Genomic DNA, 72,089 nt, shown 5'->3' with positions numbered 1-72,089 from the left:
TAGAAATGTTTGCATAGACGCCATACGAGATGCCTGACATTCACCTCGAGGTCACTTTTCATAGGCTTAATGTAAACAGGTCGGCTAAACCTGTCATTCAACGGGCAAAGAGGCTGATGTTGATTTATGTGGAGGCAGTAGAGGAAGAAGTGGACAAACTGTTAGAAGCCAAGGCTATTCGGGAGGTGAACTACCCAGCCTAGCTGTCCAACACAATAGTTGTGAAAAAGAAGAATGAGAAGTGGAAGGTCTGCGTGGACTTCACCAGACCAGCCTAAATAGGACTTGTCCTAAAGACAGCTTTCCTCTACCCAAAATTGATCCGCTAGTGGATGCCACTTCGGGGCATGGGAGGATGAGCTTCCTAGATGCTTACAGGGGATACCACCAAATAGCAATATATCCCCCTAACGAGGAGAAGACTGTATTCATCACCCCAAAAAGGTTATACTGCTACAGAGTGATTCCTTTTGGGTTAAGAAATATAGGAGCAACCTACCAGAGGTTAGTGACCAAGATGTTCAGGCATCTAATTGGTAAGATAGTAGAAGTGTACATTGATGACATGGTCGTGAAGACCAAAGAACCTAACCTAAAAATCATTTGGCCGACTTGAAGACAGTTTTTGATATCCTAAGAATATATTGGCTCCGACTCAATACTTCGAAATGTGCATTTGGAGTCGGGTCTGGTAAGTTCCTCGAATACCTTGTCACCAAAAAGGGCATTAAGACAAGCTAAGATCAAATCAATGTCATTCTTGACTTAAAGAGCCCGACGTCAGCCAAGCAGGTCCAGATTTTGACCAGCAAGACAGCAGCCCTGAACAGGTTCATTAGCTGAAGTTCAGATAAGTGTAAACCATTTTTTAGTTTGTTAAAGAAGGCCACAGATTTTTTGTGGACAGAAAAGTGCGAAGTCGCCTTGGCCGACTTGAAAAAGTACCTGACAACAGCTCCAGTTCTGTCAAATCCAGTACCTAGAGAAGAATTGTTCTTATACTTTACAGTTTCAAAACATGTAGTAAGCGCGGTAGTAATCCAAGAAGAGGAGGGAGAACAAAAGGCGGTATACTATATGAGTAAGACCCTAGTGGGTGCAGAAACTAGGTACCTGCCCTTGGAGAAACTAACACTAGCCGTGGTGATGGCTTCGAAAAAACTGAATCACTACTTCCAAGCCCATAAGATTGTGGTGCTAATTGAGCATCCTTTGAAGTCCCTGTTGCAGCAAGGAGATCTGACAGGCAGGGTAGCCAGATGGGTAGAAGTGTTGGGCCAACATGACTTGAAGTTTAGGCCCAAAACAGCAATTACGGGTCAGGTTCTGGCCGACTTTGTGGCCAAGTTCACCCCCAGTGCCATCCCGCGTTGGACTTCGGTGAACCGTGGCTTGAGATACCTAGAGGAGCAGGAAGAAACCCAACTGGGGCCCAAGAACCCCACTCCAGCAAAACAGAAGAAAAAAGAGAAACCAAAGCCCTACGACATCTACATCGGTGACTCCTTCTGCCTGTTTGTTGATGGAAGTTCAAACCGTCAAGGAGCGGGGGCAAGGGTAGTGTTAGTATTGCCAGAAGGGCGAATGATAGAGCAGTCTATTCGTTTGGGGTTCAAGGCCTCAAACAATGTAGCAGAGTATGAGGCACTGATTACAGGGTTGAAGTTAGCAGCAGCAATGAAAGCCGATGGAGTGGTGGTCTTTTGTGACTCCCAACTTATTGTAAATCAGGCAACAGGCAAGTATACAGCCCAAAATGAACGAATGATAGCCTATGTCAAAGAGGTTGTCAAACTACTAGCATTGTTCTAGGATTACTGACTACAGCAGGTTAGCCGAGATGATAATAGTCATGCCGATGCCTTGGCTAACCTGGCTAGTGCAATGAAATCAAGAGAGACAAGGACAATAATGGTTGATTATTTGTCAGGCCCAAGTGTAGAACCACTGATTGCAGAGTACGAAGCAATATGTGTGGAGATGAGTCCAAGCTAGATGGATGTAATAGTAATATTCCTGAGGGATGGTAAGCTGCCGGATGACTGAAAAGAGGTACATAAGATCAGATTGAAGTTGGCCAGGTTTTGCTTGTCAACAGAAGGCCGTCTTTACAGAAGATCTTTCACTAGGCCCCTTCTAAGATGTGTGCATCCATCCCAAGTTAAGGATTTCTTGTATGAAATACATGAAGAAGTATGTGGAAACCATGTTAGGGCAGGTCACTTGCCCATAAAGCCATATCCCAAGGGTACTGGTGGCCCTGCATGCAAAAGGATACTGAAGCCTATGTCAGGAAATATGAGAAGTGTCAAATATTTGCACCTTTGATACATCAACTAGTAGCAGATCAAACCCAGTATCCAGTCCTTGGCCATTAACTCAGTGGGGCATAGACCTAATGGGATAACTGTCCCAGGCAACTGGACAGAGAAAGTTCATACTGGTGGCAACTGATTATTTTACGAAATGGGTAGAGGCAGAACCCTTTGCCAAAATCCGAGATATTGATGTGAATAATTTCATCTGAAAGAACATAATCACCCGGTTTGGGATTCCGAGAGCCATTGTGGTAGACAATGGCACCCAATTTGATAGTAAATTGATCAAGAGCTTTTGTGCCAAGTACAAAATTAAGAACTATTACTCTACTCTAAGTTTCCCCCAGAATAATGGTTAGGCAGAAACATCTAACAAGACCATCTTGGATGGGATCAAGAAGAGGCTGGAAGCAACAAAGGGAAAATGGGTGGAAGAGTTGCCTAATATACTCTGAGCATATTAGACTACGCCGAGGAGATCAACTGGGGAGTCTCCTTTTGCCATGGCATATGGTACTGAAGTAGTTATCCCGCTGGAGGTTGGCATCCCTGGAATTTGAACCCATGGAGTGGAAGATGGGACTAACTAGGCATTCTTGGCCCGAGATCTAGATCTTTTGGAAGAAAGAAGAGAAAGAATAGCAATTCGGCTGAGGGCATACCGACAGTAACTAGCTAGGGCTTACAACAAGAAGGTCAACCCAAGGAAATTCAAGGTTGGGGACCTCGTCCTAAGGAAAGTTGTTGGCAATAAGAAAGATACTAAGGAGGGCAAGCTTGGGCCAAATTGGGAGGGACCTTATAGAATCATCTCGATTGCCTAAGACAGTGATGGCAAGGAGTTGCCACGACCCTGGAACACTTGCAATTTGAAGTTTTTCTTTCATTAAGCTTTTTGGGATTTATGTAATTAGTCGAAGTTTTAATAAAACACTAGCTTGGTTTTGTTTTCATTACTATTTGTGCGATAAGGCCGAAGTAGCCTTATGACAATATTTCCGATTGAAACATGACGAATAATTTAGACTTATCGTATGGTAGAGTTGAATTATATTTTTCATATGATAAAATTGAACTAAGTTAGCGATATTTTCATTTGAAACTTGACGAACAACTTAGAATTATCATATGGTAGAGTTGAATTATACTTACCATATGATAGAGTTGAACAAAGTTGGCGATGTTTCTGATTAGAACATGACGAATAACTTAGACTTATCATATGGTCAAGTTGAATTATACTTTCCATATGATAGAGTTAAATTAAGTTGGCAATGTTTCTGAATGAAACATGACGAATAACTTAGACTTGTCACGACGGCAGAGTTGAACTAAGTTTGATCTAGATAGATTAACAGAGAAACCTCGATAGAAACCTCGACTAATTTTCGTTTGAATCAGACCCCAGCAAGAATTAGAGTTGCATGCTTAATGTGAGCATAAGTTGTACTTAGGTTCACATTAGGGGGCAGGAAATGGGAATGGATAAAAGCATAACACTTGTGAAATTTTCTGAAATTTCAAGTTGAAGTTATGAATAACACTTGAGAATTTTTTTGAAATTTCGTCCGAGGTCATCGATAAATGGAACTATCCGAGATAAGTTAATCCAAGATGGGAGTACTATTTTTATACCCCGAAATATAATTAATCGAGATACCCAGCCAAGGTGCTGGACCTGGAAGGGTGAGGTTTTGCTAGAAGACAGCAAATACAAGTAAAGAGAAAACACTTGTAAAATAAAATATTTTTGAGTGTTGTTTGGCCAAGATCACAGTGAAAGGTGAACTCCGAGGTGAGTTGGTCTAAGGTGACCAACTAAGGTTACACCCGAGATGAAGTATATCTGAGATAATACACGTTAGATATGTTCTAACCCGAAGTCATTACATAGTTAAGGCGTAATTAGAAGGAATGCAAAAATATTCTAAGTATGAAAGCATACAAAGATAATGAAAGTTTAAAGAAATAGGCACACATTCAATACTTAGAAGAAAGGAAGGCATTCATTTAAAAAAAACTTGTTCAAAAACAAAATGGCACTTCGGCCTGACATAAGAGATTACTTGTCCAACTTACAAAAAGAAGTTACAATTGAAAGAGAAAAGTTCAAAGTAAGGAAAAAATCCTAAATGCTGGAGACATTGGCATTTTTATCAGATTACTCAACCTCGGTTGTTGGCATTATGTCAGCCTCCGTTGGCAGTAAGGCTTCTTTCTCTGCCGTTATCTCAGCGTCAATTTCGAACAACATATCATTGAGGCTTTTCTCGGCTGTATGGACTTCGGTCTCAGATGTCATCTTCTTAGGAGAGACGCTTTTAAAGACCTCGTCCTCATTATCTTGAGTCAAGTCCAGGACTTGCTGATTCAAAGTGGGGGACTTGGCCCGAGCAGCAACCTTCTCCTCTTCATCGAAACCATCAGCCTTGACGTCCTCCTCCTCGGCTTCATCCTCGGAGTCTTTTGAAGGAGGAGGAAAAGACACACTGAGCTGGTTAATGTCTCTAAGTGGGGAGTCCATAGGGACAGACAACTTGTTGAGAACTGCCGTCTAGGTGAGATAATAACCTCGGTTGCAAGCTAGATTGACTTGCTCTTTGTATTGATCGTGGACGGTAGCTTGGCCTTCTTCAAAAGCCTTTTCGTCGCCCGCCTTGACCTCGGCCTCTTTTGAGTCAATGGCCTCCTTGAGCTTGGCCCCTAGCTTTATCACCCTGGCCTTAGCTGCTTCAGCCTCGGCAGTAACATCAGCAACTCTGACTTTAGTCTTAGCCTCTATTTGAGCAGCCTTGGCAGTCTTGGCTTGATCTAGTAGACTTCGGTTGCTGGCCTCGGCATGGTTGAGTGAGGAGAGAAGTTTGGTAGCTTCTTGAGTTTTCTTTACCAACTCTTTCCTCATCATCTCAGTCTTAACCACATATGAGTGCGCATGCTGGATAGCCTGCAAGGAATGAAACAAATTAGTAAAAAATTATTTTGGCTAAGTATTGTAAAGCTTAAAAAGATATAACAGGAGACTTACGAAGACTGAGTGCTGCATCATTAAGTCAAAGTTCTCGTACTCATGGAGATCGGCCATGTGGTTTATATCTTCTAGTAGGAGTACGGCCGTTGACAGGGCAACGCCGACTTCGACGCTTTCAATCGCACTGTCATCGGTTGTCAATGGTCTATCCCCCACCATGACCTCGAGCACCTAGGTCATATTGCAAGGAAAATTGCTGCTGTAGGGCATCAGGTGTTGCGGCCTCGGCTGGCCTCTTCGTGGCGACAGTAGTTTTCTTTTCAGTCTCGGCCAACTTGGAGATTGGCATAGTATTCTCAGAGTCAACTTGAGTCATTGTAGCCTTGGCCTTGTGTAGACACCCTATTTTTGACTGTCCTCAAGACTTGGACGTCACCGTTTGAACACTCGGTGATCATCCACGATTGTGTTCGTCTTGAGTTCCCGGAGGTCTCGGCTACGTGCCTTGGCCTAGAACATATATATTCTGATACATATATCTTCTCTCTCTATATCTCTCTCTCTCTCCTCATTTGTGTGTGTTTGAGGGCCTAAAAGGGTGATTTGTTCTTACTTTTGCACTAAAACACACACCATTACACCATACTTCGACTTTGGGAGGTGTTGAGGGTTTATTCTTGAGGTTTTGAGCTGGTTTTGATCAGAAGAAGGTGGCTGGACTTGCTTTTCTAGAGGTGTTCTTCAAGGGTAACACTTTTGCTTTAGATTCCCCAATCTTGCACTAGCTTTTGACATGCTTTGCATACTGATTTGAGCTTCGTGTATAACTGAAAAAGTCTTGTATTTGCATGCTTAAGATTTTTCATTAAGGTCCTTTTGGTGTTGGGGGTCGACCTCCCCCTCTTAGGCCTTGTTTGGCCCCCTTTGTGCTCTCTTTGATAAGTTTTGGAACCTCTTGTGTATTGGCCTTCTCACCACTGAAATCCAGTGGATTTTCAATGGTGAAGAAGGGGTTTTGAGGTCTTGCATAGGGGTGGGACACCCCTCTCCCTTTGTCTCTTTTTTTTTTTTTTTTTTTTTTTGCATTTTTGGCTCTTAATGGTAGCATGCATGAGTAGTTGTCTTTGGTGCCATTTCAGAGGTTTTTGGATGTTGTTAGGTCACAATATGCCTCTATTTTTGGTCGGATTAATGACCCCTTTCATGCCTAATATACTTGTCTTGTATTCCCCCATTTTGCCTAGAAGTGCATCTTGCATCTAGCCTACCATGCTCTCATATTTTGGCATAATTTTGCGAAGTTCTTTGCCATATCTTACCATGGTTGAGGTCTGTGGGGTGCTATTTTGATCATATTCGCCATGTTTGCTATAGCCTCTTTGCATTTTGGCTTGTGAGCCTTGAGGGTGTGAGTTATGAGCATGCTTTAGTTGGGTTGTTTCAATGATTTGGGGTCATTTTACATGCCGTCTCAGTCCCTAATCCATGCTTGCATGATTGCATTCATCATCCCTTTCATGCCTCGAAGAGTTGCCTTGTTGAGCCTTAAAATGAGCATTGTGCATGCTTATGTGTTTGAGGCTTTGAGTTGCCATGACATTGGGTTTTAGGGGTCCCTTTTGCACACTAAAATTCTGTTTTGCATTGAAAAATCCATGCCTTTTTTGCTTGGGGTAGGTGTTGAGTAATGCCCTCATTGGAGGCCTTGAATGCTCCTTTTCTTTTACATCCATTTCCTAGCATATTTCGGCATCATCCTTCGTATGTTTTTCAGAGTTTAACATGAGTGTTTGATGTCTTTGTTTGTCACCCTTAAGTGTCCTTGAGGGCTCCCCCTCCCATGCTTAGGTGATAGGCCTTGGTGTGTGCATGCTTGCATGCATAATTTGTGCCATTTTTGGCCACTGTTTTGGGGTGTGGCTGAGGCCTCCCATTTCAGTCTAAGTCCATCCTTGTGTATAGTAGTATGTTTGATTTATTGCCTCTAGTTGCATGCTTGCAATATACCATGTTTGCATTACATGATAGGTTGCATTGCGTTGCATCTCGCATGCTTAATACATCACATTTGCATGCATAGGTTACATTGCATTTGGCATGTTTTGTGCCTTAGTCATTTCGCACACTCAGGCCATGTTTGTATACATGTATTGCATTGCTTGGTTTGGGGTGTCAAACCAAGCATGAGGGGTGAGGTGTGTTCGTACTCAAAGTGACGAAACACGTTTCACTCCTCGGTTGCCAATGCCCTTGAACTCAAGCATGATAGAGTGTAAGGCACTCATCTCTTTTGTTGCATGCATTTTACATTGAATGGCAAGCTTGGCCTCTTAGGCCATCATGCATCAAAATGCATAATTGATGGCCCGAGGATCGAGAGCCACGCTCCCTTGAGTCCATTGCATGATAGGGAGTGCGGCCACGCACACATTTGCTTGAAAATCCCATACCATACACTGTCTGTCCTCTGCTGTTGTCAAAATAGATTTCTGTAAGAACATTTGGCCGACCGACTACTTATTGTGCCGACCGACCAAATACAATTAACCGATAGTTAAACCAATGGTCGGTGACCATTCCCTTTGGCCAGTGATGTTCCCACTTGGTCGGTGATGCTCCTCAATGTTCAGAGAAGCATCCTTGGGACTCGTGAAAATTTTCAGAGGAGCAAGGCAGTGTAAATAAAGGCAACAGTGGCATGGTATGGGTTTCCGGGCGAGACGAGTCAAGCATGCACCATTCGCGCATTCCGAGGCAAGGCTGCGGCCATCTTCTTTCTATATTTAATTCGTTAATTAATTAGAAGTTCTGTAATAATTAATTTAGCAGTATTCATTTGGTTGTGTAATATTATTTGGACCCTCCGTGCGAGGGCAATTGTGTAATAAGCGTATGTGAGTGTGTGTATGTCTTCCAACCCCATTTCTTTCTTCCCTTTTATTTACTAGCTTTCGATGGTTCGTATCAGGACATATTTAAATTAGCATACCTCATGTTATGCATGCATGCATTCATACATTTGTCTTGCATGCACCGGGCTCGGCTCATCATACTAACTGCATTTGTGTTTCAATTCTAAATTGAATACGTGTTAGTTGTAGCATTTCGCATGTCGTTTTAGAATAGCCGAGCCTATTGTATTCGCATTCCTGCATGTGTTGCATTAGGCATTTCTGTATAGTTAGGATCATGCATGGATTTCTAACATAGCTTTTGTTTTGGCTTGGAGTACTCGGTAAGCTTTTACGTTTTAGCATCCTTGCATGCGTGTGAGTGTTGCCATGCCAGCATGATTACCATGAGACTATTTGCTTATGTGATATAACTGCTTGAATGCCTATGGATGGAGGTTGAATTACCTGAATTAGAATAATGCATTAAAACCGTGAGTTTTAAGCCCACTTGATAGTGGCAAAAACCATCTTTTCTAAAGCCCACTTGAGGGTGGCAAAACCTGCATTTTAGCCTACTTACAAGTAGCAAACTGCTTTCAAAAACAAACATGAAATGTTTTGTTCTAACTCAGGCGATTCAGTCTATACTTGTATGCTGTGCGCATCACATAGTAAATCTAGGCTAATAACCGGAATAAGAACGCATAATGTTTTCAAAACAAGATATCATGGTTAGTAGAGGCCGATCTTCGGATTGGGCGAGAGGGAGTGCTCATAGCTGACCTTCCCCAATCGTACCCAAGTTCCCGAGCTGAGGCAACTTTGGTGATGACGAACACGTGGCCTTAGGCAAACGAGTCAGGGTTTCTTAAATTCCTCCAAAATAAAATATTTAGGTGGCGACTCTGTATCTGGCAAAGCAGTCCATGTTGGGCACTTCTTTTCTAAAAATCTGTTTTCCCAAACGATTTGCTGGATTTGGACTCTTTGGTTCAGATTAAGAACCATGACGATTTGAGAGTCCGAACTGTAGTGAGCCCCAAACGAACAAAACGAGATTCCCTCCCGGGGCGTTCGGGGGACGTCTACAGTTTCTGGCAACTCTGCTGGGGAGTTAGAGAACTTGACTCGAACCCGTGATATCTTGTTTTGACTACACTTATGTGTTTTTTTGCATTGCATTTGCAGTGGTGCGCCTAGGACACCGTGTTTGCCATCTATTATTCCTGAGCGGTTAGCCTGAGGCTGTGTGCCATAAGGTTGACCAGTTACGGGCTCTACCAGTATGGGAACACAAACAACGGTTTTATCGGGGCACCCTTTTCGACCATTCGACCTAGTGCATATTCAGAATCCATAGTGACCATTCCAAGCTAGGACAGGTTGCTTACCCGATAGGTTGTTTGAAACCGCTGCGTGCGTAGTGAAACCCTAGCTCCTGACAAAATAGGACAGGGAAACCCTACCCCAACATAGGGGTATTTTGGCTCTCACTTGCTTGTTATGTGCTTTTAGAGTGTGTCTCTACAGGAATGCATATATCAGTTTCCAAGTGTGGGTATCAGGCCTGAGGGCATCAGTATTTGGGGAATCAGTTTTACCTGAGGGTAGCAGTTTACAGGCAGAATTTTGGGACAGAATTCAGTAGAGGGCACAGTCATCCTGTTATGCCCATATCTATTTTGGCGAAATTGGGCTGAGATGCTGCATGTTTTCTCTTTTGCTAGGGTAGTCAGGGAACCATAGCTTCAGAGGGCTCCAATATCTCCCGAGTACACCGAACTTGTGTTGATAGACTTTGTCAGGTCAGAGACTCAGCTCAAGGGCAATCAAAGCCAGAGAAGGCTAGTCAGGTGCAGACCACCAGTGCAGCAGCTACCAGATCAGTGGTCTTAGAGTAGTCAGGTTGAGATTTCCGAGCCTACTGCAGAGACAGATATACCGGTAGTTCAGTCAGATCAGGGCAGTATGGCAGGAATGGAGGAAATGATGCGTCAACTCCAAGAAACCATGAAAACCATGCAGCAGGATGCTGCTAGTTAAGCAGAATTTGCCAAACAGCAGGCTGAGATCACAGCCCAACAGGCAGACTTAATTGTCCGGCTACAACAGCAAACAGGAGCATCTGCTTCACATCAGGCTCCTCCCCCACCCAGAGTTCCAACACTCGGGGAGACAGCTAATGTTCACGAAGATACAGACATTCCGACAAGGCCACCTCCGCCCCCGATCCTACCCCAGCTATCTAAAGCACCGATCAATCTGTCGAATTCACCCTTTGAGTTCGAGTTAGACCCTACAGCGCTAAAGGTGAGCAAGCTGGAAAAGATGTTCAAGAAATCTCAGGGAGTAAAGTCCATTCTAGACATTGAGGACGAATACATCGACGCAGCTGTGACACTGCCAAATAGGTTCAAGATGCCACAAATTGACCGCTTTGATGGATCCGGGGATCCCATGGTACATCTACGGTTGTTCTCAGACATACTACGGCCGATGGGCCTCACCAGACTACAGAAGATTTCATTATTTGGCCAGACCCTGTCGGGTGTGGCGGCCATCTGGTATGAAAAATTAGAAGATGATGTCAAGAGGAATTAGGATGAGATGGCCGAGGCCTTCGTTGCACAATACTCGTATAACACGCAAATCGAGATTACGACCCGTGATCTTGAGACGACAAGGTAGGAGCCTAAGGAGAGCTTCTCAGAATTCGTGGCTTGCTAGAGGGCAAAAGCCTCAATGATGACCATTAGGCCAACAGATAAGGATCAAATACGGATGGTTGTGCGCAACCTCCAGCCCAAACTAATACAGAAAATGATCGTGTTCCCCTTCCCTACCTTTTTAGATTTGCATGAGATGGGGGTACAGATCGAGGATGCCATGAAGCAGGGCCTTATTGACCAGGAGAAGGAGCAGCCTAGGCGGGCGTTTTCCCGCAGTTCGAATGCGACCACTAGCGGTGATGCAGCTGCAAGATCTTCTGAAGTGGGCATGGTTACCGCCACCACCTCAAAAAAAGCTACCCTATTTACCGGTGCGTCCGGAAGTAGCTCACAAAAAATCAAATATCCACCTCGAGTCAAGAGGGTTTTTACCCCACTTTATATGCCTTTGTCAAAGGCTCTAGAGGTCTTAATCCAGAAAGGACATCTGAAACCATTGGAACAACGGCCTTTACCTGATCCTCTCCCTCCAAAGCATGACCAGACTAAGTACTGTGCGTACCATCAACAAACCGGTCATGAGACCGATAGCTGCTTTCGTCTGCGCCATGATGTACAAGATTTGTTTGACAACAAGGTCATTGCCGCACCGGTCTAGCAAAGTCTATCGTCATTGGATCAGTGAACTTGTGGGGGATAATGTGATTTTGTGATAAGGGGATGAACCACCTGCGGATGGCGCTCAGTTTACTCCGGATGTAGCGTTTGGCACGCACTGTTTTGAGCATTTGCGAATGCTAGTTTTGTAGTTTCTAACTTGGATGTTGAGTCAGTTCTGTTGTTTTGAGTCTATCTCTTTGTCCCGAGTTAGTTGGGTCTGTCTTGTTGTACTGAGTCAGTCCTATTTTGTTGGAGTCAGGTGATTTCGGGGGTGTTACCTCGGACATCACTTGCTTTGTTTTGTGTTTGTCTTTTCGTTTTCTTTTGAGTCTGTTTCTGCCTTGGAACCAGTTACACCTGAAGATTTGAATGAACAGCAGTGATTTTCACACTCTTGTGTTTGCTTTTGCCTTGTGCTAGTTGTACCAGAAGTTCTGAATGAAACGACAGTATCTGACTAAAAATTGTGTCTTTTCTGTGCCTTGAAGCCATTGCATTGACCTAAGTTTTTCAAAACTTTTTGAACACTGTGGTGAAAGCAAAGAGGGAGGAATTCCTCGGGTTTTGCAAAGTTTGATCAATTGAGAGAAAGAGAGGCATGCTAAGCCCTTAATGAATGAAATCATGTTTGTTAATGTGAGTACTGAGAAGGATCCTAGCTTGATCCAGATTGGTTCTACACTGTCTTCAGCACAAGCGATTTGTCGCTTTCTTAAAAAATTTCAAAAAATATTTTGCGCGGTCCTGCGAAGACTTGTGCGGAATCGCTCTTGAGATTGTGCAGCCTAGGATCGCTTTCAGCCTCAAGATTCAACCCCCTTTCCTCTCAAAACCTTGAACTTGGGATCAGAATGATCAATGGTCAACCATCAATGTGAGGCTTGTGTGGCCAGATTTAAAGCAGCCCTCGAACAAGAGGCACCAAAGTCAAATCAAGAAGATCAGATGTTGTCAGAAGAAGCTTGCGAAGCTAAAACAGAAGTGCCCCTCGAACTAGGGACAAAAATGTCCGATGTGCTCGAAGAGTCGAAGATGGATCTTTCTGTAAATCAATACAACAGCCACTCTCCTGAATACGGATGGCTTCAAAACCCTAAAACCATTTGGCATGGACTTGTTACACTTTTACCCTTTGAGAGGCTCGCTGGGCTGAAAACCCGGAAAAGCGACCCAAGCAAAAGTTAGAGCAAGAGAAAAATACCAAAAAAGAAGAGAAAAAATGCAAAAGAAAAGAGAAGAGAAAAGATGAAAAGATTTGAAAAAGAAAAGACAAAAAAATGAAAAGAAAAAAAAAAAGAGAAGAATTGAAAAGAAAAGAAAAACAAAGCTCGCAAGGTTGAAAACCCAGAAGGGCAGCCTTGGCAAAAGTTAGAGCGTAAAAAAGTGAGGGTTAATACACGAGTGTACCTTAACCTGAACTACGTATGGCTTGATTCCCATGTTTGGGATACGTAGGCAACTTCATCTTGAAGTTCAGCCACAAACACTTCGAATTCGACTATGTCCATGTGATGGTTCTGGTCATCTTTGTCTTCTTTGTATCCGAGAATTTGGTTGTGTTCGTCACTCTGAGGACTGACTACAATGCGCTGCGGTGCCATTCAAACAAGGGGCAACTTTCCGTTGCCATTCAATGCGCTGCGGTGCCGTTCAAACAAGGGGCAACTTTCCGTTGCCATGCAGATCTTTTCAAGCAAGGGGCAATTATCCTTCGGATCTAAGGTTGTGCACCTCGAGAGTAAGTTCCGTGCTCGTTGAGCACTGGCTGTTTGCCAAAACGGTTTTTGAGAATTTTTACTGAGGTTGACTAATTTCTCGAAAATTATTTCATTTTCCAAAACTGGACCATTTTCTTGGACCCAAAAAAAGAAAAATTTTCAGTACTCATAGCCTGACTTGCATGATTTTAAATCAGAAAAGTTGAACAAGCATGTTAATCTAACTCTCATATTGGTCAAAATTGTTTTAGTAGAAAGCCAAAAACAAAAATGGTCAAAATAATGAAGTTAGGTTTTCTGTCTTTTCCCCCTTTATCAACGCACTTACCAGAAAGGGCATCATACCTGCCGGAAAGGGGGACCACTGAAGCTAACCGCAAAAGGGCAAAAAGCTCTCACACCCTTCGAGCAACGAGGTATCAAGTCAAGTGCGAAGCACGAACTAGAATAGAGCAAGGTATTCCACTCCCTCATCTGGACAGATCTGATCATGTCCAAACTCCCCAGCAGAGCATCGTCAACCGATGTCAGCTGCAGATTTGCTACACACCCAGTTGTAGCACAGCCCCTCTGTGGAAGAAACTCACTGTTGTGAACAAGAAGAAGAATCTAGCGGAATGCTAGGGGCAAGACCCCGCAACTTTCTATTTATCCATCAACCACCCAGGGGAGGGATTAAAAATGAGAGATTGAAGAATAGAGAGATGTGCGCTGAGAGAAAAAGTGAGAAAAAAAGGGGCTTCATTTTCAAAAAACAGAGCCTGAGGGCCAAGTGATGTGAGAATTACAAATGAGGAAGGGCGGGAAACAATACCCGAAGAAACTGGCTCATCGTGCACCGAGAGGTCTCTTGCCTTTGTAACACATCCGAGTGTTGTGTTTGTGTCTTTGTTTGTCTCGATTCTTGTTTTGAGTCGTTTTGAGTGTCAACGGATGTGTTTAGGTTGTTTTATCTTTTGCTTTCCGTTGTTGAGTCATTTTTGCTATAGTCAGTCGTAGGCTCAATACCTGGTCGAGAACTCATCTCTCAATTTCAAAAAATAAAATCATTTTGCGCTCCGAGTGCCGTGTCGTTCTCCACATCTGTGTAAAACAAGATTCGTTCTTTCGTAAAATCGCAGGGTTCAACCCAGGTCATGTCAGAACAGTAAAACCAGGACCTATTTGAAGCTATATGGGTTCCAGACTACAAAGCAAAAGAAAAGAGGGAAAACGTCGGATATCTAAGTTTGTTTCAACTTCAGTAAGTTCCGAGACTACATTCCGTGTGTACCTCTTCAGGTCTTGCCAATGCTCCGAAGTTTGAGTGTGCCTCTACCTCAAGCTCAAGATCAAGTCTGCTTCAAGCCAGAATGGCGATCAGAAGTGCTCTCCATGAGTACCGTTTCGTGCCAGGGACATCTTGGTCGTGTTTGCAATGAGTTCCTAGGAGACCAACTGCGACGGTGGAAACTAGAGTTCGAATGGCTGATGCCTAGAACGTAAAGGTTCGGGATTTCCGGGACTAAAGTCTAGTTTAAATACCTAGGGGTGTATCCCCGGCTTGAAATTTGTATGGAAGCCCCATAGGTTGAGATAGCGTGTATGCACCTCAATTCTGGATACTGAACCAACCTAGTCTGTCACCCCGTTGGAGAATAGGGAAAGTTGTGAATATGATCAGGAAGAAAGGCAGTATCCAAAGTTTTCTACGTGAAGAACCCTTGTCAGTATTTCAGAGCCTTTGTACTGTAAGTTGAAGGTAAGTGTTCAAAGAGCACAAGAGGAGATCCCTGTCGGAGAAGAGCGGTTCACTGCCACTCACCTCATGAGGTGCTTTCTAAAGCGCCGCTTTGTCCATTTATTGCTTTCCTTAAGCATCATGCATTGTAATGCATTGTACCTATCAAATTTCTTTCTCAGTCATGCACGATATTGTATGTACGGTTCATTCAAAGAAGTTCCGTTTAAGATCATTTATTTAGTGTATCAATCACACTTCATTCAGTGTATCAATTACACTCTCATCTATTTAGTGTATCAATCACACTTCATTCACTTTGTGCATCTATTACACTCTCACTCATTTAGTGTATCAAGCACACTTCATTCATTTTGTGTATCTATTACACACATTCTCATTTTGTGTATCTATCACGCACATATTCACTTTTGTGTATCTATCACACACCTTCTCATTTTCTATATCTATCACACTTCATTCATTTAGTGTATCAATCACACTTTATTTATTTTGTATATCCATCATACTTGTTCACTAAGTGCATCTATCACACTTCGTGTTCACCTTTAGTATATCCATCATACTTGTTCACTAAGTGCATCTATCACACTTTGTATTCACCTTTAGTATATCAATCATACTTTATTCACTAAGTGCATCTATCACACTTTGTGTTCACCTTTAATATATCAATCATACTTGTTCACTAAGTGCATCTATCACACTTCGTGTTCACTTTTAGTATATCCATCATGCTTGTTCACTAAGTGCATCTATTACACTTCGTGTTCACCTTTAGTATATCCATCATACTTGTTCACTAAGTACATCTATCACACTTCGTGTTCACCTTTAATATATCCATCATACTTGTTCACTAAGTGCATCTATCACACTTCGTGTTCACCTTTAGTATATCAATCATACTTTGTTCACTAAGTGCATCTATCACACTTCGTGTTCACCTTTAGTATATCCATCATACTTGTTCACTAAGTGCATCTATCACACTTCATGTTCACCTTTAGTATATCCATCATACTTGTTCACTAAGTGCATCTATCGCACTTTGTGTTCACCTTTAGTATATCAATCATACTTTGTTCACTAAGTGCATCTATCACACTTTGTGTTCACTTTTAGTGTATCCATCACACTTGTTCACTTAGTGCATCTATCACACTTTGTGTTCACCTTTGTGTATCCACCACACCTGGTTCACTAAGTGCATCCATCACACTCTATGTTCACCTTTTGTGTATCCATCACACTTTGTTCACTTAGTGCATCTATCACACTTTGTGCTCACCCTTTGTGTATCTATCACACTGTGCTCACCACACTCGCTTAGTGTATCTATCACGCGCTCAGCTACTGTATCTATCACATTTTGCATCATATAGTGTATCTATCACATGCTCACTTTGTGTATCTATCACACATTCTCTTTTTGTGTCCATCACACTATGCTCACTACATTCGCTTTGTGTATCAATCACACACTCTCGCTTTGTGTATCTATCATACCTTGTTCACTTAGTGCATCTATCACACTTTGTGTTCACCTTGTTTGTGTATCCATCACACTACATCCGCTTTGTGTATCTACCACACATGCTCACTTTGTGTATCTATCACACATTCACTTTGTGTATCTATCACACATGCACACTGTATTCGCAGTGAGAATTGCAGTAATTCTCTTACACCCTTTCTACATTGTAATGTAGCTTGGTTTCTACTTGCTTAAAACTGTTGCATTGTTATGCTTCGTTACAGCTTTCTTTGCATGATCATAAGTTATGCTCGGCTTTGTGCATTGTTCTTGCATTTCGCCCCTGCCCTCGGGCGCATATCTTTGTCTGTAGCTTGTATGCTTTGTCTAAGTCTTCGGCCTTGTCAAAAATGGGTCATCTCTGGGTTTTGACATTTACTCCCGTCATTGTTATGAATTTCGAGTTCTGTCAAAGAGGGGCAACTGTAGACACCCTATTTTTGACCGTCCTCAAGACTTGGACGTCACCGTTTGAACACTTGACGATCATCCACGATTGTGTTCGTCTTGAGTTCCCGGAGGTCTCGGCTACGCGCCTTGCCTTCGGACCTCTCGACTCGACTGTGTTGTGTTTGGTTTTGCACCAAACACTTGTGTTTTTGTTTGGAGGGCAGGGAATGGCTTGTTGGCCATCCCCACTCCTCACCGGCCATGGCTTGAGGCCACCGGCCGTGTATTCTTGCCACCGACCATTGGTGATGGCCAATCGGCACTTTGTGTGGTCAACCGACCATTTAGTTGGCCGATGGCCTCCTTTTCTGGCCGGTACCACTTTTTTGCCTCTTGCAGGCATGGTGCATGCCAGCTGTGCCAGCTGGAATGCACGGACCCTGCCCCCCATGCACGGGTGTGGCTGTTTTGCACCTTTACACCCTTTTAGGTCCAAGCTTCCTAGAGAAGATTGCACCCTTTGCTCAAGCTTATTGAGGAAGCTTGAGCCTTTGTCTTAGCTTCCTCAAGAAGCTTGCACCCTTAGCTTAGCTTCCCTTGGAAGACTTCACCCCTTTAGGATAGCTTCTCTTGGAAGCTTAGCCTTTCCCCTTGTCTATATAAGGAGACCTCTCTTCTCCATTAGAGAGGTTCAGCAAAATCAGACCTAGAACATATATATTCTGATACATATATCTTCTCTCTCTATATCTCCCTCTCTCTCCTCATTTGTGTGTGTTTGAGGGCCTAAAAGGGTGATTTGTTCTTACTTTTGCACTAAAACACACACCATTACACCATACTTCGACTTTGGGAGGTGTTGAGGGTTTATTCTTGAGGTTTTGAGCTGGTTTTGATCAGAAGAAGGTGGCTGGACTTGCTGTTCTTGAGGTGTTCTTCAAGGGTAACACATTTGCTTTAAATTCTCCAATCTTGCACTAGCTTTTGACCTACTTTGCATACTGATTTGAACTTCGTGTATAACTGAAAAAATCCTTGTATTTGCATGCTTAAGATTTTTCATTAAGGTCCTTTTGGTGTTGGGGGCCGACCTCCCCCTCTTAGGCCTTGTTTGGCCCCCTTTGTGCTCTCTTTGATAAGTTTTGGAACCTCTTGTGTATTGGCCTTCTCACCACTGAAATCCAGTGGATTTTCAGTGGTGAAAAAGGGGGTTTGAGGTCTTGCATAGGGGTGGGACACCCCTCTCCCTTTGTCTCTTTTTTTTTTTTGTATTTTTGGCTCTTAATGGTAGCATGCATGAGTAGTTGTCTTTGGTGCCATTTCAGAGGTTTTTGGATGTTGTTAGGTCACAATATGCCTCTGTTTTTGGTCGGATTAATGACCCATTTCATACCTAATATACTTGTCTTGTATTCCCACATTTTGCCTAGAAGTGCATCTTGCATCTAGCCTACCATGCTCTCATATTTTGGCCTAACTTTGCGAAGTTCTTTGCCATGTCTTACTATGCTTGAGGTCTGTGGGGTGCTATTTTGATCATATTCGCCATGTTTGGTATAGCCTCTTTGCATTTTGGCTTGTGGGCCTTGAGGGTGTGAGTTATGAGTATGCTTTAGTTGGGTTGTTTCAATGATTTGGGGTCATTTTACATGCCGTCTCAGTTCCTAATCCATGCTTGCATGATTGCATTCATCATCCCTTTCATGCCTCAAAGAGTTACATTGTTAAGCCTTAAAATGAGCATTGTGCATGCTTATGTGTTTGAGGCTTTTAGTTGCCATGACATTGGGTTTTAGGGGTCCCTTTTGCACGCTAAAACTCTGTTTTGCATTGAAAAATCCATGCCTTATTTGCTTGGGGTAGGTGTTGAATAATGCCCTCATTGGAGGCCTTGAATGCTTCTTTTTTTTTACATCCATTTCCTATCATATTTCGACATCATCCTTCGTATGTTTTTCAAAGTTTAACATGAGTGTTTGATGTCTTTGTTTGTCACCCTTAAGTGTCCTTGAGGGCTCCCCCTCCCATGCTTAGGTGATAGGCCTTGGTGTGTGCATGCTTGCATGCATAATTTGTGCCATTTTTGGCCACTGTTTTGGGGTGTGGCTGAGGCCTCCCATTTCAGTCTAAGTCCATCCTTGTGTATAATAGTATGTTTGATTTATTGCCTCTAGTTACATGCTTGCAATATACCATGTTTGCATTACATGATAGGTTGCATTGCATTGTATCTCGCATGCTTAATACATCACATTTGCATGCATAGGTTACATTGCATTTGGCATGTTTTGTGCCTTAGTCATTTCGCACACTCGGGCCATGTTTGTATACATGCATTGCATTACTTGGTTTGGGGTGTCAAACCAAGCATGAGGGGTGAGGTGTGTTCGTACTCAAAGTGACGAAACATGTTTCACTCCTCGGTTGCCAATGCCCTTGATCTCAAGCATGATAGGGTGTAAGGAACTCATCTCTTTTGTTGCATACATTTTACATTGAATGGCAAGCTTAGCCTCTTAGGCCATCATGCATCAAAATGCATAAGTGATGGCCTGAAGGTCGAGAGCCACGCTCCCTTGAGTCCATTGCATGATAGGGAGCGCGGCCACGCACACATTTGCTTGAAAATCCCATACCATACACTGTCTGTCCTCTGCTGCTGTCAAAACAGATTTCTGCAGGAACATTTGGCTGACCGACTACTTATTGTGCCGACCGACCAAATACAATTAGCCGATAGTTAAACCAATGGTCGGTGACTATTCCCTTTGGCCGGTGATGTTCCCACTTGGTCGGTGATACTCCTCAGTGTTCAGAGAAGCATCCTTGGGACTCGTGAAAATTTTCAGAGGAGCATGGCAGTGTAAACAGAGGCAACAGTGGCATGGTACGGGTTTCCAGGCGAGACGAGTCAAGCATGCACCATTCGGGCATTCCGAGGCAGGGCTGCGGCCATCTTCCTTCTATATTTAATTCGTTAATTAATTAGAAGTTCTGTAATAATTAATTTAGCAGTATTCATTTGGTTGTGTAATATTATTTGGACCTTCCGAGCGAGGGCAATTGTTTAATAAGCGTGTGTGAGTGTGTTTATGTCTTCTAACCCCACTTCTTTCTTACCTTTTATTTACTAGCTTTCGATGGTTAGTATCAGGACATATTTAAATTAGCATACCTCATGTTATGCATGCGTACATTCATACATTTGTCTTGCATGCATCGGGCTCGGCGCATCATACTAACTGCATTTGTATTTCAATTCCAAATTGAATACGTGTTAGTTGTAGCATTTCGCATGTCATTTTAGAATAGCCGAGCCTATTGTATCCGCATTCCTACATGTGTTGCATTAGGCATTTCTGTATAGTTAGGATCATGCATGGATTTCTAACATAGCTTTTGTTTTGGCTTGGAGTACTCAGTAAGCTTTTACGTTTTAGCATCCTTGCATGCGTGTGAGTGTTGCCATGCCAGCATGATTACCATGAGGCTATTTGCTTATGTGATATAACTGCTTGAATGCCTGTGGATGGAGGTTGAATTACCTGAATTGGAATAATGCATTAAAACCGTGAGTTTTAAGCCCACTTGATAGTGGCAAAAACCATCTTTTCTAAAGCCCACTTGAGGGTGGCAAAACCTATATTTTAGTCTACTTATGAGTAGCAAACTGCTTTAAAAAACAAACTTGAAATGTTTTGTTCTAACTCAGGCGATTCAGTCTATACTTGTATGCTATGCGCATCACATAGTAAATCTAGGCTAATCACCGGAATAAGAACGCATAATATTTTCAAAACAAGATATCATGGTTAGTAGAGGCCGATCTTCTGATCGGGCGAGAGGGGGTGCTCATAGCTGACCTTCCCCAATCGTACCCAAGTTCCCGAGCCGAGGCAACTTTGGTGATGACGAACACGTGGCCTTAGGCAAACAAGTCAGGGTTTCCTAAATTCCCCCAAAATAAAATATTTAGGTGGCGACTCTATATCTAGCAAAGCAGTCCATGTTTGGAACTTCTTTTCTAAAAATCTGTTTTCCAAAACGATTTGCCGGATTTGGACTCTTTGGTTCAGATTAAGAACCGTGACGATTTGAGAGTCCAAACTGTAGTGAGCCCCAAACGAACAAAACGGGATTCCCTCCCGGGGCGTTCGGGGGACGTCTACACATTGGCTTTCTTCATTCTTTTTGGCTTCGGCTTGGATTGGGATGGGGAAGAGGAGGACTACACAGTCACAATCCCAAGAATGTTGGCAAGAAGATCTTCAACGACGGTTGGTTTGGGGCCCATCTCGTCAGCTGTTGCAGCAATTATGACTCTGGTGCCAAAATTTATTGCTGGGAGGGCAATAGGAGGGTTTGAGGGGTCGGTCTCCGAGGATTCAAGACCTCGACGTCTTCTACTTCAAATTCTGCCGGCAAGGGCATTAGCAGGAGCTTAGCATTGGTGATGGCGCTGAACTGGAGGAATTAACTGGGGGACAGAAGTTGATAGCTGATTTGCAGGATCAAATGTGGAGGCTTGATCTGGCCTTGGCGACGATGTAACTGGCGGAGTTGTAGTGAATGGAGGGGACTTGCTCTTGCAAGGGATATCGGGCAGAGGGCTCTTGTATGTCGGGATATAATTGAGGAAGATGGGAGCCTTGAGAACTTCAATTGCTAAACCGAGAAGGCAAACCAAGTCCTTGCTAGGCACGTAGAACTGGCGAAAATTCTTTTCTGGCTGAGAAAGGGCTACAAGGTCTAGGAAAAAACATCAAAACAGATTAACAGAAAAATGACTAAGTAGTAAAGAAGGGACTTTGAGCCTTGTCATCCCAAAAAAACTTCACGGCACAAGGGGAAGAGGTGGAGCTCATCATCTGGCGCGAACTCCCAATTGCCCGAGATAATCAGGTAGTTGTCTGCCGTGCCCTTATTTGAGTCTAGAATGTCAGCTATCAGTTTGTACTGGGTAGATCTCAATTTGAGGTAGTACATGTAGCCAGAGTTGGTTTTAAGGCCACACATTATGTAGCAGTACTGGATGTCGGATAGGGTGATTCTAGCATTTTGCCGGCGTGCCAACTCGGCGATGCCGTTGATAATCCTAAAGGAGTTTGTAGCTAATTGCATAGGGTTCAGTTTATAATAAGGGAGGACCTCCTTAAAAAAGATATCTAGGGGGAACCTAACTCCGCCCTCAACTATGGGGACTATGGGAAAGGGCATATAGTCCTTCCCAAGCATGATAGAGTCATCCTTTCCAGCCAACCGAAGATGAGCGTTGGCTGGAATGGAAAACTCTTGCCTAAAGTACTCTAGTTTGGAAGGGGTGTATATTCTCCACCTAAACATGCCCATTATGGATTCGGTAAATAGAGTTTTGATAAAACGACTTGGCAAAGGGTTAAAGACCTCGGTTAAATCCTAAAGGCACTGGGGCGAGGGTTCTGAAGATCTAAGGGGAAACTTGTTTCAATTTTTATTAAGTGTGTGGATTCTAAAGCAAATCCCAAACCTAGAACTACAGAAACAAGAATCAAAGGACAGGAATCTGAAAACAAGCAAGAAAATAGAAAGGAACATGATTCAGAATCAGAGGCAAGCAAGATTCAAGAATGAAACCGAAGCAAAGATATAGAGAAAGTAACACAGAAATACCAAGAACAGTGCAGATGACACTCAAGAAACACATGAACAGAATAATCAAAGATAATGACAGATTAAAGCATTCAATAGTAACGCAGATATGATTTCAGATATAGTGCAAGACAATGTGCAAGAATCACAGCAGGCAAACACAATATAAACATATGACAGATGCGAAGAAGAAAACATATTAAGAGAACAGTGGAAGGCGGAAATTAAAAATCAGAAATTGAGAACTTACCGTATAAGGCCAAGGAAACAAGGCCGAAGCAGTACTCGCCGGAGTCAGATGATAACAAACACTGGAGCAGAACAATGAATGCTTTGTCGGAAGCGGTGGATGGAGCAATTACAGATAACTTGAAGAAATAACAATGGCGGATTGGGAAACTTTAGAGAGAGAAATTCTGAGAGTCGAGAGAAAGTGTACATGCAAAGGTGAAAAGACAGAGAGAGAATGGAAAAGTTTTGTCAAAAACACGAAAGGACAACAAGAAATAATGAATTATCCTTGGACGACATGTGTTGTCAGGCTGCGTGAGTAGAAGCGACGCAACTTAATAGCGCATGTCAGGTACGAACTAATAAGGAAGCGACACGTGGAAGAAACGGTTGAAAAGACCGTGCATGACAGCTCATGCACAATTAGAACTAGAGGTAGCAATTTGAAACCGACCCGACGGGGATCCCTGGCCCCAATTTGAGCAGTTTTTCTCCGAAAAATACCCCCGATAGGGAGAAGGCGGTATTTGAAAATCAATCCCCGATCTGTTTTAGGCCGGGGACAGTGATCAGTGTTTAAGCCCCGACCCCGGCCCCGAATTTTCCCGAAGTAAAATTACTTTTATACCCCTTATATATATATATATAATAAACCGAGTTTTTTTTTCAAATAATCCAAAAAAAGAAACAATTTAGCAAATTGACCCGCTTTTCAAACTATTTGGGAAACTAACCTATTTTTTAAATCGCATTTTGAAAATGCGATTTTGAAATTGAAATTGCATTTTCAACATGCTATTTCACCTTGAAATCGCATTTTCAACATACAATTTCACCACGTCATCATTTTCAAATTGCGATTTTAGGGTGAAATTGCATGTTCAAGATGCAATTTCAATTTCAAAATCGCATTTTGGAAATGGAATTTCAAAAAGTAGGTTAATTTCTTAAATAGTTTGAAAAGTGGGTCAATTCGCTAAATAGTTTCTTTTTTTGGATTATTTGAAAAAAAAAACTCTAATAAACCAAACCGTGTATTATATTTATAATAAACCAACCCATGTATTATATTGATACCTCAGATATATCTCTCTTTCACTCTCATCTTAACTCTCTCACTCTCTCGTTCTTCTCTCTCTGTCAACTCTCTCACTCTCGCAGTCACCGACAACGACATTACCACTACCACTGGCCCCAACCACCTCTCTCTCTCCACTTCGTCTCTCTCTATTCCTCATGGCCACTACCACCGCCGCACAAGGTCTATCTCTTTGTCACCACCACAGAACCCACCGCCGCAGCCAACCACTATCGATCTCGTACCTAGTCACTAGCGTCACTCAGATCTGTTAGATCTGTTATCTCTCTCTCTCTCTCTCTCTCTCTCTCTCTCTCTCTCTCTCTCTCTCTCCCTGTGTGTGTGTGATCTGATCTGTGTGTAGGGATGACAATATCTATATGTGTGTGATCTGATCTGTGTGGTGTACTCACACTGTGATTTTTTTTTTTTTAAATTTAAATTTGTATTTGTTGATGATGATGAAACATAATGATATATATTGATTTGTTGTTCTTGTGTTGAAGCTTGGGGATTTTTCAGGGTCGGGGAAACCCGATCCCCGTTAGGGGACGGGGACATGGACGGGGGGGTGATGGGTTCCCCGGCCGGGGATCGGGGGCGGAGACAAGGATTTCTTAGCCTTCGGGGATCGGGGACGGGGAATGTAGTCCCCAGCCCCGCCCCGCCCCGTTGTCATTCCTAATTAGAACTCTTGAAATTCTTGAAGTAGAGAGGTCATAACCTCGGCTAGAGAAGCGATCTCAGTTGAAGATGCTTAAAGAAACTTGATTTTTGGTTCTTGGTCCTTGATAGAATGGGCAGCAGAGTCTTGGTTACATAAAGCTGACGAATCATAATCTCAGTCGGAGAGAAGAATGGATTGTTAGCCAACATGCTATGTGGAAAAACGATGTAGGTTCCATCACCTCAGATTGTTAAGGTAATAGAACCTAGAAGCAGTTATGGAGAAGTATTTTGTGAATGATAGCACGTGGCTAAGGTGACGCCGAAGTGTCAGTCGATGTGGCAGGTGGCCTGGTTATGCGCCGAGGTGATCTCGGCTAGATCGAGGTTATTTGCGGAGATACCGGAATCTGAGATGAGCGGATAAAGGATAAGAGTCCTAGAACAGGGAAGGATCTCAGTTTGGATAAAGATAAGGCTCAAGAAGAGTTTATCTCTATCTAGATGAAGGTCCAAGATGAGCATTGAGCTTGAGTCCATTAAAGCGAGGCTTCTAATGGGACCAGGTCACTGTTGGTTATAAAAGCAAGGCACCATCGTAGGTTTGAGGTAAGTTCTTTCTTGTGAGTTTAAGCACAATTTGCTATCTTTGAGAGATATTGATTACTGACTTGATTGTCAAAGTGCCCCCGGGTGGACGAACCACCGCTGGATTCTCATCCTCTTGTCACATGTTGTTGGGCTTAATATATTCTGTCGGTGCTCTCTAGCTGAGTTCCTTTTTTGGTTGTATGGTCAAACATCAACACCCACAGGAGGATTTTGTCTTCACTTCACTTTACACTATGGTCTTGAATGGTCTTCATGTGGCTCTACAATGGGTCTACAAATCTAGAAGCAGGGCTAGTCAACAGGTGTATGGAAAGGAAAGTTGAGTGATGTTTATACAATGGTTATTAGTGAATGGTATAATTATAACTTTTAGTGTGTGGATTAAGAAAATTAATTACTAATCAAATTAATAAGTGTGTGTACTGAGAGAAGATGTGTACTGATGTGGAAATAGAATTTCCCAAAGTGATTCTACTTACATCACTAGTTTACTTCCTTACACTTTTTATATGAGGTTTTTTTTTTTTTTTCAATTTTACCCATGTGTGAAATTACTTTTACGGATAAAAGGTTAAAATTAAATATATTTTATTATCTCCTTACACCCATTGCTCTTCAATCCCTACTGTTCTTATTTCCTTCTCAAATTTTCTTCTTTGCTACATATCTCTTTTTTAAAAAGTATGAATCATAGTGTTTTGATCACAAAAGAAAACAATGGATGAAGAAACGGTGATAAAAAACCATCAAAAAAGTGAAATTGTGAGTTTTTTTATTTGTTTGGTAAGTTTTCATTTCATTTTTTGAGAGAGTTCTTCGACTTTTTTTATATTTTTATTCTACTCATTACAACAATGCAAGTACAATCATCCAGCTTCTAACATCTTGCAGGGCACTCATTTGCTGGTAGATTATCTAAGGATAGATCTTTGTTAGTTGATATGTCAAAGAGTTTAGTGTGATCAAAAGAGATATTAATTACATTAAAACAAAGGGATGCCTTTAATACGACAACAATAAAGACAATCTACAACACACGTAAAGCGACAGGTGATTGAACAAATTTATTTTAGTTCAACAATATGACACTAGAGTAATCTAATTTGTAAAGTAATGTATCACCAGTCAGGCACTTCACAAATGGCCCTCCAACTAATTTCTTGTTAAAGTAAAGTAAAATCATCCAATTGAATGACAATAAATGGGTGAAAAAAATTAATTTGTCTGCTAACACAACACTAAAGTTATTCAAATTTTTTAATATTGTATTACCAAAAGCTATCGTGTAAAGAGATAAAACTGAAAGGGTTTTGAAGAGTTTTTAATTTAGGGTTAGTTTTAGTAGTATAATGGATGTAATGAGAATTATATATATATATATATATATATATTTTTAGTGATGTAATGAGATGGAAGGTATAAAGAGATAAACTAATGATGTAAGTAAAATCACTCTTCTATTTTTTTTTTTTTTTTTTGTTATTGAGGAAGGAAACACTGCTTTTTGAGAGGGTTTACAAAATAAAATATTTAGGGTGAATATTTCATAAAGGGAAAAAAATTCTTTTAAAATATAGAAACTAATGAAATATTACAAAAACTTGATTAAATAGATTAAGTATTTTATCTATTGAAAAATTATAAACAACACAAAATCATACATACGATTGATTTACTCTGTTTGGTTTGAAATTTTTCAAAATAATTTTTGTTTTAAGAAAATTATTAATTATTAACCATTTTACAATTGTTTCATAAATATATTTTTAAAATTAAAATTGATAAAGTCATACATAAGATCAATTATGTCACGAGAAATATTAAATAGATTAGTCATTTTATCAATTAAAAATAGAGAAAATTAGTCTAAGGTCCCTCTTTCACTTTTAGTAATGTAAGAGATCCACAATATTATGGTGTGATGTCTAAGGTCCCTCAGTGAGCTGCTTCCCGAAGAGCGTGAGATCAATTTATATAGTCCAGTAAGCCCTCTCTCTCTCTCTCTGTCAGTTCCATAAAGGCTTGTTGGGCTTTGATTTCTAGGGTTTCTTTCTCTTAGATTCTTCTAATCGACTCGTTTTTCCTTCGAATTTCTGTTTTTTGAGGTCTTTGGGGTCAAATTCGCAGCTGATCAAGAGATATTGATGGTTCAGTTGATGAATTCAGGGAAATCTTTGCCGGAATCGGAATCTTAGAGCATGAAAATGGTGTCGGTGAAGCTGGAGGTAGAGAACCCTTTGGAGGACGAACATGGCCTCTTCAACAAACGTTGGCCCTAGTGCAGAGGCTCACTGGTCTCTCCTCTTCCTCGCGATCATCTGAAAAGAACAAAACTTCATAATCTCAACCTAGAAACAACACAAATAGTTATGAAACGAAGAGTATCAAAGTTGATGATGATGAGTCCTTTTTAAACCCAACAGATCAGAATTGTGGTGGTCACAAGTATAGCTCAGTTTTGTTGAAAGTTGACAGATGATGGCAACAAAGTTTCATGGTGATGAAAATGAGAAAATGGTGATCAACAAAGACTCCTATGTCATCCACAAATAGCTCTCATCCCCTGGTTTGCTCTCTCTCTCTCTCTCTATATATATATATATATATACATGGTTGATTGCTAAGTGGGTGTGAGAGATAAGTAGAGAGACATGCCTTTGGAAATCACAGAAAATCAAATTTCTCTGGGTTTGAGAGAATTTCCCTGGAAGTAAATTTCTCTGTACTTGAATTTCTCTGACTAAAAAGAAAACTGTGTGCACTGTGCATGTGCATGCTCCAATTCATGGTGCACACTTTTGTTTGTCCTGTAATAACTACTCTGGAAACAAACAAGGGGAAAAAGACCTTTACTAATAAAAACATACTTTTAAGATCTTGAATTGCCTTGGCATTTCATTTTTTCTGAAATAGTCTGAGAGATAAGTAGAGACCCGCCCTTGCAAATCACAGAAAATGAAATTTCTCTGGGTTAGAGAGAATTTCTCTGGAAATGTTTCTTTGGGAATTTCATTGATTTTGAGAGAATTTCTCTGGCTTAAAATGATCTAGAGAAATTCTTCATTCATTTTCTCTGGAGAAAATTTCTATCCAGAGAAATTCTTTGGGATTTTGGCCATTGTGTAAATTTTCTCTGAGAAATTCTCTGGGAGGTCCAGAGAAATAGAGAAACCTCCCAGAGAAATTCTAGTTCTCTGGAGAGAAATTCTCTCAGAGGTCAAGAGAAATTCTGGAGAGAAATTCTCTAGGAAGTCCAGAAAAATTCTCCGGATGAAATTCCTCTGGATGGAAATTTCTCTCTGGGAAGTCCAGAGAAATTTTCTGGATGAAATTTCTCTGGATGAAATTTCTCTGGATTAAATTGAAGGACCTTAGACATAATGAAAATATTTTGTGTCCTTGATGCTATAAAATTTTAATACTAGAGACCTTAAAAAAAAATCCCCTTAAAAATATCCATTTTATCAACCTTTTATTTATCAATCAAAACAAAATAAAAGATGGACATTCTACAACTTTTCATTATTTTTGTTTCAAAAAACACAAAAACATTGAGTATGAATAGGAATAAACCATAAGTAGAAGGGTATGAATGCAATTTTATTTGGGTATGGCTTCTGTCCAGTCCACGGGTCCCGTTTTGATAATCTGAACCGTTCAATATGTAGAAATCGTCGAGTACTATATGCCTATTAAAAATCACGTTGATCGGATATCGATAGCTATGTGATCAAACAGTTTTTTGTCAACCGTTAATTTGTTCACCGTCTAATTTTTTTAATACGAAACTGATTTGATCATATATCTATCGATATCCGATCAACGTGATTTTTTACAGGCATATAGTACTCGACGATTTCTACACATTAGATGGTTCAGATTATCAAAACGGGACCCGTAGTGGACCCCCACGGGCCCAACAGCATTATGTTGACTAGGGGTGTGCATAATACTGCCGAAACCGTCAAAACCGCACCGAACCGCACCGCCAAGGAAAATTCGTTATTATTTGCCAATCGAACCGCCGGTTTTTTGTAAGAAAAATGGCAAATTCTAGTGACACTTTTATCAATCCGCCAGTTTCTATTTTTCTTTCAAACCGCACCGACCTGCACCGCTATTAAATCATGTTTTATAAGATTTTAAAAATTCTTTTTTACTTAAGTTTGCTTGTTGTTCTATACCTTAGAATATAGTATTACATTGCTGTTCGAGGGGAATTCAAGATGTCAGTAATCCAAAATAAAGTTGGATTCCAATTCACTTTTTAATCTTTTTTTTTTGCCATGTTGCAAACTTGCATCAGCTCACTTTTCAATCTAAATACTTTTCAACAGTAAACATTTTCAATATATTGTAAACCCTGAATAATATTAATTTTATGTATTGTATTTGATCATTGTAGCTTCCACAGATGCTTGTAATGAACTGATGGCATAGTCGTTGATATTATCATGTTGTTGCTACAGTTGCTGCATCAGAAGAAAGCTTCACAAGATGCTTAACATCACGGTATCTCTCATTTTTTTTTTACTCTTTGATTTAAGTTTTGTAATTTGAATTTTATTTTTTATAAACCGCCAATCCGCCCGAACCGCCAAGGCAAATCCGCCATTATTTGCCAACCGAACCGCCGATTTTTGATAAGGAAAATGGCAAATTCTAGTGACACTTTTATCAATCCGCCACCCGTCATACGGTTTCTATTTTTCTCTCAAACCGCACCGATCCGCACCGCGCACACCCTTGTTGACTTATCTATAGACTAGGGATAAGGACCATAGCGCAATAAATGTAAGATAGTGCAGCACTAATTTCCCTCCAGTCCCCAGCCATCGTTTCTTTTCATTTATAGCACAATTCAAGCAAAAATGATTTCTTCCATTTTCATCAGAGATTAAAAAAAAAAAAATTTGGTTGAAGATAAAAGCACAATCAATACCAATCTTAACCCTAGAATTCTTTGCAGCCTGTATTAAACCTTGCTCCTTGTTCTTACTGGATTATCTTTGGTTCTCTAGATCTAACTCGCATAGAAATTAAACAGATTGCAACATCACTGTTTGCCAATTCACCTTTCACTGAAGGAAAGCCGAATGGTTATCTTAGTAAGAGAAGGTTTTTATAACTTGCCATCTACTTGTTACCTTCATGTTCTTCTAATATTTCACTAGGTTTGATTTATTAATTCTTATATGTTTCACCAGCCAAATTTGGACTGATACGGATTAACAACCGTATTGGCATGCTCCCCTTTGTTTTTGTTGACTCCTTTGGGTAAGTTTACATTTTTGTTAGGTAGAACAGATAGAAAGAATGGTATATGTCAAGGTTTTCCGTGCTGTCTTGGAAAATTATTTTATAAAATTGGGGTGACAAGCCACTAACAAAAAACTGTAGATGTGCTATTTTAGTCATAACAAACAAAACATCACATCCAACCCATAATCATTACATTCTTCTCTCACAAAAAAACTCAAAAAAGCCAAAAAGCCAAAAAGCCCTTCCCAAACCAAGCTTTTAAGCCCAGGCTAAAATAGCCAAAAAAGCCAAAAAGCCAAAAAGCCAACCCACTTCCCAAACGGAGGCTAAATGAATGAAGCTTTTTTTTTCTTCTCTTCATAATTTAAATAGAATGTTAACTAGCAAATATTAGTTGTTATTGTAAATAATTTAGAACACAGCATCTTTCTGCTCAATGATTGGGAAAGATTAAGTTCGCATCAGTAATAAGAATGCTATGCCACCTGTTTGGTTTAGTCCTTTCAATTTCTTAAGTAGCATTATTTGTAGGGCTGAGCAAGGAATCCGTGAAATCCGTAATCCGATCCAGTCCAGTCCAATCCGATAGGTTTGGATTGGTTTTTTGAATCCGCGGTTCGGTTCCGGATTGAAGAATTAAAAATCCGTAGTCCACGGATTGGTTCCGGATTGAACTCCACGGTTCCGGATTGGAACCGATCCGGACCGTATACAAATAGTCTATATTTTTATTATACATCATCCCTCATAGTATCTTCTCTTATTCTATATAAAATCTAAACTCAAACCTAAAACCGTATAATATCTTATTTTATTACTTTTGTTTGTATTTTCTTATGATTGTTTAAATTCAAGAACAGTATGTCACTATTATAGAAAAACATGTTGCTATTATGGAATTGATATAGCGCTATGTTTATATTTTTATGAAATTAAAGTGTTATATATATATATTTTTTGTTATTTAATTATGTGAATCCGTGGTCCTAAACCGATCCAATCCGTATTTAAATGGATTGGTTCGGATTGGTTCCATGATTTAAACGGATTGGATTGGTTCCAATTTTTCAGGAACCGTAGATAACGGATTGGTCCTGATTTTATCCCAATCCGGTCCAATCCGGACCATGCTCACCCCTAATTATTTGGTGGCTTATTGATTTTTTATTTTTTATTTTTCCAATATTACATTCACGAATTTTGAAGATCTATATTGTTGCTTTGTTGTGAATATAATTTAATTGAAGATGACAATGACCTTTCCATTACCTTTTCTAGGCACAGGTTTGAAAAGTATGTAGATTATGCGCTTGATGTGACGATGTATTTTGTTTGTCAGAAAAAGAAGTATATTGACTGTACTGGAATGTCCTTTCAGGTTACCATCTATCCTTACTAGTTTCTCAGCTGAGTTTTGGCTTTCTTTTATTGCTATGCTTGGCTTTGCTCACACTGAATTTTGTTCAACCATGACTTTTTGTCTTGTACTTCTGATTTATTTTATATGTAATGCTTCTCATTTGATATTTTTGCAGGATTTCATGTCAGGAAACTGGCTCCAATTCCAGGCGAATTGCCAACCTTGAATGATTGGGAGAATCATCTGACAACAATATTTCTCGAGGTTTGTGCTTGCAATAGTGTGAACATGCTGGGTTAGTTATAAATATATTTATCAGAAAGTATTCCTCTATCTGTTATATTGTTCACCAAAAGCCACATTCTACTTATTCCATTCAGGTCATGTTGAAGAGATACTTGGAGATGAGGGGTGCTGATGGGGGACCGTGGAGGAGGTTATGTGCATTGCCTGCATTTTGGGTATTTTGCCTCTTTTATCTGTATATATAGTCAATCGATTTGTGCAGAACTTGTCAACACTCATAAGGGGAGAATAAGAATTGATGTCGCGAAGATTGTTATAAAATGATGTAATCTACTGATGCATTAATGAATCTAGATATTATGCAATTTACAATGTATCCTAAATTCATTGCAGAGATATTCTACATTAGTTGGTCAATGCTAATATAACTTTAAGTTTATATTAAGACATTGTAAACCTTACTTTTAGTCATGGATCGCAGCTGTGTGTGTATCTATTCATTTTTTATGTAGTTTTTATTGATTATTCAAACAAAAGGAGAAAAAAAATTATGGAAGACTTTTCGTGTTGAGTACTTTACCTTTTACAAGGTTCCTTTCATTGTCATCTCACTGAACCTTGTCGAATTGACACCCATGTTGTTTAGTTTGCATTGATAAAATAATTAATTTTTTTTTTGATAAATAAGCAAATTTATTTAAAAAAGCATTAAGACGATACAACCAATACAAGAAAAACCACCCAGAAAGGGAACCAAGAAAAACCAGAACTAACCAATCACCTCATCTAGAAAATCTAAAAATACAAATAAATCCGGATCGACCCTCCCTTCCAACCAACTATACAAAACTATAAATTGACGACTTTGTAACCAAGAAACACTATGAGAAACTGCTAAGAAGGTATGACGATTTCGTTCCAACCAAAGCAATCACATCAAGCAGAACAGAGCCAATAACCAAGCTCGGCGCCGCAGCCGACCAAGACGAACACCCCGCCAAGCCCAAAGGAAATCAACACCCCTTGTGGCTGAACCCAAGCAAGGCCAAAAAGTGAACAAACGAAGCCCCACAAACGCGAAGCCACCGAGCAATAAAGAAACAAATGATTCACTGACTCCGCATCCGCGCAACACATACAACACCGATTCACAAGGATATGCCCCCGCCGCATCAAATTATCCAAACTAAGATTCCGACCTAAAGCTACCGTCCACATAAAAAAGGCAACCTTAGTCAGAACCCCCGGAACCCAAACACTTTTCCAAGGGAAGACCCAACCAGCATCTCCCATCAAACCCTGATAAAATGAGGCTACTGTGAACTGCCTCTTTGCCCCCAACCTAGTCCATACCAACACATCGGGGCCCACCCCGACCATTCCCAGACCATATAAAAAACCCCACAACTCCACCAACTGAGCGACTTCCCAATCACGAACCTGTCGCCGTAACTAAATATCCTAAATTACCACGCCCCCACCATCCAAATAAGAAGCCACCAATACATCTTGATCTAATACAATATTAAAAATCAACGGGAAACAGGTCTCCAACACCAACTCCCCACACCACAAGTCTTTCCAAAACCGCACCCTACTCCCCTCCCCCATCTTAAACCCTATCCATTTCCAAAACTCTACCCTGCCCAACCCAATTTCTTTCCATAACCCACACCCATAAGTACAGGTCTCAGACCTAGAAACCCAACCCCCTCTGCCCAGACCATATTTAGACGCCACCACCTGCCGCCACAATCTGTAAGGCTCCAAAGCAAAACGCCAAAGCCACTTCCCTAACAAAGCTCGGTTAAAAGTCACCAACCAACGTACCCTCAGCCCTCCAACTCGCTTGGGTTGACAAATCTGACCCCAATCAACCAAATGATACTTAAAATCATCACCACCAGTCCCCCACAAAAAATCCCTCTGAAGCTTTTCTAACCGATGTGCCACTGACACTGGAATAACATGGACCGACATGAAATAAGTGGGGATACTACTCAACACACTCTTAAGCAAAGTCAAACGGCCGCCTTTCGAAAGATATTGGCACTTCCAACCTGCCAACCGACGTTGCACCCATTCCACTACTCCATCCCACACCCTCTTGGCCTTAAAAGAAGCCCCTAAAGGCAAACCCAAATAGGACACTAGCAAAACCAAGATCTTAAACCCCAAAACTGCAGCCATAACAGGTAACCTAGCAACCGCCCCCACTGGAATGAGCTCCGACTTCCACAAGTTAACACGAAGGCCCGAAACCACCTCAAAACAAAACAAAACACATCAAAAAATAACCAACCTGCCCAGTTTTCGCACCACAAAAAATCAAGGCGTCATCCGCATATAACAAATGCGAAACCCCCAAAGGAACCCCCGCCAGTGACCCCACAACAAAACCTTCCAAGAAGCCTTCGGGCACAACTTTATCCAGCAATCGACTCAACGCCTCCATCACTAAGATAAATAGTAGGGGGGCAAAGAATCCCCCTGCCGAAGGCCTCGATGAGTCTGAAAGAATCCCGCCGGAGTCCCATTAATTAACACCGACATCTGCACAGTCGAGATACAGAACTTGATCCACTGATACCAAGTCGCTCTGAAGCCCATATGATCCAGTACATACAAGAGGAACTCCCAATTAACATTATCATACGCCTTCTCAATATCCAATTTGCAAATCAAACCAGGGCGCCCCTGGCGAATCCAAGAATCCACACACTCATTGGCAACCAAAACTGCATCTAAAATCTGCCTCCCCCCAACAAACGCATTCTGAGACTCTGACACCACAGTCGATAAAACGCCTCGTAAACGATTTGCCAACACTTTAGCCAATAACTTATACACACTCCCCAACAAACTTATAGGTCTAAAATCCCGAATATCATCAGCCCCTCCTTTCTTCGGAATCAAAGCCAAAAAGGTTGCATTGAAACTTTTCTCCAAATGCCCAGACACCAGGAAATCCGCCAAAGTTGCCATGATATCACCCTTAACCACGCTCCAACAATGCCGGAAGAAAGCCATAGTGAAACCATAAGGACCTGGGGCTTTATCCCCACTCATCGCCCGCAAAGCTCCAAACACCTCCTCCTCAGTAAAAGCTCACTCCAAACTCTCCCGATCCTCGCCCAGAATCGTAGCAAACTGAACACCTTCCAGGCCCGGCCGCTAAACCCCTTCTTGAGGCCGGAATAAATGCTGATAGAAACCCACTACCCCGTCCTTAATCTCTCTATCGATGTGCAGCTCCCGACCATCCACCCATAACCTACTAATCTGATTAACCTTTCGATGAGCGTTAGCCATACGGTGAAAGAATTTCGTATTTCGATCCCCATCCTTTAACCACAAACATCTAGACTTTTGACGAAAACAAACCTCCTCCATACGGGATATACGAACAAAATCCTGTCTAGCCGCCTCCTTACGAATACCGGCCTCAGAGGCAGCTCAGTTTGCACCTCCAGCTCATCGAAGGATTGAAGTGAAGACACCACTGCAGCTTTTTGGCCCTCTAGCCGACCAAACACCTCCTTATTCCAATTTTTTAAGGCCGCTTTCAACATCTTCAATTTTTGAGCCAACACACAATTAGGAGAACCACGAACCTTGTAGCTATTCCACCAACCACGAACCAGGTCTAGAAAACCCTCGTGTTGCAACCACATATTCTCAAAACGAAATGGCATAGGACCACGTTGGATCCCTCCACTATCCCAACAAAATTGGCCAATGATCAGACACAGGTTGAGGTAAACGAAGCTGAACCACCTCAGAAAAGTGCTCCTCCCAGCCCACAGTAACCAAGAACCGATCAATTCGAGACAAACTCCAACCATTTGACCAAGTGAAGCTGCCCCCCTGGATAGGTAAATCAACTAGCTGTAAATCATCAATAAAAGAGCAAAAAGCCCGCATTGCCCCCGAACTCCTGGCAATCCCCGACTTCTCCGAAGGCCAACGGACAACATTAAAATCACCCCCTACACACTAGAGGACATCCCAGCCAAAGGCTATATTCTCCATCTCCTCTAAAAACAAACCCCGCTCGGAATCCTGCACAGGCCCATAGACCCCAGTAAAACCCCATCGGAAATTATCATCCACACAACGGAACAGACAAGAGACAGAAAAACCTCATATCTCCTCCTCCTCCCTCACCACTACCCTCTTATCCCAACAGAGAAGAACTCCACCTGCCGTGCCTAACGAGGGCAAAAAGGTCCACTCCACAAACCTCTCCCCCCACACCTCGCGAATCAGCTCCACTCCCACCTCTTCCATCTTCGTCTCTTGTAAGCATACAATATCCGGGTTGGCACTCCGCAAAACCGCCTTCACCGCCACCCTTTTATCTCTATCATTCAACCCCCGCACATTCCACGATACAATTTTTAACATCATTTCAACAACAATGGGCCCCTCCGATCTCTCCTTTCACCTCGTCCTACATTCCTCACACCATGATCATAATTCACAGAACATTCCAAATATCCCTAGCTCCCTATTTCCTTTAGAAAGGGTCACCAATGAGCGAGACACCCTTGGACTGGGAGTACCTTGCCTCCATGAAGCCTCCACCGCCGCAAAAAGTCGCATAGCCTCATCTTCATGGCCTTCAAAGGACCAGCCCAAACAACGACTAACTTCACTAATCCGATCCAACACCCACTGTGACACAGCTTCTGCCGAAGGGATTTCCTCCCCCGATAATCCCCCAATATCCTCAAACCTCTGTTTTTGTTTGAAACAAGTGACCAAGTCACTGTCTTGCACTGCTAAGGGCTGCAACTCCAAGACTTGTGGCTGTCCCACACATTCATGCCCCTTTCCTCCTCGGTCAGCCCAAGATGCATCGCGAGACGTCTCCAACACCAACTGGGACTGTCGCTCAACCGACTCTGAGGTCACTGATTGAGAAGTATCTCTTTCAGACGCCACTAGCAGACGCGACCCATGTTTCTCATCAGATGACACATCGCGAGGCATATCTAGCTCCAACTGGGACTGTCGCACATCCAACTTCGAAGTCGCCAACTGTGAAGTGCCACTCTCCGACGCCTCTACCAGTTGTAATCCTTGTGCCTCAACAGATATGGCACGGTGGACCACCAACTCCAGTCCAGACGGCAACACAGTCGCTAATGACCCCCTAGCCCAAACGGAGCCACTCGACCCGACTCACTCATATGTAGATCACAGGAAGCCCTACAATCCAACCCACCCTCAGTCCGACCCACATCCGTATTAACAAGACTATTGGGCTGCTCAGAAAGGCCCAAATCACCAACCCCTTTGAGGCTTGAGAGGCCACCCCCCTGTGGGCTGGACTTATAAGCCACCGGCCTCACCTCCTTAACCACCTGGGCCCCCAAATGAGTCCCCTTATTTTTAACCACAACCCACCTACGTTGGGCCTGGGCCTGTCTTGGATGACCCACCGCTGCCCCCACCCACTAGGTAAAATTACCCTGAAAGCCCATGGGTCGTTCCTCTCTCCTAAATCTTTGCAGATAGTCATTCACCCCTATTCTCAGATAGTCATTCACCCCTATTCTCGACTGAAAATCCTGCCCTAGTTGCCCAAAATCCGTTGTTACCATATTCGGCGCAGAATCCCCATCTTTCACGGTCGTCGGCGTCCACCGTTCCACCACCAGATCATCTTCTACCCAAACTGGCAGTGAAAACTGCCATATCCCCTAGCGGAAGGACACTAGCGAAGGCGTGAACTCTGAGCATCGCACACGAAGCCGAATGGAACCTAGATCCACCGACGACTCATCTGCCTCGATGAAGCCACCACAACGATCGCTGATGAAACGAAACACGACCTCCCCTCGGAGATGAATAGGTAGACCCATCAACCAAATCCACACACTCTTTTCAAGCCGCGAAGTCTTTGCCGGAGTACAAAGAGCTAGTGGTGACCACCACTCCAGTAATAAATCACATCCTTCCACTGTCCACCGCCGTCTCAACAGCGCTTCCGCCTCACCTCTATTTGACAAAACAAACAAAAAAGCTTTATCCCCCAAAGGTCTTACGTCCACCTTCCCCGAATGCTTCCACCATCGGGCAACCCAATCAGAGATGGTCACGAAACTCAAGCCTTTCCCCCCCCCCCAAACCCCCCAATTTACCCACTAGCGATCTATCCAAGATGCGAAACCAATCCACCTCCACCTCAGAGCGTACAACCCCTACAGACTCACATTCGGCGGTAGAAGTTGAAGAAACCTTCTTGAAGCCAATGGGTCGGAAGGCTTTGCAACACACAACCTAAAGCCATCGATAACCAACGCCACCCCTTCCCAACCATCACCGAATGCAGACACAGGTATGTAAACTTGTTCACGTCTCTGTCTTGTGGTGACCACAATTTGAAAAGAAGTCCCCCCACCTTCCTCACCTCGTACCCAGGCCGCTGTAGTCTGACTACCCCCACTGAGACGGCCCCAAAACTTGAGGCTGTTGGATTCCTTAGATGCCAACCTCATCCTGACCACCAACCAACGAACTTCTGAAACATTCAGCACCACCGTCCGTCGTAACCCCTCCCCCCTCTCAACAATCGATAACCCGCACTTCCCATCCACTCCATCGGACTCCTCAAATTCAAACGACCGGCCACCAAGAAACAAAATTCGCCGGATTAATTTCTCTGTTCGGATATAGTTACTTATGTGGATATTCAATTTCAGGTGGGTCTATTGTATGATGAGGTTTCTCTACAAAATGTGCTAGACATGATAACTGATTGGACCCCAAAAGAAAGACAAATGTTGAGAAATAAGGTAATATAAGCATTCTAAACAGTCGGTGGTGTGTCATATTCATCTTTTTATCATTATTTGCATTCTACAATATAATATAAGTTTTGGTGTGGTTGGAATGGGTTGGGAGAGAAACACATTAAATTATAGTTTAGGAATTGCTTATATGTATGTATGTATATTTTTTTTACTGAAACTTCAAGTTAATGGCTCTTTAATTTGAAATTATCTCAATGACACTGTATTTATAAGTGACACATCAACCATTTTGATTATCAGATATTGGTTAAGTTATTTTGTTACTGTATATTGGTTCAATTACTAAAATATGGTTAAAAGGTAATCTGTGGATTGAATTAAAAGATGGCTTGCATCCTTATACAAATGGTATATTTTCATCAATCGGGTTTTCAAATTTTCTTTCAAAACGTTTTTGATAGGTACCAACGAGTGGTCTAAAGACACCATTTCGAGATGGAGGCATGTAGCGGAAGATGTTGTTAAGTTGGCAAAGGTTACCTGGAAGTTAATATTACTGTTGTTGTCATTGCTGCTGATCATGATGATGACGATGATGTTGAAATAACAATTCATAATTTGTGCATTCTTTTGTAGCATGGCCTGGAAAGGAGAGGGTTCAAGGAAACAGGGTTTTTGAATGAAGTGGCTGAGGTGTATAGAACAGGTAGATCATCTGGGCCTCACATATTTAATAATCCTTTCTCTTTTCTTTTTTCTTTTTTGGTGTGGTGGGAGAGGGGGGGCGGTAAGGGATGGGGTGGGAAAGACGGCAATCACTGATTCAGTAAGATACGAGTAAAAGCATTACCTTCTATGGTGTGGAGACTGCAGAAGTGAATAGGCTGAGACAGGCAAAATCTTGTCTGAACTGAAATCCAGAGGCTTCCAATATTTTCAATAGTCACTAATATGATTAGTAGGGTAATGCAGAGTTATAATTTTAAGGTTACCTATTTATCAAAAAAATAAGCAAAAAAAATTTAGGTTGGCGACTTCCCCTTCGCTCCTTTTACATTATGTGTGAAATTTGAACATCGTCTAACTGATTAGAGTCCTGGAAATGTTGAAGCATTTTTTCTAGATATCATTACTTGGTTTTTTTTATCGATATTATTATGTAATTTTGTTTTAAATTTTTCTTTGGCAGGAGTAACACCAGCTGAGAAGCTTTTGGAGATGTACCACGGCAAGTGGGGGCAATCTGTGGATCCTGTTTTTGAGGAACTGCTATATTGAGGTGATTCAAATATCTTGCTCGCACTTCATCACTAGGGTCTTTTGTGTGTAAATCTCCTTCCAATTTCTGGGTGTAATGTCAGTGTTTGTTGTTGGCCAAACTTTTTTCAATTAATGCCCATGACTTCCATTTTAGACAAATAAACTACAAAATGTGTAACCTTGGCATGATGCTTTTTTCATGCTACTCTTTGATCTTACCAAATAATATAATTGGCCAATCTCGTATCTCCTCTTTATCTTTAAAAATATCTTCATTTTGGAGATCAAGACATACGGCTTTTGCCATTGATCGGAATCCTACCTTGGGGATTACATTTTGTTAGTACAGTAGTAAGTAATTTTATATTGTTCATTATTCAAGGCTTTATTTGAATCATTCAATTTTGTACATAAGCATGTCACCTGGTCATCACCACTCTCTTTCCCTATGCTGGCATTTGTTGATTATAAAGAGATCTTTATTACATTGCAGCTTTTATAGGGATATAATTAGGCATTTAACCCAAGGCACGTAGCGCACTTGGTAAAGGCTTGGGGGTTAAGACTCCAGATCTCAAATTCGAAATTTCTTGGACCAATCTCCTAAGCATAGCACAGTTGGTTACCCTCAATTCTCGTTGCATGAGTCATGACTTAAGCGAAACTTGTCTTTGGAGGTCAGGATAAGGTCTTTGGTGATAGTCTCTAACTCAGGACGATCTTGGTGATCTCTGCAATGGGCATTGCCTTGGACCTAGAGAGAGAATGAGGATTTTCCGGTTAAAAATAAAAATAATTAAAAAAAAAAAACCTAGGTCATTCATGTTCACAGGTTTCCAATAAAAAAAAGATTGTCGTCGTTACACTGTTATAAGTCATAACTACCATGTATCTGTATAATAATTGCTATGACATCATAATATCTGCAGAAGGGCTTATTTATAAATGTTTCCGCTCTGTTGTTCTAGTTCAATTTTGTGCTCACCAATGGTTACCACATCATGTTTGTTCCCAACATATGTGGTTGATTTTTTTGGGCGAATTACGCTCACCGTTTTTATAATTTGGGACTCGAGTCACTTTGATCTTAACTTTTTAATTATGATACATTTGATCTTAAATTTTAAATTTTATTTTAAATAAAAATAATTGAAGTTATCATTGCTCAATTTTAAGGGCAAAGTCGTCAATTTATCAAAACATAAACTAATTTGACAAAAATAAATGTCAAAAAAATATTTTTGAATTTTTAAAAATAATTTCTACCCACCAAAGATAAAATTATGTAAAATTGATAAATCTTTTAGACATTTATTTTTTTTAATTAAATTAATTTTTATTATGGGTTTGAATGATGATCATGTAATAAATTGGTTTAATAATGATATCAAAGTTATCGACATATTTGATTTTTAGAAAAATAGAAACTAATTTAATGAAAATAAAAACAGTCACCCATTATATGATCATCATCGAAACACATAATAAAAATAAATTTAGTAAAATAAATAAATAAATTTCTAAAAAATTTGTCAATTTTACATAATTTTATGTTTAGTGGGTAGAAATAAATTTTAAAAATTCAAAAATATTTTATTGATATTTATTTTTATCAAATTAGTTTATATTTTTTTAAATAAACAACTTTGCTTTTAAAATTGAGCAATGGTATCTACAATTGTCTTTATTTGTAACAAGATTCAAAATTCAACATCGAATGTATCACAATTAAAAAATCAGAAATCAAAATAACACAAGACCTAAACTATAAGGACAATTAGTGTAATTCGTTTTGATTTTCTTACAATCATAGCGTAGAATGTGGCTATACTATTGTCCACCTTGTGATTTGGGGTGAAAGATCAGCGCTTTTGATTATTTGCAATCTGAAAGATGCTTAAAAGTACAATTGGCTCCCTTAAAAAGATGAATTATACTAGCAAATTGTCTCTTGATTTTAATTCAATTGTTGTAATGCCACTGAATTGATTGCACTTTTGAATATTTTTCATCAAAATTTCTGATGTTATGCTTAGTTCACTGAAATAAAAATAGAATTGAATTGCATTCATTTATATAATTTCATTTGTAATGTTGTATCATTCTTTTTTGCGAGTGTTTGGATCATAAAATACAATTAAACTCAATTAATTAGGTTTTTTTTTAAAGCGTTTGAAATTTATATTTTAACTTATAAAATTGGAGTAGATTGAACATAATGGTAGGATGATTATCCACAAAATTTGTTTACACTCCATTTGTTTGCATTAGAAAATGTTTTTTTTTTTTTTTAACATTTAGTATTAGTATAATAGAAAATAAAAGTTAATGAAAAATATTTTTTACAGTCAACGGAAAATAAGTCTATTTTGACAGAAAATATTTTTTACTTTTAAAAAGTAAAATATATTTTATGAACTAAAATTTTACCCATGCTAGATCACCACAACCACAACCACCGCCACCGCCACCGTTTCCACCCCACCACCTCCACTTTCGCCGCCCCATAACTGTCGCCTCTACACCATCATCACCAAATATTAAAAAAAAAAAAAATTAAAAAAATTTTAAAAAGCATAAAAAATATTTTATGTTAAAAAATATTGGGGCGACGAACATCTAGTGGTAATTTAAAACAATTATCACATATACATGCAAAAGTTTAAAATTTTCATTATTAAGTTTTCTACTAATTTGTAATTTTATATTTGAAACTTCCACTCATATCATATGTTATCTCCCGAAAAATATTTATTTTGAATTAAAAAAATGCTCGGTATATCATGGGAAAAAAAAATTAATGCAACACTATTACCATATCATCACTATCACCATCTAATAATTTCTAGTCATTTATCCTCCCATTTGTGTGTAGCAAGGTAGTTTATATTTAAAAAATGAGTTCATGCTCTACGTGTAAATTTATTGTTAATTGATGATACATGTCATCGGTATTACTATGACATTGTATGTCACAATATATTTCAATTTTCATCATACATTTTAATTCTAGGAAGGAGTGTTTTTTTTCAAGTCATATGATTCATATTAAATGGGTTAGTGATGTTTAATTTTCGTTTATGTTTAATATTAATTATAATTTTTCTAAAATCCTCTCCATCAAAGGGTCCATAGCTCAGTGGTAGAGCATTTGACTGCAGATCAAGAGGTCACCGGTTCGAACCCGGTTGGGCCCTTTACTACTATTTCAATTTTTTAGATTTTCCCTTTTATACAAACCACTGTTTTTCCCTTTTTATAAACCACTCTATTTCTTCTTCTTTTTTTCCTTTTGTTAACCATTATTTTTTGATTTTTCATAAACCATTCATTTTTCATTTTCTTTTTTTCCACTCACCCTTTTGAGCAAATGTACTACACATGCATTTTATTGTAGAGTTCACTGATTAGTGTTATGGGAGACGGAAGAGAAGGGACCCTATTACTGTTTCATATCTAAAACTCTATTCCCATGTTTGGTGTCTATTTCTAAAAACTTCGTATGGTTGTCCGGTATTACCTGGAAATGAAATGAAAGTTGCACATAAGATCATTGAGATAACAAGTTGAATGAATCCCAAGTCATTCCATTTTAGCAAAAGAGAGGAGGCAAGAACATATAAGATTTCATGTTTATTTTGGTGTGTTTCATAACCACCGCGACGGATATTCATGAACAAACGCAAAATAAAAAATAGAAAGTGTCAATTATATTTAAATCAAACCAAACTAAACCGCATATCCCCACCGGACAGAAAAGCATAAACAGAAGGCAACAGCATACAAAAGCATCAATTTCACATCAGCAGAAAGCAATAGAGTACTGTACACAAATTACAGCATGGCAACAATTACTTCTACACCCCCAAGGCATGGAACTCAACAGTTGATATTCCTCTATGAAAATAATCTGATCCAATGGTATCTGAATTATTCCCAAAGTTGTATGTTACTGGAAAGAGGTCAGCTAAACTGTCAGCAGGGGCAGAATTGTCATAAACACTAAGGGATGCATATGCCCTAATAAACTGACCAAGCCAACCTATCCAATAATGTTGCAAAAGAATGATTCAACATGACAACAAAACCAACCAATTGCGCAAGCAGAGGACCGAGACTCTGTGTCCATTACGATCCAAATTTCTCTGACCATGAGTTTTGCTTCAAAGCCAAGAAGCTTGCCTTTGATGTGCAATGATCATCTTCAGAAAAAAGGAACAATTCAGTAAAGAATAAAAGACAGTAGGCCAGGCCACCTCTTCTCCGTTGTCAGGAAGTCGCGTTCCTCTTTTCTTCAAGTATTGAACCCTCTTTGACTGCAATTTGTGCCTCATTCTCCCTTCCCAAAGCAAAAAGACTAGCAGCTTGTAGATATGATGCAATGTGCCAAACAGGGGATATTACTTGTGCTTGCACTGCATCATTCAGCGCTTCCAGTGGCATATCATTCATGAGATACGATAGGCTACGGCGAGCAAAAACTGTTGGGGAGACCATGGTTCCAACATCAATAAACTGTAAACAAAGCAAACAATTAGCTTGAAGATGAAAACATTCTTAAATGCAGAACAGCAAAAAATCATAGACTTCAGAACCTTCAAGAGTATACATGTTTTCCCAAAAATGGATGTCGCCCTCCATTTGGATTGTTGGATGAGAAAAGAAAAGAAATGGTTGCGCTCTCTCATCTAGGTGAGAAAAGAAAAAAAAAATCTGTTGTCTCACTTTCATGTTTGGATGAGTAAAAAGGCAAAGTATGTGAAATAGGGATATGGGTGGAATTTTTTTTCTCCTCTGTTTAGGGCTATTTTGGGAAGATGGTTATAATCAATTTTTTTGTGAAAAGCTGCTTATAAGCAGCTTTTTTGTGAGAGAGGAAGTGGGTTATAATCTGGGAAGTGGATTATAACCCACTTCCCAAAATAGGGCAATGTTGGTATTATGAAAAATACAACGCACAATCAACTTGTTTCTCACCAAATCTCACCACTTTTGGTGATAAATTAAACCTATAAAATAGGAGAATCCTCATTCTCACCGATTCTCATTGTTTCTCCCTAACTTGTACACTAAACATGAGAAAAGAACTCTCTCTCCCTCTCTCTCTCTCTTAATATTTCTCACCAAATCACTCGATCCAAATGGAGTGCTAGTACGCAAAACATTGTGACATAGCAGCACGCACAGTTGAAAAAGACCAAGCTTTGAGAAGTAACAACACATTTGATAGTTAACTTTAATCTGTTTTTGGTGGTCCGTATTTTCTGCTTTTGACACCCCCACCCCCTTTCCCCTTTTTTCCATCCTTTGTCCCCCTTGTTCCCAAGCCACTAGTGTCTTATTAACAACCAATGTTCAGGAAGAAAATGGAAAATATTGAAAGATAAGAAGGGCATCTTATGTGCAACTAAACTAAAACAGAATTCTACATTCAACCTCGCCCAAGAATACCAGTATGATAGATATGCAAAGCCAGGTTGACAAGGAATGCGGTAGCCAATGGCAGACAACAAATTGGAGGTCAAAGTGCAAGCGAATTCAAAGAACAGTGGTAAACATTTTTAACCTGTGTGTAACATTCAACTGCAGCTCTGAAGTCTTTATGCCTGAAAGCAACATCACCCTTTTTCTTAGAGTTCAATGTCTCCTGCATCTGGTTAGTCCACATCTGGAATGAAAGCTGTAAGCAAGTAAAGCAGCAGTGTTAAGCAGGTGATAATGTGTTTGTGTGTACTGAGCACGAATAGAAAGAATTCATTTATGTGCAAGTGCTAATACATGCATGTATATATTGTGTTTGTGTGCATATATATGACAACTTCGAATTCAGCTTCATCAAAATAGTAAAAGAAAACACACCAGTAATGAGCATGGTTATCAGAATCCTGATCCGGATCTTACGATCCTATGATCCATTTGAGTACAATCGATCCGGATTGTGTAAAAAATTCCTTATAGGTAGAATCTTTTGATCCTGGTAATAGGATCTTATAGGATCGTGGAATCCCAATCCGAATCCGATCCTATCCAATCCAATTTACAAGCCTTGTTTTGTATTGTATAACATATTTTATTGTAAATTTTATATTTGTTGTCTAAATACCAATTTATATGATCAAAATAAATAATAAAAATTAAGTAATATTGAATCAAATAGACTAAGAAAAACAAACTAAGAAACAAACATTCAAATATTGCGGTAATTTAAGAAAATTGACTAGCCGGAAAAACAAACTTAGCTTTAGTGGAGTCTAAGGATGGTAAGATGATTGCAAATTTATCCCAATTTTTTGAGAGATTATTTTGTGACTTGAATCCGCTCCACCAGGGATGCTAACGACAAACCTTATCATTCGGTTAAGCGGATCTTTTGAGTTAATCTATTTTCATATCCAACTTTGTTAAATATTTTTTCTTCACTTTTTATGCATTATTGTATATTGTAAAGTATTTTGTCATAAAATTCTTCTTCTTCAGCTTCTTTTTTTAAGAAATACAAAACTTTTACCATCGAATTTTCTATTGTATAATATTATATGTACATTTTACATGGAGTATTATATTTTTCACAATATCTTCACTTATTTTTAATAGAATACAGGCTCATTTTGTGTAAACTTTTTAAGAAATGTTTATTTAAATTAAATTATTATGTAATTTGTCTTTTTTGGTAGGATCTTACGATTCTTGATCCGATTCTACGATCCGATCCTATAAACACATCCAACGATCCACCGTAGGATCCCGATTTGAACAACCTTGGTAATGAGACAAGAAGAAATCTCATATGAAAATGGGACAAATAATGTCCATTTAGTAACTTGCAAACCCTGACGCTAAGGGTAGGAATAACCATTCATCTATGGTAAAGACAAGGTTGCTGGAAACAAAGAAATATGAGTGGCATGGACATTTTGGAGGGTGCAAAAATGGTTTATTAAGCCCCAAGATCATTGGGGAAAAAAAGTCGTACACGACTGCTCATGCATCAATGCATTTATTGTTTTGTGTGGGTGGGACATGGGGCTCAAGGTTCTTTTTGCATATTTACTATGATTCTATCTCAAGAATGTAAATTCACTGTTTTATTACAAGACCTATTTATACACCATAAAAACCATTAAAAAAATAATAAAAATAAAACAAAATCTTCTTTTACAGATCTCATCAACATCATGACATCATATGGCCTAATTTCTATTCCTCAAACCTTAAAAAACGGAAGCAAATTGAATCAAAGACTACTACCAAAACTCATGCCACTGCAGTAAACATAGGAGTCATGCACTTCATGGTTCTGTGTCACATAGCCTTCCACGATTTGTGAACATTGTAGCATCAAGGATTGCGACAATGACCTCTTGTTGAAGGGAACCCAAAATAGAGTTTTGTATACACTGATAACTGAATGCAATGCTTTCCATCACCCTCCAACATTCCAATGACTTTTAAAAATTACTAGATTTCACAGTTCAGTTTACTATTGATGATCAAAGATCTAGCTTAAACATTCATTTTAGCATGCAAATAACATAACTAAGCAAGAACATTTTAAAAACTTCGTGAGCCATATCCTATCCACTCCACCTCACTTATAATATCCATGCGTCAATGCAGGACCTACTTTGGAGATAGTTAAGGTAACAAAATAAAATACACAAGTTAATATGCATTTGTATATCAGTTGACAAGTTTTTCAAACACATATCAGAAACAAACCTCAGTTGCTGCTCCCTCATCATCTTTATACCCAATCTTTTCTAAGATCTCGTGCATGGCAGTCATATCCATTCTTACGCAAGCTTCACCAAGCGGGGATAGAGAAAAAGCTGTGGCACCATGAGGTATACCCATTAATACATGAGAAGGAACCTGCAAAACAATGTGCTATCAACTTTCTACCCACTGCAAAGCCAATTTACTAGAAAGCAATCTATTTTATTTACAATAAACTATAAGGTTACTCCGATTTTTTCAATGGGACCTTATGAACAAATATGCAAGTACACAGGCACATATCCCAAAGCTACTCATGAGTCGTGTGTTTATGAACTGTTAGCACTAATTAGAATGAAAAGGTACTTTCATGTAATCCCCAAAACAGTGTACACACACAAAAGAACACAAGTATTTCCTCTCAATATCTCCCTTAAGAATTTCTTAAATTCAACCCCTCATATGATATGAACTCATACCAGATTCATCACTGCAGAACTCCTAAACCCACTCATGTTTAGATATGACTCCTTCAAAAAATCTCTCAAGGCTGTGAAATACATCAAAGTCTACTTCCCAGTAGAAATCAGGGTTCATACAGTGAAGGTTTTACTGTCTGTTGTTGTTCTCCAAACAAAATTAGAATTTTGTTCTTTTAAGCTTCAAGAATGGTTTTCAGCATCTTTCTGGTGCGACCTTTTTTATTCAAATGAGTTGCCAGGCTAATGTGGGACAGGTGATAGCCCTGTAGTTTCGTTCCCAAACTTCAGCACCATAAATAAGCAGGATCAGGTCTCGAACATAAAATAAAACAGATTTCAAGAATATTTGGAGAAAGTATTTGGGAAATAAAAGGTTTTTTTAGAAGAAATAAGAGCAGTTTTGATGTTTTAAAAGCAAGTTTACTGCATAGAAATTAAACAAAACAGCCAGTAGGGAAGCTATTTAAGAAGTAAAGAAAGAAAAGCAAGAAATCAGAAAATTATATTCCAGCTGCAACCTCAAAATCATTCAAACTTCCATAAAGTAATGAAACAATCTTTTCTTTTATAAACCTAAGAGTTAATTCTAGCCCTTGAACAAACCAGTATTCTGTTGGGATCAATTCCACATTCATATTATACAACTTCCAAAAAAAGTTAATATAATCTTACAATAACTTTTAGCCAACTACTACGAAGAAGAAATCTATGTTTTCTAACAAGCACCTATCCGTCTTATAGACTTCCATCAAGAGAAACATATGATAACTTTCTTACTGCCTTTATTGGAAAAATTGCTCTCTAATGACATTATCTTAATCACTGTCTAACCTAGAATGAACTCAAATCGGAATTGACAACAGTTCCCTTTATATTATTTCTCTAATTTCCATGAACTCGTTTAGCCCATCTAAGCAACAAGAGAAAATGAGAATTCTTCTTCAACCCATTATTTCCGCATATTTGGCCAGTGGTGGTGGTGGTGGTGGTGGCACATGGATTAAAAAAGCACAAAAAATTCAAGAATAATCAAGATGCTTCCATTAACAACGAATAGCATTCAGCAGGAATTGTATTATGTCCAACAGTGTGTGCCATGCCATGTTATTATCATGCAGTTAAATAAAACCAGATAAGAATGTACAAGTAGACAGAATTAAGCTCCCTTTTGTTTCCCCACAGAATTATGCATGTTAACTTAATGTCATTACGGCAATTGAAGAAGCATGAATAGGTTATGAAGGGATAGCCTGGAAATTTCAAAAGAATGCTCTTAGCAAATCAAGTTTGAGTTTTGCAAGACACTGTAGGAAGCACATAGAAAAGTAAGATACAAGATTTAACGGTATGCTCTACCACTATAAAAAACAATCAACCTCAGTTTCCTTCTGAAGAGGAATCAAAGCAGCAACTAATGACTTTGAATTTGGCCGCTCTCTTGGCTCATATTGTAAGCATCTCGAAGCTAAACGGACCAACTCAGTTCCTTCATCATTAGAAAATTGGCCTTCCAAGCAAGAATCTGTTAGCATCTGAATATTCCTGTCCCGTATAAGGTCAAGGGCCTGACATAAATTATTCAATGAAATATTAGTTGCAAAAGTATATGAAATGAAGTATAAGGTTCCATTTGGATGAGTGGATTTGAAATGAAGGGATTTGAATGTAACATGGTATTTCTCAAAATTTTAAGTGTAAAAATGAGTAGAGAGAAAAGATGTATTTTTTTAAATCCTTGTACAAGTAAAATATTCATGAAAGGACTTCAAAAGACTATAATTCACCAAGTTATTTCAAATCCATCAAGCTCTCAAATTCATTCTTGAAATCTAGAAATAAAATACTACATTGAATTATTACATATACTACTTGAATAAATGATGCGGATGCCAAATCTATTCATTCGAAATCCATAAATCCAAATGCAACCTAAGAAAATTCTCAAAAGAAATACCACAAACCTTGCTAGGACATATGTACAGCTAATGACAGAAATAAACAACTGATTAGAACTATGTCCTCAAATCAAAATAAAACCTGAAAGAGGATGCTCATATGTACAAGTCTTCTCAAATAAGGTTATCCATAAAAGGTGAAAGCATCTCCTGGCTTTTCACTAAACATATTTCTTCTATATAAAAATATAAAAGGTTTCCCAAGTTTGACATTTGGTATATCATTTCTTGATGGTGACAATAATGAAAAGACTGACTTGAGAAACCTAAATTACAATAAAGAGTGATGACAATTATGAAAACTGCAAGAAGCTTGGCAAGATAGTTTGAGTCTATGCAAGAGATACAATACAACAATGAACCAGAAAACACAGATTTAAATGGCTCTGCAGTTCCCACACAAAATCTGGAATTGAATTTTAATGTTGCAAAAATTGGTAACTTCATATTACTGCGTATTAAGACAACAAGAACAAGTTTGAGTAGTTTGAGATGGCTTAACATTTTTCACCACTACTTCACTTCTTTCTTTCTTTCTTCCTTCCTTCTTCAAAATTATTTATATATACTCTTTTAGCTTCATAGGTGTGGGCTACAAAACACACACAGCTATAACCACCAAATAGCTAGCTGGCACCCTCTCAACCATATCACACTAGGATAGCACAAGTAAACAACTAAAGGGTTCATTAAATTTGTGGAATAAAGAAGAACCAAGAAAGGATCAGACTTACATGGCTTGGAGGAATGTGCTTTCCACTGAGAAGGTCAAGCAAAAGGGTGCCGAAGCTATAAATAACACTTTCAGATGTCACTCTGCCTACAAGAAAGAATAGAAGCCTAAATCAATTAACACTTCAAAATCAACAGAAAAATGATTATGAAAAGAACGTTACATTACACATTTAAGCTACAGCAGCAAGAATCACACAAGTTCCCACAGATGACAAAAAGCTTCTACAGGGGGTGTTTGGGAAGAACGCTGAGCTAAAATACCTCACTAAAAGACAAAATAGGCTAAAATAGCCAATAAGACAAAACGTCACATCCAACCCATAATCATTCATTTTTTCTTTCACAATCATCAAATAAACTAAAATAGCCAAAAAACAACTAAAATAGCCAACTTCCCAAACAAGGCCATAGTTAGTCAGACAAAGCCTTCGCGCCATGATCTTTGTAGGGAGAGAGGGACGCAGGGGAGTGTTTGGTTAGTCTCACCTCATCCATATGAGTAAGGCTAAGTTCACATTGTGATGCCAATTTCCTCCAACAAAGAGGAGATGGCTAATATACATGCACATCAACAATGAAGAAAAGAAGAAAAACAAGATGAGAAAAAAAGAGTCTATTTTTCTCTGTGGAAAAATCAAGAATGAACCAACTAAATTGAGCATTTGAACTTGCTATAAAGAGATATAACAATGTGACAGATCATGATAGCCCTTTTATCCAGCCAGCCTGCTGTCATGGCTATATTAAGTGTCCAACTGTGTCATTGTGCAAATTATGTTAGTTTCAATTATTCATTGTAATAGCAGGCTGATTAGAACATTGGTAATTTGGTATTGCCATAAAAATGAAAGAGAGGCTTGACCCAACAATAAGGATTGCAACACGGAAACAGCCTCTCAATAAATGGGGTAAGGCTACATACAGCTTGTCATCCCTAGAGCTTGCCTTTAGCAGGAGCCCAGCGCAACATGTCATATCATATTGTGTAGCCTTAATTATGTCACCATAAAGGATATGGTTCATTTAGCATTTTATGGTTACAAAAACATTTATGTATGAGGGTTTCCAGTTATGCTAGGTGATCATGACCAAGGTTGTTAAATCGGGATCCTACGTTGGATCGTTAGAGGTGTTTATAGGATCGGATCGTAGAATCGGGTCGAGAATCGTAAGATCCTACCCAAAAAAACAAATTACATAATAATTTAATTTAAATAAATATTTCTTATAAAGTATACACAAAATGAGGCTATATTCTATTAAAAAGAAGTGAAGATATTGTGAAAAATACAATACTCCATGTAAAATGTACATATAATATTATACAATAGAAAACTCGATGGTAAAAGTTTTGTATTTCATCAAAAAAGAAGGTGCAGAAGAAGAATAATTCTATAACAAAATACTTTACAATCTACATTAATGCATAAAAAATAAAGAAAAAATATTTAACAAAGTTGGATATGAAAATAGATTAAGAACTCAAAAGAGTAGCTTAGTCGAATGATAAGGTTTGTCGTTAGCATCCTTGGTGGAGCGGATTCAAGTCACAAAAATAATCTCTCCAAAAATTGGGATAAAGTTGCAATCATTTTACCCTCCTTAGACTCCGCAAAAGCTAAGTTTGTTTTTTCGACTATTTAATTTTCTTAAATTATCACAATATTTGAATGTTTGTTTCCTAGTTTGTTTTTTTTAGTCTATTTGATTCAATACTACTTAATTTTTATTATTTGTTTTGACCACATAAATTGGTATTTAGACAACAAACATAAAATTTACAATAAAATATGTCATACAATACAAAACAAGGCTTGTAAATTGGATCGGATAGGATCGTATTCGGATCGAGATTCTACGATCCTATAAGATCCCATTACCAGGATCGAAAGATCCTACCTATAAAGAGTTTTTTACACGATCTGGATCGATTGTACTCAAATGAATCGTAAGATCGTAGGATCGTAAGATCCGGATCGGGATTCTGATAACCATGATCATGACTATTTTGCTTACTATATTTATCTTGTTCTATAAAGCATCCCAAATTTATATATTCATTTTGGCCAAGTCTTTATGCAAGGGATGGAGCATAGTTCCCAGTTTAATATTCTCAAGATGAGAGGGAACATTTTTATGACAATAAAAGAAAATAAAAAAGAATAACCCAGAGCACAATCTTTTTTTTTTTTTAAATAACTGTCACATGTATGGAGTGTTTCAGTTCAAAAGCTCATGTGACATCAATCAGTTGGTTGACTCGAGAATATTGCACTTGACCTCATATATAAGAGAGACAGTTAAAATGTCAAACAATTAGATTGAGCCTGGTGATGAATGTGGCAGAAGCAGATTTAACAAAGGAAAGAAGGTACTAAAGAGTTTGTTCTTTTATCTTCACGTATCAAGCCAAAAAGAATAAGAAACAAGTTTTCAAACAGACTTGGCCAGAGTCTGGACTGGAGGTGTACATCCAGAGAATGAATTTGGCTTAAAAAATGATGGTCAACAAGTTTATTAATCATTACCATAAAATAGCTAAGGAAAGAAAAAAAAACATGGCAGTACGCAGAACCCACAGTAAACAAGAAGATTAGCAAATGCAAAACCCTTAAAAGTTGGCAAGTGAGGATTCAAATTCAAAGGTAAAACTTACACAAATGTCCAAAAAAAATTAGAAAGACTGAAAATGATTAAACATAGACAGTTAATACCAGTCCTCAGATACTCTGGAGGGGTGAATGCAAGGTTCGTGCTATAACTTTTTCCATCTCTACTGTTCTTCATTAAACCAAAGCATGACAGTCTAGGATTGCCATCCTGTGATATAACAAGATATAGCAAAGAAGTAAATAAATTCCATCCTGACCACCAGCAAAAAAGGATGATAGCAGTGGAAAATAATAGCATACTTACATCATCAAAAACTACTCTGTAAGCATTAAGATCATGATAAAGGGCACGCCCTTTGCTCGTACAGTATTCTAGAGCTTGTGCAAGATATAAAGCTACCCTTAAACGCATTGCCCACTTCATAGGCTGTGTTTCCCCTGAGTCAACACATAAATAAATTTTAATAGTCTATTAGGATAAGTACCTACATTGCATATGAGGGATAACTAACTAAGGCCAAGTTTGGCATGATTGAAAAAAGACAAAAAGTCAAAAAGTCACTATCCTATTTAAGTCACATCATCTTATTTAAGTCACATCACCTCTCTAACACATCACTTCAAACCCAACCCAAACCCAACCCATATTTCATAAAAAGTCAAAAAATGCACTTATTTAGATCATCCCAAACAACCCCTAAAATGAAACCAAATCATTAAAAAGAATTGGATCAAATAGAGAGGCAAATTTAAGACTTGAGTGTGCAAATACGAGAGAAATAAGATAAAAGATTAAAACTACTAAACTTGAGCTTGAGTTATGGAACAGGAAACCCAAAAAAGGCAACCCACTAGACTTTCTTTGAAACTCTGTGAGAGAGAGAGAGGGGGGGGGGGGGAGAGAATAATGGCACAGACCAGTGTGTAGTATTACTAAATTATTTGATGTGACTGACTAAACCAACAATTTATTGATGAAAGGGATCAAAGAAATAAAACATATAGATAGAGGGAGGTTAGGAAAGAACACATACAAGAGTCCCTCGAAGTGAAGAAGGAAATGTTTTCTTTTCACAGTCATAAAAATATTAGTGCTCCTGTCACTAGATCAATGGTAAAATAGAGAAAATTCAATTGTCTAATGGAGTGTGGGAAACAAGGGCCCTATGTTCCGTAATAGATAATTAAACAAGTATAAACATCACATACACACCGTCAGTAGCTGCTTAATAAACTGAAAGCAATTGTGCTTAACTGTAATCAACCATAATTTCTAGTCTCAATTTCATGATATAACTTGCAAACTCCAACATATGTTGGAAAACTATTCAATGACATGCAATGATGACAAAATAAGTTATATAGAAAATAAACTTACAATGGAATAGGTGTTTTGCAAGTGTCTCGTTGGGCATGAATTCTGCAATAAGTAATCTCTCATCACCTTCACAGCAACAACCAAGTAGATTTGCTAATCTATGGTTCCTGAGTTGACCAACAGATCTTGCTTCTTCCTAAAGAATTAATGGTGATGAATTCAAAGCTTAGTAATATATAAACTCAAACTTCTATTGTAACTAGAAGGATCATATCCAAGTTAGAAACCATTAACAGTTCAAGTCAAGTGCAAGCACAACATGATGAGCTTTGAAAGCACAATGTTTGCAACATTACTCATTGTTTTTAGCAGGAAAGACCTATGTTACCAGGAACGTGGATCGTTCCAGTACGTGAAACGGGAACGTGATACGCCACATGTTCTAAAATGTGGTACAATAAAGGTAGACTTGTATATATTATACTTAAAAATTTAAGGTACTTCTAAAGTAATTTTTTTTTAACTATTAGATATCTAATAAAATGTAATATTTTCTATGAGCATTATGACCCATTTTTTGATTTTTTGTCTTATCAAAACTTAACTCACCTCAAATTTTGGTTCATTATATTTGAATTTTTTCCTTCTAAGGTAACATTTAAGGACATATTGGGGAAAAAAATTTGGGATCGGGATCACAAAATTTACTATTTCAGAACGAAAATGTACTATGTACCAATACGCAATTCGCTAGGCTATTAAGCATTTTCTGGTAACATAGGAAAAGATAATATAAGGCACCAAATGCATAAATGGTCATTAATGTTCAGACAATGCTCACGGCAGACTAAATTATGAGCATTGAACCTGTCAAAGGTAGGCATTTCCCGTGACGCACCTCTTTCAAGGACTCCAAATTGCCATTCAACCAATTACAATTAGTTTGATATGTACTATGTTGAATGTCGCATAAGTATGAGAAATAACTAAAAGAAACTGTTATTAGGGACTTTGCAATCACTTGGGTAGAGTAGAAACTGTCTCTTGATATGTTTTTGAGTTGCAACCAAACCCAAAAGTAATCAGTTATAACAGCAAAAAACTTCATGAATCTAAAAACAACATTGATACATGAAAATGCAAAGGATAACTTCATTAGTTAGCTCATACTTACCAAGAACTGCCGAGCATCAGGCCAAGCAGATCTATTGAAGCGTTTAACGGCAATACGACTTTGATTCTCCAATTTCCCTTTATAAACCACATTTGGAGCCTTTTCCCCATGTTCAGAAACTATGTTTTCTACTGCAAATCCAGATGTAGCTATCCTAAGTTGTTCAATAGTGTATTCACGAAACGTGGGCAAACCATCAACCTCACTCTTCTCCTCATTTTCTGCCAAACAAATACAAAAACGGTCCTCCTTATCACCAAAATGTAAAACAAAAAAGTTCAATTTTTTTAACATACCAACTTTCGGTGCCTCATGAATTGGCCCGTTTTGTTCCGAAACCCAACAACATGCAGTGAGTTTAGAGCACCGACAACCCATCCCAATATCAGAATTTGGAAGAAAACACCAATGAGTCTGGAAACTTCTCACCAGAGATAACCAACAATCAAACCCAGATTCACATGCCAATCCAGTTAAGCTCCTCTTTGAAGACCCATTTAAAATTTCTTGTGATAGCAATTATTATTCCTGAACCAAATCCAAATCATCTCATGAAAACACTTAATGATATAGTAAAACCCATGTTTGAATTGCTCTCAAAAAAAAAAAAAAATACAAACCCACAAATCAAATATGCATATAGACCAATATAATTTGTAAATAGATAGAAGTAATAGCTAATTATTTGATACAAAAAATGAATCAAATGCTTACAAAATCAAGGAATGAGGTAGTAATACAAACAAGCATACCATCGAACTGTTCAAATCTGAGTCTTAGCTCAGAACATGAAGTTTTGAATCCCGAAGAGGCTTCTCTGGAACTCGAAAGCCTCCATTTACCGAGTCAACACGGTTCAGAACCTGACGAAGAAACAGTCAACCCATAAACAAAAGTCTCTGTGCTAGTCAAATCAGAAGTCTCAGAACAAACAATAAAATGCCCAGATACACAAAACCCAAATGAACTGTCTCGGACCTCGAACAACTCAAGAGACACAGTCGAACTCGATTCGATCGAAAGCACACAAACCCAAATCCTATATGCACAAATACACACACACATATATTATTAAGTGGGTTTAATGTGGTGATGAGCTGAATGAAGATCGTGTAATCTGGGAATGAGAGGTGTGAATCGAGAGAGACAGAGACTGATGAGATTCGAGTATATAAAGATGGATATAGAGAAGATATACAGACAGATACATATAAAAGATCCTGATCAGTGTAAACTCAGCTCATCAACCCTCTGATTTCCAATTTCTACCGACACAAAACCCTTTTTTCTATTTTTTTTTATTTTCCTATTTTGTTGTTCTTCCCACCAAAGCACACCCGTAATAATCAATTCTCTACAGCCCGACTGTTGGGGCTGTGGGCTTGGATTTAATAATTCGAATCTAATAATTCGAATTCGAATTGTTTAATATTTACTATTAATTGAATATTTTATTTTATAGAAAATTATATTAATCAAATATTATTAGTTATTTATTATATTAAAAAATATAACTTTAAAAATAAATTATTGATAAAAATATATTTTAATTAAAGGTCGGTTGATATTTGATTAATATAACTTTTATACATATAAAATACCCAATAAGACTTATATATTGAACGATTTAAATTATCGAAATAAAATTTATGGTAGACACTACGAATTCAAACAGTATTATTGTATGTGGACGGGAAAGAATTTGAACCATAATCAATTGCACAACCATTGGCCAAAATAAATAAACAAATTTTATTGGCATCAATAATTTAAAAGCAAAATCTCACAGATTAAATTATTAATAATGTTTTAAAGGATTTTCAGTACTTCATTTTCTTTTTTTTTATTAAATTTAAATTTTGTAAAAAAATATTTGAATGTTATCTCCAATTTTGTCATGATATATTCATCAAAGGGAGAGTTTTTATTTTTATTTTATTTTTTTTGTAAAATTGAGAACCTATCGAACCTTTGATTAAATTTCAATTTGATAATAAATGAAAAAATAAAATATTGGTGATATTTTTGTTTCATTAAATTTGATGAAAGGGAATTATTTGGATATACTCGAATTTTTAAAATATTTTGATTAAAATTTGATAAAATGATATCAGATTTAAAAATTGGAGATAGTGTTAGGACATCTCCAACAATGTATCAAATATTTCACAAAATTTGAGTAAAAATTTGAAGAATTCCTCTATCTAATATCCAACTCTCCAACGGTGTATTTTTGGCTATCAGCAAAATGCCAATCGACCGAGGGGACGACCGGCTAATCGACCGGCAAGATAATCCGAAAAATCTGTTTTCTTTGTTTGCTCATTCATAGTCTCGGACAATAGCTTCACAAAAAACAAAAAAACATAAAAATTTCCACTGCTCACAACCGTTCACAAATTCTACACACTATCAAGTTCAGTTTACAGTTAGCTCCGAAATTTCAGAATCACAACTATATGTTACTTCAATATTAAAAATATTCATTTTCTTCCTCATTTTCTCCAAGTTCCCCCAACAAATAAACAAACTTCAATCTTGCAGCAGCAGATTTGACTCAATATCACCAATCATAGCTCATTTTACATCCAATTCTCTTGCCAAGAAAATGCGTTGAAAATCAAACCAAAAAAACAGAAAATTCCCACTGTGTGTGTCAATTTCCAACCACACTGCCAATCAAGCACTCAGCTGGAGAACACTGGCAGAATAGATTAAGCCCGAACGACCTGTCACAAAAAGATAAGAATCCCGCAGTGGCTCGTCCACCCGGGAGCACTTCGACGATCAAGTCAGTGAAATATCTCTCAAAGATAATCAATAGTGCTTAACTCACTGTTCAGAATATAAATTGCGTACCTTAGACCCATAGGGGTGCCTCTCTTTTATAGTTAACTCAATCCTAGTCCCAATGGAAGCCTTGCTTCAATGGACTTTTAGCTCAGTGCTTATCATGGACTCTTCAATAGATAAAGATTAAACTCCCTAAGAGCTTTATCCTTATCTAGGTTGAAGTCCTTCCTCATTCTTGGACTCTTGTCCCTTATCCGCTTATCCCGGATTTTGATATCTTCAGAGATAACCTCAGCCTAGCCGAGATCACCTCAGCGTCGTGACCAGGACACATGGCACGTCGGCTGACACGTCGGCGTCACCTTGGCCATGTGTTGGTATTCAAAAAATATATCCCCACAACTACCCCCTAGGTTCTATTACCTCGGCATCCTGAGGTGATGGAACCTATATCGTCATACCGGATAGCATGTCAGCTATCTTGTTCTAACATTCATTGCCGTAGTAAGAACTTGTTGATTCAGTTTGTCCAAGACCTATAGTCTGCTTTTTATTTATGGTTTGGAACCATTAACCAGGGTTGTTCAAATTTCCTAGCCGAGATCATTCTCAAGGCTAACATATCTTCCATGGAACATGAATTCCAAGAGCCTTTTCTTGCGTATGAGCTGTTATGCACAGTAACTCAACCGTTTAGGACACGCGTCTACCCCTTACTAGATCGTATCTGTTACGCGCCTGTAAGTCGAATTCTTCTCGCGTGCGCCGTCTAACGCATATGTTCTTTTAGGCACATTAATGGCCTATTTGCCGCCGTTTTTGCATTCTGATCAAAATCAATTTCTCTCTCTTCATCTTTTCACTTTTGTATTTTCATTCTCAAGCTCTCAACTCTCTCTCCCTCTAGCTTCCTTATTCAAATACGCCATTGTTGCTCTCGCGAAGCTTTCTGCAACTACTTCCGTTCACTCCCTTCCGGCGAAGGTTTTTGCTGCACCTCTCTGGTTGCTGCCACCGTCTGATCTCGGCGACTCTAATTTTTCCATTGTAAGTCACTGTTTCCCTTGTTTTGACTTTTTACTCATTTTTAAACTGTTTTATCTGTATACTGTAATCGCCTTGTGTAGACACCCCATTTTTGACCGACCTTAAGACTCAGACGTCACCGATTGAGCGCTTGGTGATGTTGCATAATGTGCTCGTTCAGAAGTTTCAGAGTTGCGGCCGTGAGCCCTGCCTCCGGACTTCCGAACCCTCTTTTGTGCTTTGCCTCGGTTTGCGAACCAGGCTCGGTTTTCTTTGTTTCTTTTCCTGAGGGGAGGGAGAGGTCCCGTAGACCATCTCTCAGTGGCCGTGGGCTACATTTGGTGGCCGTAGGCCATTTTACCCATTTCGGAGCCCGGTTCCCGATTTTCGGAGCTGTCAGGCCGTGTGCCTCGGTTCGGGACCACTTAACCATCTCCGTTTGTTCTGATTTTTGGCATACTTCATTTCTACTCCCTTTTGAGGGACACTGGGGTCTGAGAAACCCACTTCGTGGCCGAATGCCACTTTCGGTGCTTAACAGCCCATTTTCGGGACCCCGAACTGCGCGTTTTGGCCCCCGAACATTCGTTTTGCAACGGTTTTCGTTCATTTTTGGCAGGTACCTCTGTTTTATCACTGGGAAGGTCACTGAAGGGTGGGAGACCAGTAATTGTTGCAGCAACCAGTTATATATCCTCCGACGCCCGTTTTTCACACTTCCGGGCTAATGTTGAACACCTTGGGGCCACTTTCTTGAACTTTGAACCATATATTTGTGATGTACACACATGGGAGGACCCTAAAAGTTGGTGGCCGGCCACTAATGTTGGTTGACCCTTTTGAACCCCTCCTTCCGGGCTAATGTTGAACACCTTGGGGCCATTTTCTTTAACTTTGAACCACATACTTGTGATGTACACACATGGGAGGACCCTAAAAGTTGGTGGCCGGCCACTAATGTTGCTTGACCCTTTTGAACCTCTCCTTCCGAGCCAATGTTGAACACCTTCGAGCCACTTTCTTGGACTTTTAACCACAGGGTTGTGTTGAGGGCACATGGGAGGACACCATTATGTGGTGGCCGGCCACTAAACCAACTTGACCCTTTTGACCCCTAGCCGGCCGACTAGGGGGTGTGGCCGGCCGGCCACCTGCAACAAAAATACCTGGCCGGCCATGATCCTCACACTGTTCACTTTACAGCTGTATGGCTTTATCTCCCAAAAAATATCTATATCCGGGGGATATTTTGTGGGGGAAAGCTTGCCTCCATTTTCCCCCACCTTTTGCCCCTCTTTTTGGTCCATATAACCAAAGGCCAACACTTGTATTAGGGGTTAGAGAAATTGCCTTCAAGCATATACATTCAAACCTCCCTCTATCTCTCTCATTTTCCTCAAAACATCCAAGTTCTATACTTCATTCCTTCATCACCACCAAGCACCACCACCACCACTCCATTTCCAGCAACAAGGAGGGCTTCTCAAAGGCTAAAGGTGTTGCAACTTGGTCCAAGAAGCAACCAAAGATTGGTCTACAAGGGTGAGTTGCTATTTCACCCTTTTTGGGCTTATTTTTGCAACTTTTCTTAACCATATATGGTCTACAAGGCCACTTTCAGTTATGGCCTTGTTTTGAGCTCATTTTCACTTTTTCTTAAGGGCTAACCCCTGTTTGAGCCCCCCATATTGCACTTGCTTCAATACCCTTCTTAAATACCGTTTTCTTGCATGATTTTTTTAGCTTGTGTGTGATCTGTTTCGGAGCATGATGTAAACTGTAAATAGGCTTATTTTGAGCCTCTCTTCAACATTGAAGAAGGGATCAACACTGTTTGGGACCTCCATGCTATACTTGCCTTTATACTCCCTTTTTGGTCCCATTTTTGCATGCTTTGGCAGCCTATTGTGCTTTGGTTTTTGGCCATTTTACAGCACTGAAAATAGTCTCATTTTAATCCATTCTTCATGTTTCATTTAGGTCCTTTCATGGTTTGGGACCTTCATATGCCACTTCATGTTATATCTCTCTTTTGGTCCCCATTCTTACATGTTTTGTTAGTCTATCATGCTTTTGTTTTTGGCCATTTTACAGTTCTGAAAATAATCTTATTTTGGCCCATTCTTCATGTTTCATTAAGGGTCTTTGGCCGTTTGTGGGATATTTTGTATACTTTGTGTTATAGCCTCTTTTGAGCCTCATTTTGCATTGCATTTCTAGCATGTTTGTATACTGTTTTGGAGTTTTTACAGTTCTGTAAATAGTCATATTTTTGGTCCCTCTTCAATGTTGTAGAAGGGAATTTTTCAGTTTGGGCTTTTCATATACCACTTGCCTCTTTGGCCACCTTTTGGCCCTTTTTTTTGCATGGGAGTGCAGCCATACCTGTGTTTGTTTTTGGGGTTTTTACAGTTCTGGAAAACATCATATTTTGGGCCCCTCTTCAACTTTGTTGAAGGGTCCTAACCTGTTTGAGGACAGCAGCTGTGAGTTGCTTCATAATCTCATGTTTAGGGCCATTTTTGCATGCCATTGTTGCCCTATCTTTGCTTGCTGTTTGGCCATGTTTTGAACTGGAAAAATGCTTATCTTGGGATTGCCTTGCTTCTGTATTTTCATTGCATGTCCATATTGTGCATGTTTGGTATAGCTATAGGCCATTTCGGATGCCAAAATTCATATTTCGGGAGAGATTCCATGCATCGGGTGTGTTTTCGCCTCATTTCGGGGCTGTTTTCCCCCACATTTCATTGCTGAAAATCCATTAACATATTTGCATGTCATTTCCATGCCATTGCATTGCATATGCCATTGCCTCGGTTTGCGTGCCCGTGTGCACGCACTTCGAGACACTTCATTTTCATCTACCGGCTTCTTATGTGAGTGTGGCTGAGGCTCTCTCATGTTAGTATAAGTCCATGTTGCATTCTATATGCCATTTTTGCCATATTACATTGCATATGCCATTGCCTCGGTTTGCGTGCCCGTGTGCACGCACTTCGAGGCACTTCATTTTCATCTACCGGCTTCTTATGTGAGTGTAGCTGAGGCTCTCCCATGTTAGTATAAGTCCATGTTACATTTTCCATGCCATTTTAGCCATATTGCATTGCGTATGCCATCGCCTCGGTTTGCGTGCCCGTGTGCACGCATTTCGAGGTATCTCATTTTTACAGCATAGTGCATGCTAGGTTGTATCTTAGATCGCATTCTGTCATTTTCTCGATTTGCGTGCCCGTGTGCACGCATTTCGAGGCATCTCATTTTTACACCATAGTGCATACTAGGTTGTATCTTAGATCGCATTCTGTCATTTTCTCGGTTTGCGTGCCCGTGTGCACGCATTTCGAGGCATCTCATTTTCATAGCATTGTGCATGCTAGGCTGTATCTTAGTTGCATTCACGCATATCATGCATATTGCATCGTGTCCGGGATAGGAGTTAGCTTGGACACGGGAAACGAGGTGCATTTCGTACTCCGAGTGACGGGATGTGTCTCAATTCCCCAGTCACCGACACTCCGGATCATCCATGATGGAGTTAGGTCTCGTTGTGTTTTCATGTGCATTCATTTCATAATAAATTGTGCAATTCGACTCCTCGGCCATCATGCCTCGATATGCGTGATTGGTGGCACGAGGATCGAGGCATGCATATATTTGTGAAAATACATTGCTATGCCCATTTCTTGCTCTCTGTTGCAGCAAAATGAAGAATCAGCAACTTTTCAGAGTTTGGCACGCTTTCCAAGAATAACTGCTAAACAGAGGCTAATTGGGGCATCCCGGTGGATTTCCGCGTAAGACAACCCGGACATGCATCATCCATCAGAAGCAAGGCAGTCCCTGGCTGGCACGCCAGTTTTATTTGCTTTCCTAGTTAATTCATTAATTAATTAGGAATTTGTATATTATTTGGACTGTAATATTCGGACTGTAATATTCTTTTATTTGGGACTGTATATTTATTCGGACCCTCTGCGCGAGGGCACAACTGTAATAAGTGTGCGTGTGTGTGTGTTGTATGTCTTCCAACCCCACGTCTTTCTTCCCTTTTATTTACCTGCTTATGATGGTTAGATTAGGGCATATTTCAATTAGCATACAGTATGACAGCATGTTTGCATCATTCATCTGTATTGCATGCACCGGGCTCGGCGCATCATACTAACTGCATTGTATTTTTCAATTCTAAATTGAATACATGATAGTTGTAGCATCTCATATGCCATGTTTAGAATAGCCGAGCCTGCTATAGTTTGCATTTTTGCATGTGTTGCATTAGGCATTTCTGTATATTTAGGATCATACATGATTTCTAATGTAGTTTTTGTTTTGGCTTGGAGTACCCGGTGAGCTTTATGCTTTAGCATCCTTGCATGCGTGTGAGTGAATGCCATGATAGCATGCTTACCATGAGACTATTTGCTTATGTGATATATCTGCCTGAATGCCTGTGGGTGAAGGTTGGGTTACTTAAATTGGAATAAATCATCAAATGTTTTAAGCCTACCTGCGGGTAGCAAACCATTTTCAAAAAGCGAACATGAAATGTTTTGTTCCAATTTAGGCGATCCAGTCTATACTTGTATGCTGTGCGCATCATATAGTAACCTAAGCTAATAACCGGAATAAGAACATACAATGTTTTCAAAAATAGATATCATGGTTAGTAGGGGCCGGTCTATGACCGGGCGAGCGGGGGTGCTCACGAAGTGACCTTCCCCAATCGTACCCAAGTTCTCGAGCCGAGATAACTTTGGTGATGACGGACACGTGGCCTTTGGCAACGAGTCAGGGTTTCCTAAATTTCTCAGAATAAAATATTTAGGTGGCGACTCTGTATCTGGCAAAGCAGTCCATGTTTGGCACTTCTTTCAAAAATCTGTTTTCTCAAAATGATTTGCCGGATTTGGACTCTTTAGTTCAGACATAGAACCGTGACTACAAATCGAGTCCGAGCTGTAGCGAGGTCCCCCGCGGGCTTGTTATACCTTGTTGTTCTCATTTGTCTTATTGAGTCCAACCATGTATTCTGAGCATATTTTTCTCATGATTCTGTTCTTTAACACACAAAATATCCTCATACTTTGTTCATTCTGCCACTGTTCTTGGCTTTACATACCAGCGCGAACTTTTGTCTTGTGTTTTTTGATGATCCATCACTGTTCTTGACTCTAAATTATCACTTTTGTTTGTGTTTTCTGCATTTTCTCCATATTCATGCCTTCAATCTTCGTTCCCATAGATCTAGGTTTGGGATTTGTTTGTAGAACCCACAAATCCTTAGGAAAAACTGAAACGATTCCACAGATTCTGTGTGTTTTTGAGCTTTAGCCGAGGTCCCTAAAACCCTCAAAAACACCCCATTCTGAAACCTAACTCCTCCAATTAAGCCGACATCATGGGTATGTGGAAACATAGAGTAGATACCCCGACCAAACTAGAGTACTTTAGGTGAGAGTTTTCTATTCCTACTGACGTCCACCTTAGGTTGGCAGGGGAGGAAGACGCTATTATGCCCGACGTAAACCTTATGCCTTTCCCAGTAGTGGCTTTTGTCGAATGTGGCCTTAGGTTTCCACTTGATCCCCTTTTCCGAGAAGTCCTTCACTACTACATATTGAGCCCAATGCAACTTGCCATCAACTCTTACAGAGTTATCAATGGCATAATTATCTTAGCCAAAAATGAAAACGCTAGGGTCACCCTTGCCGATATTCAGTATTATTATACCATGTGTCGCCTGAAATCAGAAAAAGGCCATATCTACTACCTCAAGCCAAGGTCCACCGAGTACAAGCTCATTGTCGACCTCCCAGACTCAAACAAGGATGTTGGAGACGATTACTTCATCGTCTCGGGCAACTGGCAGTTTCAGCCCAACGATGACTTCCACCTTTATCCCTTAAGCCGAACAGTTTTCAGGAAATGAGATGGTAAGGGCCAAGTGTCATTTTTGCTCTTTTTTTCTAAAGTTCTCAATACTTTGTTCTAATGTCTGTGCTCTTCTTTTTGCAGTTCTTCCACAGCCACCAAAGGGTTTCCGCAAGTCTTTTTTCCCTAGTAAGGATTTGAAGAGGCTACTTGACTTGCCTGTCCACAAACGGAAGGCCCCTTTACTACTCAATTTTATTCTTACCTATAAGTCGGCTCTTCCCGACAATAAGAGTCTGTCTCCTCCTTCTGCCACAACTCCTCAAGTTGCCTCTACATCTCGGCCAGATCAAGGATCGACTTCTGATCCAGCAGAGCATCCATCAACTTCGGCTCTATATCTGATCCCAATATCCCAGTGCCAACGCCGGCGACGAACTGTTTTTGCTGCCGAGATGGGCCGCCAGAAAGCAGTTGTTAAAGATCTTTTAGCCAACATTCCCTCTACCGTAGACGCCCAACCAGCACAGTCCCAGCCTCCACAAAAGTCAAAGCCAAAAAGAATAAAGAAGGCTCAGCCTAAGGCAACAGTGACTCAAGTTGATACTGAGGACACTTTGCCAATTTCGAAATTGATTGAGACTGAAAGTGAGAAAACCTCATTTGCTGCCGAAAAGAGGCCAACCAAGGCCCAACCGTCTGAATCCACTCGATCAAAGAGGCCGAGGTCCGAATCTGCAACAGCTTCAGGCTCTATAAAGTCTAGTTCCCTTTGGGCCCCCAAAATTACGCTGGAGGCAAGGCTAGTCAGAGCTGGTGATAGTGCCAATGATGTTAATGTCGGCGTTGCCCTTAGTACCGCTTTGTACCTCCCTAGAGATCTTGATTGAAACGCCGAGATGAGCGAGTATGAAAACTTTGCTCTGATGCTCCAGCGCTCTGTTCAAGTAAGTCTTCACACTTGGTGTCTTTCTTTTTTCCTTTATACTTAGAAAATTTTTCTAACAACTTTTGTTTTGTCTATTTTCTTTAGGCAATCCAACACGCCCACTCCTTCTCAATACAATCTTTTGAGACAAGAAAGGCGCTCGCCGACAAGACTAGGGAGGCCACTAGTTTGCAAAAGACCAACAAAAAGGTGCAATAAAAAATGAAGACTCTGGCAGATCAGGCCGAGGCTGCTGTCAAAGCCAAAGACGTGGCCGAGGAAAAGGCGGAGGCTGCTGATGCCATAATGAAGGTTCTTGAGGCCCAGTGAAAAGAGACCGAGGAAAAGACGACCAAGGCCCAGAAAGAGCTGCAAGATGCCTTGGCCACGAAAGACGCTGAGCTCAAGGCCGCCGATCAGAAGGGATATAATGAGGGAGTGGCCAATGTCACAGCGGATTATGAGAGACAAGTAAAGCAGGCATGCAATAAGGGTTTCGCCCTTGGTTGGATGACCTTGCTAAAAAAGCTTGAAATCCCCGATGACTCCCCCCCTCAGGAACACCGACATCCTTCCTCTGCCATTCCCCCCAACTCCAAGCCAATCTGAGGACGATTCTGAGTCTGAGGAGGAGGCTTTGGTAAGGAAGTCAAAGGAAGCTGCTGGGGCCAAGTCCCCTACTCCAATTGAGCAAGTCCTTGACTTGACTCAAGATGAGGAGGGTGAGGAGGTTCCCAAGGATGCTACTCCTGAGAAGGCATCATTGGACATTCCTCTTGCCGACAAGAGCCTCGATCAAACCCTTCAAAAGATAGATGCTGAGCTCGCGGCTAAGAAGACCGTCGAGATGTCTTCTCAACAGTCTTCTGAACTCCAGACCCAACCTCCTCAAGACACTGAAGAGTCTTAGTTTTGAAGTTTTTCTTTTGCTTCTGTACTTTGCACTTTGGTTTTCCTTTGAGACAATGTAAGCTCTGCATATGGCTGATGTGTCTTCTTATAAATACAACTTCTTTATTTTTCTTGCATATTTGTCTTCCCTTTAATGCTCTTGTATGATTCTATACTTAGAATATTTTGCATATCTTCAATGTACACCTGAGCTGTGTAATTTTTCTCGAGATAAGATACCTTGGCTATACCCACCAACGATTTACATCGGTAAGTACATAAGTACTCAGTTTAATACAACCTTGGCCATAATTTGTAAATTTTTCACAAATTTCAACAAATGTTAGACATAACCTCAGTTTACCTTAAACTTGTAAATTTTTCACAAATTTCAACAAGTGTCAAACATGATCTCGGTTTAACTTCAACTTGTAAACTTTTCTCAAGTTTCAACAAGTGTTAAACACGATTCTGGTTTAACTTCAACTTGTAAACTTTTCACAAGTTTCAACAAGTATTAAACATAACCTCAGTTTAACTTCAACTTGTAAATTTTTCACAAATTTTAACAAGTGTTAAACATGATCTCGGCCTAACTTCAACTTGTAAATTTTAGCTTGTATATTCTATCTTTCCAGGAACCATTTTCCAACTCTTTGCTCTCTAATGTGAACTTAAGTTCCACTTGGGTTCTCATTATGCATGCATTCTAGAAATATTATCAACTATCTTATCAGTTACAAGTGTGAAAAATCAAGCTAGAATTTTATTACTTCGACTAATAACAAAGAACATGATAATCTAATGATAGAAAATTTTCAGATTGCAAGAATTCCAAGGCTTTGGCAACTCTTTGCCTTCATTATCTTCAAGCTGATATGCCCCATTGCCCAACATCGAGATGATTCTATAAGGTTCCTCCCAATTTGGGCCAAGCTTGCCCTCTCTGGGATCCTTCTTGTTGCCGACAACCTTTCTCAAGATGAGGTCACCGATTTGAAACTCCCTTGGGTTTACCTTCTTGTTATAGGCCCTGGCAAGCTGCTGCTAGTAAGCTGCCAGTTGAATTGCAGCTCTCTCCCTTCTTTCTTCTAGTAGATCTAGATCTCGGGCTAATAATATATCATCAGTCCCATTCTCTACTCCCTGAGTTCTGATCCCTGGGATGCCGACTTCTAAAGGAATGACTGCTTCTGTGCTGTAGGCCATGGCAAATAGGGATTCCCCAGTTGATCTTCTCGACGTAGTTTAATATGCCCAGAGTACACTTAGTAGTTCATCTACCCACTTTTCCCTTTGTTGCTTGCAGTCTCTTCTTAACCCCATCCAAGATGACTTTGTTGGATGCTTCTGCTTGTCCATTACTTTGAGGAAAGCTTAGGGTTGAAAAATAATTCTTGATCTTGAATTTTGTACAGAAGCTCTTGATTAACTTACTATCAAATTGTGTCCCATTGACGGTAACTATTGCTCTTGAAATCCCAAATCTGGTGATGATGTTTCTCCATGTGAAGTTCTTCTCGTCCACATCTCGGATCTTGGCAAGGGGTTCAGTTTCTATCCATTTGGTGAAGTAATCTGTTGCCACCAGCAAGTACTTCCTTTGCCCAGTCGCTTGGGGCAATTGTCCAACAAGATCTATCCCCCACTGGGCAAACGGCCAAGGATTGGATACTGGGTTTAGGTCTGCTGCTGGTTGGTGTGTCAGAGGTACAAACCTTTGGCACTTTTCACACTTCTTAACATAGGCCTCTACATCTTTCTGCATATAGGGCCACCAATACCCTTGGGTAATGGCCCTATGAGCAACTGATCTGCCCCCAACGTGGCTCCCACAAATTCCTTCATGTATTTCATATAGAAAATCTTCAACCTGTAAAGGATGTACACACCTCAACAGGGGTCCAGTGAAGGATCTTCTGTAGAGATGTCCCTCGGCTGTTAGACTGAATCTTGCCAACTTCAATCTGATCTTGTGTGTCTCTTTGTGATTATCTGGCAGTTTTCCTTCTTTCAGGAATGCTACCATTGCGTCCATCCAGCATGGTCCCATGTCCATACACATTGCTTCTCATTCTGTGATTAGTGGTTTAATGCTTGGGCCCGACAAGTAGTCGACCATTATGGTCCTTGTTTTTCCAGGTTGTATTGTACTAGCCAGGTTGGCCAGTGCATTAGCGTGACTGTTATTATCTCAGCTAATCTGGTGTAGTCGACAATTCTGAAACAAGGCCACTAACCTGCTGACTTCTTTTGTGTAGGCCGACATCCTCTCGTCTCTGACTGCAAACTCGTCTGTTGTCTGGTTGACTATGAGTTGCGAGTCGCAGAAGACTATTACCTCATCTGCTTCTAGTGCTACTGCCAGCTTCAATCCTGCAATCAATGCTTCATACTCTACTTCATTGTTTGAGGCCTTGAACCCCAAATGAATGGACTGTTCCAATATCGGTCCATCTAGAGATACCAGTACTACCCCTGCCCCCGCTCCTTGTCGGTTTGAACTTCCATCGACAAACAGTCGGAAGGATTCACCGATGTAGATGCTGCAGGATCTGAGTTTTTCTTATTTTCTTTGTTTCGTCGCCTTCGGCTGGGCTCCTCCTTGCTTGCTATGACATCATTCACTTCGGCTCAGCGGAGCCCGGTGCATGATGGATTCTGGTGTGAACTCGGCCACGAAGTCGGCCAAAACTTGGCCTTTGATTACTGTTCTAGGTCTGAACTCCAAGTCATACTGGCCCAAGGCCACTGCCCATCTGGCTATTCTCCTTGTCAGGTCTCCCTGCTGCAACAGGAACTTCAATGGATGTTCAGTGAGCACCACAATTTTATGGGCTTGAAAGTAATGGTTCAGCTTCTTTGAAGCCATTACTAAGGCCAGCGCCAACTTCTCTAGGGGTAAATACCTAGTCTCTACATCAGCCAAGATTTTGCTTACATAGTAAACAGCCCTTTGTTCTCATTTTTCTTCCCAGATTACCACTACACTTACCGCATGTTTTGAAACTGCCAAGTACAGGAACAGCTCCTCTCCAGGTTCTGGATTTGAAAGAACTGGAGCCGTGGTCAAATACTTCTTCAAGTCGGCCAGGGTGGCTTCGCACTCCTCTGTCCATAAGAAATCTGTGGCTTTCTTCACTAAGTTGAAGAAAGGTTTACACTTGTCTGAGCTTCTGCTTATGAACCTATTCAGGGTTGCAGTATTTTCAGTCAGCATTTGTACCTGTTTTGCCGATATCGGGCTCTTCAACTCCAGGATAGCCTTGATCTGATCTAGGCTGGCCTCAATGCCCCTTCTGGTCACCAGGTATCCCAAGAACTTACTAGATCCAACTCCAAATGCACACTTCGATGCATTGAGTCGGAGCCGATATGTTTTAAGGATTTCAAATACTATTTTTAGGTCGGCCAGATGACCTTCAGGTTCCTTAGTCGTCACGACCATATCGTCGATGTAAACTTCCACCGTTCGGCCAATCATGTGTCTAAACATCTTGGTTACCAATCTTTGGTAAGTCGCTCATGCGTTTTTCAACCCAAAAGGCATCACTTTGTAGTAATACAGCCCTTTTGGGGTAATAAACGCAGTCTTCTCTTCATCTGGAGGGTACATGGCTATTTGGTGGTACCCCTTGTAGGCATCAAGGAAGCTCATCCTTCCATGCCCTGAAATGACATCCACCAGCTGGTCAATCTTGGGTAGAGGAAAACTGTCTTTGGGACAGGCCTTGTTTAGGCTGGTAAAGTCCACGCAGACCCTCCATTTACCATTCTTTTTCTTCACCACTACTGTGTTCGATAGCCATGTCGGGTAGTTTACCTCTCGAATGGCCCTGGCCTCCAGAAGTCTGTCTACTTCTTCCTTCACTGCTTCAACGTGCATCAATGTCGGTCTTCTTGCTCATTGGATTACAGGTTTGGCTGACCTGTCAACGTTCAGTTTATGGCAAGTGACCTCGGGGTCAATGCCAGACATTTCGTAAGGCGTCCAGGCAAACACTTCAATGTTTTCTCTTAGGAAAGCCTCCAACTCTTTTTCCTCTTCTTCGGCTAAGTCCGAGCCGAGAAGGAAGAAGCGTTCTTCATCTCTCTCCTGGACGAGGATTTTCTTCAGGGCTTCTTCACTTTTCTCGGCTGGCTCCTTGTCGACGTCCTTTAGGACTTCCACATCTTCGTCTTCGATCTCTGCCCGCTCTGGTTCTCGTATGCTATAAGTAGATTTCATTGCTGCCATGGAGCAATTCTGTGCCTGCAACTGATCTCCTCTAACTTCTTCTATCCCATACTCTGTTTGGAATCGTAGTAGTTGATGCAATGTTGAGGGAATAGCCCTCATTGCGTGCAGCTATGGTCTTCCTATGATTGCATTATATGGGGAGGGCGTGTCGATTACGGTGAACTCTGTCTTTATCTTCCTGGTGCCTGCCTGCACCTCTGAGCTCGTTGTTTCCAGTGGCCACGTCGACGTTCCACTGAACTCGACCATTGGGCCATTAGATTGCTCCATATCTTCTGGGTGAAGGCCAAGCTCCTTGTAACACCTGACGTACATGATATCACAAGAGCTGCCTTGGTCAATT

General features: G+C 40.0%; 2 protein-coding genes and 1 non-coding gene across 9 annotated transcripts; 2 read left to right on the top strand and 1 right to left on the bottom strand.

The window, feature by feature from the left end:
- The first annotated feature begins 22,245 nt into the window (after positions 1-22,245).
- On the top strand, positions 22,246-40,247 carry LOC114288993 (glutamate--cysteine ligase, chloroplastic). Its single transcript, XM_082900623.1, is given in 12 exon segments — positions 22,246-22,254; positions 24,628-24,726; positions 30,068-30,228; positions 31,657-31,750; positions 31,908-31,920; positions 31,923-31,996; positions 32,113-32,193; positions 38,689-38,781; positions 39,201-39,237; positions 39,240-39,274; positions 39,376-39,445; positions 39,929-40,247. Coding segments are annotated over 12 exon segments (855 nt in total). The 3' UTR covers positions 40,018-40,247.
- A 2,877-nt stretch (positions 40,248-43,124) lies between these two features.
- TRNAC-GCA (transfer RNA cysteine (anticodon GCA)) lies at positions 43,125-43,196 on the top strand. Its single transcript has one exon. It is a non-coding gene; the product is annotated as a tRNA-Cys (tRNA).
- A 584-nt stretch (positions 43,197-43,780) lies between these two features.
- Positions 43,781-57,398, bottom strand: BSK7 (kinase with tetratricopeptide repeat domain-containing protein). 7 transcript variants are annotated; one of them, XM_082902516.1, is made up of 12 exons: positions 56,970-57,398; positions 56,744-56,854; positions 56,288-56,519; positions 55,992-56,212; positions 54,878-55,013; positions 53,804-53,937; positions 53,602-53,707; positions 50,887-50,972; positions 49,574-49,762; positions 47,719-47,871; positions 45,566-45,679; positions 43,781-44,514 (listed from the first exon to the last, which is right to left on the bottom strand). In XM_082902516.1, the coding sequence occupies exons 3-12, from the start codon at positions 56,367-56,369 to the stop codon at positions 44,269-44,271; spliced, it is 1,467 nt and encodes a 488-aa protein (XP_082758642.1). In that variant the 5' UTR covers positions 56,370-56,519; positions 56,744-56,854; positions 56,970-57,398; the 3' UTR covers positions 43,781-44,268. The 7 variants fall into 7 exon arrangements, with proteins under 7 accessions (XP_082758642.1, XP_082758643.1, XP_082758645.1 ...); XM_082902517.1 differs by having other exon boundaries at positions 57,194-57,384; XM_082902519.1 differs by having other exon boundaries at positions 56,706-56,854; positions 56,970-57,355.
- Positions 57,399-72,089: the final 14,691 nt, after the last annotated feature.

The sequence above is a fragment of the Camellia sinensis genome, chromosome 13 (genome assembly GCF_055761805.1).
Source record: "Camellia sinensis isolate YWXY chromosome 13, ASM5576180v1, whole genome shotgun sequence".
Lineage (NCBI taxonomy): Eukaryota > Viridiplantae > Streptophyta > Magnoliopsida > Ericales > Theaceae > Camellia > Camellia sinensis.
This window is presented reverse-complemented; position numbering and strand designations above follow the sequence as displayed.

Excerpts from the sequence above, each read along its gene's own strand:
- BSK7 (XM_028232629.2), bottom strand. The coding sequence starts at position 56,369 with ATGGGTTGTCGGTGCTCTAAACTCACTGCATGTTGTTGGGTTTCGGAA. Across the intron at positions 45,680-47,718 it reads ATGAGGGAGCAGCAACTGAG|CTTTCATTCCAGATGTGGAC; the intron begins GTTTGTTTCTGA and ends ACTTGCTTACAG. Across the intron at positions 44,515-45,565 it reads CAGTTGAATGTTACACACAG|TTTATTGATGTTGGAACCAT; the intron begins GTTAAAAATGTT and ends CTTTGTTTACAG.